The 72,089-nt window shown below is 33.4% G+C and overlaps 3 protein-coding genes, 1 long non-coding RNA gene and 1 other non-coding gene across 5 annotated transcripts; 2 read left to right on the top strand and 3 right to left on the bottom strand.

The window, feature by feature from the left end:
• Window positions 1–12,702: 12,702 nt before the first annotated feature.
• On the bottom strand, window positions 12,703–20,842 carry LOC132599690 (uncharacterized). Its single transcript, XM_060312966.1, has 6 exons — window positions 20,798–20,842; window positions 20,470–20,567; window positions 19,686–20,205; window positions 15,364–15,642; window positions 15,170–15,280; window positions 12,703–13,297 (listed from the first exon to the last, which is right to left on the bottom strand). Exons 1-6 carry the CDS (start codon window positions 20,840–20,842, stop codon window positions 12,830–12,832), a joined length of 1,521 nt encoding a protein of 506 aa, XP_060168949.1. The 3' UTR covers window positions 12,703–12,829.
• A 4,747-nt stretch (window positions 20,843–25,589) lies between these two features.
• On the top strand, window positions 25,590–29,462 carry LOC132600859 (large ribosomal subunit protein uL29-like). The gene is made up of 4 exons (XM_060314282.1): window positions 25,590–25,780; window positions 26,713–26,848; window positions 27,180–27,336; window positions 29,253–29,462. Exons 1-4 carry the CDS (start codon window positions 25,615–25,617, stop codon window positions 29,325–29,327), a joined length of 534 nt encoding a protein of 177 aa, XP_060170265.1. The 5' UTR covers window positions 25,590–25,614; the 3' UTR covers window positions 29,328–29,462.
• Window positions 29,463–35,910: 6,448 nt separating this feature from the next.
• Window positions 35,911–35,984, bottom strand: TRNAR-UCG (transfer RNA arginine (anticodon UCG)). The gene has a single exon. It is a non-coding gene; the product is annotated as a tRNA-Arg (tRNA).
• Window positions 35,985–45,315: 9,331 nt separating this feature from the next.
• On the bottom strand, window positions 45,316–46,541 carry LOC132599592 (uncharacterized). Its single transcript, XR_009566884.1, has 3 exons — window positions 45,906–46,541; window positions 45,720–45,811; window positions 45,316–45,528 (listed from the first exon to the last, which is right to left on the bottom strand). It is a non-coding gene; the product is annotated as an uncharacterized LOC132599592 (long non-coding RNA).
• Window positions 46,542–55,790: 9,249 nt separating this feature from the next.
• LOC132600858 (exocyst complex component EXO70H1-like) lies at window positions 55,791–57,903 on the top strand. The gene has a single exon (XM_060314281.1). The coding sequence runs from the start codon at window positions 55,887–55,889 to the stop codon at window positions 57,783–57,785; it is 1,899 nt and encodes a 632-aa protein (XP_060170264.1). The 5' UTR covers window positions 55,791–55,886; the 3' UTR covers window positions 57,786–57,903.
• Window positions 57,904–72,089: the final 14,186 nt, after the last annotated feature.

Below are 72,089 nucleotides of genomic sequence, written 5' to 3'. Positions count from 1 at the left end.
TAGTTTTCTTGTTATGGTGTTAGGGCCCGTTTAACATCGTTTGGTCACTATTTTAACCGGCATAAACCATGTAGAAATTATATATTAGTCGAATTTATGTAGGATTAAATGCGAAACAAAAATACATGTATTGCATACATGAATTAAATCAACTATATTAACAAAGCTAATTTTTTATTTTTTCTAATTTAAGCTATCCAACAACGTTTTCCTCTCCTATGGTTTTGTGTGTGTGTGAGTGGGGGGTATACTTAGATCCCTTACCATGTATGTTGTAAATCAAAAGATTACAAAGGAGAGGACATAACCTTAATCTATATCTATATCTATATATAATATAAAGTTAAGCTTATACAAGGTGATGTGACACCTATCTATGACTAGAAAACTATTTATCTTTTTTTCTCATTTTTCTGAATGTTTCCTCCTTTTAAATTAATAATATGTTGTATAGTAAATAATTCAAAAGTCACTCTCTTAATTCTCTGAATTACACTTTTTCATCCCTATTAATATCCGTACTTAAAATTGCAGTTACCGATAAGCCTATGGAAGATCAAGGGTCAGCAAAATAATAAAATTTGAGGGGCACACTAATTTTCATCTTTAGTATTTAATAGCAAAGTAATGATCCTATTGAAGAGTAAAGGTTCTCCTTTTCTCCCATTTTTTTTCCCTTGTTACCTTTTCCCTAATTTTCCCCATTCATGTGATAAGTTTTAATCCCATCAATCGCACCTTTTCATTGTAACATAAAAATCCCAGCAGTTACCTCATTAATTTATATGTAATTACACCTTAAATATCATTTGTAACCTCCAGACCCATATACGTGCAATCCTCTATTAATAACTCTATTGAGTTATGACCTTCCCCTCTTCATGTAATCATTACCCTCCATTTCTTAGAAGTTTCCAGCTTTTTAAAATTGTGATTCAATAGTGTTGACTCTTTCTTTTCTTCTTTCCCTTCTTTTTTTATTTTAGGTAGATTTTATATCTTTCTTTTTTTTCTTTTTTCTTTTTTTTTTTAATTACATTGGGGGTTGGGGAAGGGGAAATGGGGGAGGAGATTACAACGTGGGATTCAAAGTCTCACCAACAAGGTAAAAGTTCAGATAACCAACCAATTGAGCTATTAAGTCCGTACTGTAGATTTTATATCTTGGATATGTGTTTAGAGACTTTTTCCAACGTAATTCTTATAGGTATTTGAGATTTTTTTGCGACTAGAAATGCTTAATGTTAGAGTAGTAATTATCACTCATTTCCTGTTTTTGTCACCTACGTTACCTATAGTTCGTTTAAAATGTTGTGCTTTAATTTTTGTTTGAGCTTTTCCTATTTGAATTACTGAAAATTGAAAATCAAATGTGATCAAAGTGTTAGCTTCTGTATTTCTTTCAAACCCTTAGGGGTCGTTTGGTAGTTGGTTAGGATTATGCAGGTATTAGTAGTGTAGGTATTAGTTATGCAGGTATTAGTAAAGCAGGTATTATTTATGCAGGTATTAGTAATGTAAGTATTAGTTATACAAGTATTAGTTATACATGATTTACTTATGCGAGGTTTAGTTATGCATAAATTATTTCTTTAGATTTTGGTTTGTATATCAAAAGTTAATAAGTATTATATACTTTTTAAATTAAAATATTATATTTTCTTAATATTAAAATATTATATTACAAATTATATAAAAATATTCGTTTAGAAAAGGAAAGTATTTAAGGGGGGAGTGATAAGGGTAATATTGTCATTTCAACTTTTTATTCATATATTAATTATTCCATCTTCTACCCTGCATAAAATAATACATAGATTCTCTCATAACTTATACATGTATTAGCTCCGTGGGTTTCTAAATTGCAAACTAAACATGGTATAAGTTACCAAACATGGTATAAGTTGTGCAAAAATGGTATAAGTTATGCAAAAATTAATACATGAAGAAGGTGTCTCTTTACTAGCTACCAATCATGGTATAAGTTATACAGAAATTAATATGAATAAAATGTCTTTTTACTAGCTACCAAACAACCCCTTATGGTTTAAAATTTTACATGCTTTATTGCTTTTAGTTTTTTTTTTGGGATTGGTGGTTGAATTTATTGGATTTGGATTATTTTGGTTTTAAAGATATTGTTAAAGTTATTTTTGAAGATATTGTTAAATTGTATACCAACACTCTGTAACAACATTGGTCCAATAGTTTATGTTGAAGATCATTTGGAAGGAAGATGGAGTCGCTCTTCAAGTTTTGACTACCCATTCCTATGAAGGCGGAGTGTCATTTCTTGGTGTTCAAACGTCTAGCATACCCTAGCTCCTTACAAGCTCTCATAATGTATGTAAAACTTGATGATGCATACTAATCATTTATATTTTTCTTGCTAATTACGGCTTTCAATATATGTAGAGAGAGAGGAGGAGGAGATGAAGGTCGGAAATTCTATCACGAAACATCTTTCACTGGCAACGAAAGGGACAAGAAATGAAACTACGTTTTGTTTCTATTTTTGAGTTGGAAAACGAAAAGCTTACGGTTTGAGGTGCTCTTTATCGTTATATCTTCATTGTTTTGTTATAAATTCTATAGCGAAATATCTTTCAGTGGCGATGAAAGGGTCAAGAAATGAAATTGGGTTTTGTTTTCATTTTTTAGTTGGAAAATGAAGAACTTGACGGTTTGAGGTGCTTTTTATCTTTATATATATCTTCATTATTTGTTTTGGTGGATTTTCATATCAGGAAATTTTTTTAGGCAATGAAAGTAAGGAGTTTATGAAAACCATTGTAATCTCTGATCAATTAAAAATATTATTCATTAAGATTAAAAAGGAATACGATGATTTAGCTCAACTCCATCTTCTACAAGTGTTACTATATCGTTGCACTATTTTATTCTATATTATCTAAAACAAAATCATATTGATCAATTTCATGAATTTCATCTTTAGTTATTATGTGATGATTATCTTTTGAGTATAGAAAATAAAAATAAAAACATGAAAGTTGGAGTCCGTTTTATATTTTCAGTGACTTAAACAACTTTCACATTTTAAGTACTCAAATTTCCGCATCATGTTTTATAAAACAAAAATTAGCTTGCTAAAATCTAACCATTTTTTTAGAAGTTTAAATTAAATATAATATTTGTAATAATATTTTTTTTCTTTGTGATATAATCCCCGTATTTTATAGGGTTATATTTGTCATTACCCAGTTATAAGAATCTTTTAGCATTTTATAAGGGTTTGTATTTTTCGTTACCCTCTTGTTCATTTATATTTACTTCAAATTTTATATTTAAATTTCTAGAGAATTTTAGATGTAACTCCATTGGCTTACAAATACAATTATCTTCACTTTGGTAGGGAATACACAAGCTTACATGCTACATATTAATATTTTTGATAGTGACTTCTTTCCTTAGATGTAACTCCTATCTTCTTTATAAGAATTAACGTAACTTTACTATTTGTAGTTTTCAATTGTTAGGTAGTTGTATTTTTTACATGTGCTATCTCAAGACCATGAGTTTATAGATTTTTTTTTTATTAGACCGCTTATTTGATTACTGATCAATTTATGTCGTCAAAAAAAAGAAGAAAGTATTATTCACCACTTTGTGTAATAAGAAGTGATGTGATTCTTCGAGTTAACGAAGAACCAGTCGACCAGGATCTTGTTCTTGATGGGCAGATTTCAAGAAACGGACGGATCTTAAGTTATATATCTCGAAATTAGGTGATTCTAAAACAAGGTGAAAGATGACGATTTGAAACTATGAAAATAACTGTTGAATCGTTTAAAACAAGTAAATATTGAGAGCGGAACGATGGAAAGATAGTTAAGGTTCGGAGTATGAACTAGATTTAAAGTATGAACTAGAACAAATTTTAAATCAAGAAACATGTTCTTAAATGATCAAAAACCTATAGAGTTCCTAAGTCACCACTTGAAATCAATAAACGTTATAAAGAAATACTACAAACAACTGAAAACCAAATAAAGACTATCACCACTTTGCTTGGCACCAAAAACAAGGATAAAGAACAAGAAATAGAGAAAAAGGCTCTATTGCAAATTAGGGTTAATGTCAAAAATGTGGCTTCCTCCTGTTACATGTCATGAGAACCCTTTATATAGGCTTAGGGTCTCTTCTTTATGACTACAAATCTGTATTCTACTCTAGAAAGAAAATAACTAAAAACAAGGAAAGTAAAATTCTTATTGTGTAAGGAAAAGAATAAAGAAAACTAAAATCCTACTAGAACTAGGATAAAGATCTTACTAATGATAGTAAATTAAACCCTACTACAATATAAATCAAGAAACAAGAAAACTATTTAGAAAAGGATTCAAGAAACATGAATTCCCATTCTTGGAAGATTTTATCTTCAATCTTGAGCTTCTTGAACTTTCTCTTGAATTTCAATCTTGCTTCTTGATTTTCTTGCATTTCTTGGTCTTCTTGTTCTTTCATCAAGAAGTCTTACCGAAACTAAGATCATTTTAATAAAATTTACTCCAACACAAAGAATGTTTAATAATATTTTAATTTTCTTTCTCAACCACACGAAGGGCGGCCATATTTACTAATTACCTATACATCAAAATACAATTTGATAGTTGATCCACCAATCCCGTCGGCAGGGTCTACAGAATGATCACAGATCTATAACACTAGATTCAAAATACTTAGCTAAGCTACATAATACTAAAGCTGCGCTAAATCATATCGCACTTACCAATAGACAGGGTCAGCTGCCTTGTTCTCCATTAGGACTCAGAAGACAAATCCAGGAACAAGAATCAAATAGGCTTCTAGATCCAATTTGTGTAATGTGTCAACAGGTGCCAGAGACTAGAGACCACTAGTTTGCAGATTGTGTAATGGCCAGAAGCATATGGATTAGACTTCTCCAATGGTTGAACATAGCAACTCCTACGTACATATCATTCATGGACAGGACTGCATCAGTGGATACTACTGAAGACTAAGGGCAAAACTCAAGAAGCAAATATCCTAAATTAGTGTATATCGAATTCATTCATGCAATTTGTGCTGAGAGCAATGCAAGTGTGTGTGAGAAGATTGAGAATCCAGGAAGCAAAGTGGCAAATGTATTTGCAGCATTAGAGCTCCAGACCTCCAGTTTCTGCTAAAACAATGTTACATAGGTGCTCATTTTGACGTGTTAGTTTATGTAGAAGGCCCAGCCTTTATTGTATAGAGGAAGCTAGTTGAGAAAAATCTAGCTTAGTTTTGTAAATATTCACTTTGGTGGTTAATGAAAAGCTAATTACCAAAAAAAATCGAATAGGCTTCAAAAATAACACTTTAAATTATTCATGTTATATATATATATATATATATATATATATATGTTAATAATTATGTATTTGTCATTAGTGTTGACTGAAATCTTTTTAATAATTTATTGTCACTTTTTACCAATCATTATGCGTATATTTTTAGAATTTATATTACTTTCTAAAAATATGATTGATGTAATTATGTTTGAAGTTGTAGGCAATTAAATTTGCAGTTAATTTCTACTTCTAATTTCTAATTCACTTCAATTTAAATCAATCATGATTTCAACTTTAGAATTTCTTTTATTCTTTGAGTACGTTTTTGGACATTTCAAGCTCAAACTAATTAGATATTAAACTATTATATTTGAAAAAATATTGTCTTAACCTTGAATGTCTTCTAAAGCATAACACTCACTATGAGATAGGTGATTTAGGCATATTTTTGAAAATAGAAGTAATACAAGATTTTATATGAGCAAAAAATGATTACTCTAATTGGCATACACCATCAGGTGAAATCTTAATTGTATTTTTAAATATTTCAACTACTATATACTAAAACACTCTGACTTCACCAACTTAAATACTAAACCAACTTAAATACTCTGACTTCTTTCTAAAAAACTAGAGGGAGAGGGACCACCAACTACAACTATTCCACCTTCACCTGACAAGATGGCTACTGGCAGTACATAACCTACTGCTACTGACACAGAAATGACAACGGAAGAGACAGATCTATTGGATAGCAGCACAAATAAACCAGAGGAAGCCAAAACCAAAGTAAGTTTCCTAGATACTGTAAAAGCTAATTGTGATCCTTTGAATCTTAACTATGAATGCCAAATGTTTGATGCCATTTCACTAGAGGATGAAAAAATCAACCACCTGAACCACCCACACTTTATCCCAATCACTTTCTCAGACAAACAAAGACTTTACCAAAACTGGAACCAGGCCCTTATCATCAAGTTACTTGGTAAACGCATGGGCTACAATCAACTACAACTTAGAATCCAAAAACTATGGACCCCCGTTGAACCCATCAGCAGATCTAGGGACTGACTACTACCTCATCCATTTTACCAATACTAACCTATACCTGAGAGTATTACACCAGGGGCCATGGTTCATCGGCTCTCAGTTACTCTCCATCCAAAAATGGACACCAAAGTTCAACCCTCACAAAAACCCAATTACCCTAGAAACAATATGGATCTGCTTGCAAGAACTACTTACCGAATATTATGATTTAGATATTCTTAAGAAAATAGGTGGCTCTATTGGTACTGTACTTACGATAGACAACTGCACCTCTAACACGACACGGGATGATATGCTCGCCTATGTATATGTGCATAGGTTGGAATCCAACTACCCAAAAACATCATGATTGGCAACCACCTTCCGGACATACAATATGAACCAACAACCCAGTTATGCACAAAGTGTGGGCATCTGGGACACACACTTGCTCGACCAACTACACTACCAGACCAGAAGAAATGTCTACACCCACAGTAGGAAGCAACCAAACAACAGACGAAGGTCAATGGTACACTATGATGTACAATAAGCGTAAAAATCCAAGGGCATAGGATCAAGAATCACAACACCCAGGTATGGAAAATCATCAATATCCCCCCAAACAAGAACATTAAAGGCAAAGACAAAATGGAAGCCGTTTCGATAAAAAATGAAATTCTGGGGAAAATAGAGGGAAAATATTTGAAAAATGAGAAAAATAAAGAAAATAAGAAAAGAGAGGCAAAAGAAACAAGGAAAAAAAATAAAACTCAAAATAGCATTGGAAAATTAATAGCTACTGAGAAAAAAAGAAAATAGCACAGGAAAAACTACAAGAATCTGAGAAAAAAAAGAAAAGCCTTCCAAAAATGAGGGAAAAAAAAAAGAGATTTTGGTACAGGAGACAATTGAGAAAAAAATTAAAGTTGAAAAAAAGGGGAAAAAATTAAAAAAACAAAAATAATTCAACAGGAACAGGAACAAGAACACGTCACCCAAGATGGGAAAAACAAGATTGAAGCAACAGGGCACAACAACAATTCAATGGAGTGAGTTTCTAGCAGTGTTTTAAAAGGCGAGGGTGTAAGGCGGGTTGTTTTACGTCTGCCTCAGTGAGGCGTAAGCCCCGAGGCACGGGGCGTAAGCCTCATGCGGTTTTAATTTTTAGTATTTTACAAAATGATATAATTATAATAAATACTTTTAAATAGGTGAAATAGCGTAAAAAATTGAAGAAAATTATAAATAAGTGATATATATATATATACCGAGGCACGGGGCGTAAGCCCCATGGGGTTTTAATTTTTAGTATTTTACAAAATGATATAATTATAATAAATACTTTTAAATAGGTGAAATAGCGTAAAAAATTGAAGAAAATTATAAATAAGTGATATATATATATATATATATATGCTCCATCCCCATATATATATATATGCTCCATCCCCACAAAAAAACTAATTAGAACAATCTATTATATGCTACTTACAAGTACAAGTGACTGCTCGTTACTTTTTTGAGATGGTAGAAGACAAGATAAATAATTGAAAAAGAATATATATTAGACATTCTAGCAATAAAAAAAAGGTCTTGACTTTTAAATTTAATGTTTCAGTTCTTTTTTAAAACATTTGAGTAATTACATGTTGACTTTTGAGAATTTGGGCATTATATTAAGGACTTATTTAACAAATTTCGTTTTAGTTTGAAGAAGTTTTCTGGGCTTACGCCCCAACACGCCCTAACAAAAAAAACTCGCCCCAAACGCCCAGGCGTACGCCTTTGGAGACTTTCGCCCCGACCCATCGCTCCGGGACATTTTTGGTACGGCTCGTCTCGGGACTCGCCTCGAAAATGCCTTTTAAAACACTGGTTTCTAGACCTAGTACAAGCAAGGAGATCAGCAACACTGACGTGGCATATCACACCAAGGCAAACCAACCATTGATGATGACCCAAAACTCGCATCCCCATCTCCCCCATCTCCCAACTCCACATCATCACATATAAAAAAACCATATCAGATGACCCACAACAAAAATCCCCATCCACCATACCCACGTCCTCGCAAACAGGAACACCGACTGTTACTAACCTAATTTCTAGGTTTGACGACAACAGCTTTCTTTCCACATACCACCTGAAGTCAACAGTAAACACCCATCTCACTGAAAAAGCCATACCTTTCTCTTTACCAAAAATAGCCCCAAACACATCACCCCAAACAAGAAATAAACCCTCACCACCAACTCCTCGAACCAATGCCACGTCCGGCACGCCACACACAGACCTAATTCCAAAACCTACCTTACCCCACCTAATATCTACAACATCAGAAACAAAAAGAAATAAAAAGCCACCCATACCAAAACACAATCCCAAGCCTAAATTAAAACATGGAGCCCATGAATCAGCGACAATAAATGTTGCGCAGTATAAGTTGTTAACAACTCCTGACAAGACTCCACTCAACAGTCAGGAATTATCCCCTAAAACTTCCGGCCTTTCTCAGTCTAGGAATATATTAGCTACAACATTAAATACTCTTAGTGTTCGTTTGGTGCATGGTCAAAATTATACCGGGACTATAATCCCGGGAGTAATTTATCCCATATCTTGGGACTATTTTATACCATATAGGAGATGATATAAAATAGTCCCAGGATAAGTGTTATAAGAAGGTATATCCCAGCTTATACCATGGGATGCATTTTATACTTTATTTGGTATAAATTTATACCTTCTACCAAATATGATACAAAAATTAATGCTGGAATATCCCAACTTATACCTTCTACCAAACGACCCCTTAATATTTCCATAAACACCCACCCCTCGCCACACAATACAAGCTTTCTCATGAACAAACCCATGAAGCCTATGACACTAAACCCTTTCAAACTTAAGAAAATCAAAAGGGAGATGACAAGACAACTGAACCCCTTATACATACTATCTTTCCTTCCATTTCGTCTTCTACACTCATCTCATATACTCAAACCAAACAACCATATCTCCCACAAAATAATGCCGACGTTCTTCCCACACCATCTCCAACGTCGCCCTTGCCACCACCAAACATACCGCCAGGTAGAATTTCGGACGGAACACCTACCATACTCCACGGACCTCCAACTACACTCCCCAACTCGAACCTACTATGTCCAAGCCACCTTCCTCTCTATCCAAATTGTAGTGAACCATCATGCGTACTACTATCACTAACCCTTCACGAAAACGAGGCAAGAAAATACCTCATCTCGATTTCTTTGGAAACTCTCAGTGTTGCAATGAATATCTGCACATACCCAGTGACGATACTTCACAAATATGCTGTGCTGATGATCCCGAACTTGACATACCAATAATGAATGGGCTATCACACCATTTATTGTCACACCTGGAGATGTCCCTAGCACAAGGAGGGAGCTCGCTTACTTACAAGAAACAAGAAATGAAAGTTCTTCTATGGAATTGTAGGGCTTACAATAACCCAGAATTCCAAAGCAATTTCAAAGCAATCGTTGGATGGAATAATCCCATAGTTATTTGTCTGACTGAAACTCGTATAGCTAATCACAATTCTCTAATGGAACTACTAAATTTCACAGATTACTTTGAGATACTAGAAAATGGGTACTCGGGTGGGGTCGTGTTCATGTGGCGTATCGAAGAACTCAACGCTGATCCCATAGCCATCACTAGCCAGGAAATTCATGTTAACATTCAGGTAAGCCCCTCCGCCCTGTTACACCTCGCACTTTCAGAGCATGAACATGCCACGTACTTCACCGTATTAATGGAATATCGAAGACGTCCCATGAAGTTTTGGAAGGTACAAGCCATGGGAAGTACGTAACAATGAAGTAAAGGATGAATTACGATCTCGTAAGCCGTAACTGGGAAGGACAACCTTGAAACCAAAGGACATGACCATTTCCAAGTAGGATTAATGATAAATATCATGTATGGAGAGTTTCAGAAGATTCCGGGACCAAGCAAATTGAAGAAAATAAGTTTGTCGAAAATTTGGAAAAAAGTAGGCAGAATTTTGGGTCAACTTTGGAGGGGTATATTTCTAGGTATATTAGGAGTTTTAAAGTGTTTCAAAAGCCCAAAATGAAGTTCGTCAACTCTAGTTTCCAACGCAACAAACCTCTTATCGATACAACATCGGAGTAGAGAATTATGGACGTTACAACTTAGGCTGACGGAGTAGAAATGCGCGCTATAGTAACCAAGATGCTACAGTAACCGAAGACTCTAGGTCGGTCCAAACCGACCCTAGAGCTCTAGAAAAGGGGTTTTACCTTATTGTTTTTTCATCCAACACCTCTAAAACATTCCCCAACCCTCTAGAATATTTCCCAACTTCCACCCACGAAATTTCAGCCCAAACAAGTGGAAACAACCAAATCTTCCATCAAGAAAGTTGGAAACTACAAGAGTAGCAAGCCTATGGTATTGTATCATGATTGAGGGTGAAGTTGAACTGATTCAGCTGTTGTTCTTGGGTTGGATGCACTGATTAAGGTATGTATAACACCCCTTTGATCATGTGTTAGCTTAATTTAATTTTGGTAAAGTTGTTGAGGCCAAATACCGCAAGATACATCGAAATAAGTTAAGTTAAGCCATTGTTTTGTAGGAGCAATTTTGAATGTTTAAATATGACTTCTAATGGTTGTAAATGGTGGATTATAACCTGAATATATTGTCACTACGACTATTAGGATTATTCATGTGTTAGTGGTAAAAATGGAGAAGAAAATATATGAAATCTACTAATAGAAAGTAAAGGAGGGGGCGTAGGAGTATGGATTGTTTTGGGTTTGAATGACGTTTGTTATTCGTTAAACAAGCTTGTCACTCGATATGATTCTTAAAGCAATCTAAGAGGGTTATATTGGATTATATTGTAGTTTTTGCTACTGTTGATTGTTGTTGTTATTGGGCTGTTTGATGACCCTTAGTGGTCTTTGGGATGTAGTATAAATAGCGAAGGTGCTGCCCGATTTTCCGAAGGTTATAATATTAGCAAAGTATGATAGTGCGACACTGTTTGTTGATAACGGTATCATTTCACTTGTTGTAGACGCAAGAGGATTATGTTAAGATGTGTTGTGGATTGAGAAAGAGATTATTTAGGTATGTTAAGGCTATTCCTTCTTTTCTTGGCATGATTCCATATATGGTAGGAGCGTAAAGAACCTTATGACTAGAGATTTGTCAAAGTAGAGCTTGTCATATTTTGGGATAGTTTTCGAGTGTTATGTTGTTCTCTCTGAGGGGCCATATCCTCTCCATGTGTCCTTGAGTTTATAAAGAGATAGAAGAGACATGTTACAGAATCAGTGTTTTTCAGCATACGCATGATATACATATATATTTTTCTTTAGCCTGGCTACTTGGTCAGTGAGACATTTTCTTTAGCCTGGCCACTTGGTCAGTGAGACAGATATGCCGGGCCTACGGGTCAGTGAGACAGATTGCCTGGCCTACGGGTCAGTGAGACAGAATGTGTGGTCTACGGGATAGTGAGACAGAATGTCTGGCCGACGGGTCAGTGAGAATTTTTCAGTTTCCTGGCCACTTGGTCAGTGAGATATATAATAGTATTATATTGCATTTCATATGAGACAGGTCAGGTGGGATCACTACTAAAAAATCCTGATTTACCTAGGGAATTTACCGAGGGACGTCCATCGATAAACAGGATTTACCGAGGGACGTCCATCGATAAACAGGATTTATCGAGGGATACCATCGGTACTAAGCTCGTAGGGAATTTGACCCTTGGTAAATAATACCGAGGGACACTCTCGGCAAATACCGATGGAGACCCTCACACATCCCTCGGTACTTCCCTTCCATCATATTCAAGCAAAATTAAATATACCGAGGGACGACTCTCGATACTTAAAAAATATATATAATATTGATATATCATTTACTGAGGGACAGCAATCGGTATATTAATTTTAATCAAATTAAATTTTTAAATACACCGAGGGACAACCCTCGATAAATATAAATATTTAACAATTAGATTTTTCATTTTACTGAGGAATGTCCATCGGTAAGCTAAATGAAAAGCACTTTGATATTTGAAAAATAACGAGGGACGTCCCTCAGTCACCTGAAAATCTGAGATTTACAATTACACATGTTACCGAGGGACTGTATCGGTAAGTCCCTCAATATTTCTGGTAATATTTTGGCAAGCATTGCCTATTTTTCACTGTAGCAGCTGTTGTAAAAAACATTTCAGTAGCTGATTCAATAAGAATCAGAAACGCATCCAACAACAGCCATCAAAACAATAATAAAAACTCATCAAAATAATTCAAACATTAAAATTAAGCCAACAAAAAACGTACGAATCCAACCAACGTCAACGTTATCCAAACATATACCATCCCACTAGACTTCAAACAATCCAAAATAACATAAGTTAGAACAAAAATAACAACGGACACCTAATACTCCATTTCAGCCTCTCCATGCTCCTGATCGTCCTCATCCTCTACATCCTCACCATCATCATGATCGGGACTCGAGGGCGGAGAGCGAGGCAACTTGATGAGGTTACACACCTGATTCTTGAGTTCTTTGACATCTGACTCAAGATTTATCCTACGTCGCTCCTCCTCCAACCTTTTCTTACGTTCCTCCTCATAATTTCTAGCAAGTTCCCGAAGTTCGTGTCGCATCTCCTCAAGCTGCTCATTTGACACAGTGGCAGAACTTCCTATACCTTGCAATCCACACTGGAGGCGGTGAAAGTTCTTCTCGGAGCAAAGGTCGTATGCTCTTCCCTTATTCACGCCGCCGACCACGTCCAACCAACAGGAGATAGTTTGTTCCTCCGATGGCATGATTGTATTGCCTTGATCATCGGTCGACTGACTCCTAGTGAGCTCCTCCATCGCTTGATTATACCGATTCTACATAAAAAGTAAACTTTAGTATATAAATAAACAGTATGCCAAAATGGATCTTTATACTTTACATTGCAATACAGGGAAAAATATACACAAGAGATAGGCTTCATATTTGGGGTATGATTGATCATATGACCTGCCCATTATGTGAAGTAACTGATGAGATCATGGACCATTTATTTTTCTAATGTCTGTACTCAAAAGTTATTTGGAGTAAGCTACTGGAATGGCAAGGATATCATAGGAATGTCTTACCATGGACTGAGGAAAAGCTATGGATAACATGCTATGCTAATGGCTGGGACCATATATTTCATCTGGCAAGAGAGAAATCATCATGCATTCTAACAGAAACAAAGGAGAGCAGAAATGCTGATTAGATTAATAGTACAGGAGACTGTGTAGAGGATGGCCGAAATCGAAACTAGCTGCTAGACTTAGTCAGTTAAATTTCTATCCGTAAGATAATGTCAAGAGAGGAAATGTTGTTTGATGTTGCTGTCACTGATAACTTGGGACTCTGTCCAAGCATTAGCTTTTTCTGCGCCTCATTGCTCTTGGTAATAAAATGGCTCCATCGTTTACCAAAATAAAATAAACAATATAAAATAAATTCTGAAAAGGGAAAACAAAAAATACAAGATAAGATTCACACCAATACCTTAGGATATGCTCACTCTAAATTCTTTTTGACTTACTTGGTTAGTCCATTCTACACTAGGAAGAAAAACTGATCTTATTTGGTGATATCTAAAATAGATGTTAGAATATAAAACTGGCAAGGAAAATGCTCTCATATGGAGGTAGAGAAGTTATGATCAAATCAATCCTTTACTCTATTCCTATCCATCTATTGCCAGTGGCTGAACTTCCTAAAACTATCATTTTCCTCATTGTAAAATTTAGTGCTAGTTTTTTCTGGGGTGAAGATCAAGTAAGGAAAAAATATCATTGGAAAGCTTGATATGGTCTTTGCGTCCTACAAAGGAAGGAGGGGCTGGTTTTAGATCCATACAGGATATCAGCATAGATGTTAAAGCTAAGGTTTGGTGGAATTTCATAATCAAATCTTCTCTGCTTAATCAATTTCTTAAAGCTAAGTACTGTATTAGTGTTCATTCAGTTGAGAAAAATTGGAGGCCAGGACAATCTCATATTTGAAAAAGGAAGATGGATACTAAAAATCTTCCTCGTTAATCAAATGGAAAATGCTTTTGCATATTACATGTTAAGCTACCGAAGATAACGTTTTACAACTCTCCTTGGCCAATACATAAATAATAATGTGATAGGTAAGATTAACCTCTACTTTTCTCTGTTACAGGTCTAGCAACAACAAAAAACTACTGTGTAATATTATAGCAGTAAACAGATATCAGTAAAAATACTCAAATTGCCTTGTGTCTAACTGCTAATATATCAGACTTCTAAGGAAGTTCTGATTTTATAAGCCTGAATGCAGTGATCTCCATTTTGTGTCCATAGAATAAACCAAAGTGGAAAACAAAAACTGCTGCTACTAACAAATGAGACATAAAATGCTTACGACTATCTTTCTAAACTAAACTATACTTCCAACAAACACAACTAATAGAAAGCTCTACCATATTTTACATTACTTGAATATTTTAGTGTATTTGACAAAAGACTAAGCTTTGTCGATGATATCAGGCATTAAGTGCTTTTCTTAACTTACATACTGACATTGACATTGACAATCCATAATAATTCATAATGAAACACATTTTATAGTTCATGAATAAGCACTAAATGTTTTATTTGCAGTATTTAAGTGATCAGGTGTCTTATGTCTTACCAATAACCATAAAAACAATATTACTAGTCAAATATATTTCACATAATTTTAGAGCTTACATAGGTATCCTCTGCCCGTGGCTTGACCCAAACTTCTTTTCCGTCTTCAATTTTCGTATGTGTCTTCTTCCATACCTCATGACGATTGGGTGGTCTACCAAGAGTAACTTGCTGCAAATGAAATAAACAAAGTTAATGTTTTTTGTTATTATTTGTAATTGTATTTGCTATCATCCAAATGGTTAAACAATTACCAATTTCCTCCTAACAGTCCCCATGGACACTAAACCACAAGTGTGCAATGAGCCACCCTTCTCAGACTTTCGAGCTGCCTTTGTTTGGGCGCTCTTCTTTTGAAACTCCGGCGTAGCCCAGTATTGATTAAGCTCCTCCCAGTAATTTGTCCCAAGCCAGCCAGGTTTTTGACCTTTTTTCCGAGCTTCGGAAAAAATGTTTGACAACCGAGAACTCACCTTCTTTGTAAAATTACTTCTAATAACACTATCCTCGACAGGGTTCCATGTACACTTTTTCTGCAAACAAATATGTAACAAACATCAGAGAAACAGATGTCCGGAAGTGCCTACACAAAGAACACAAAATTAGACGATGAAATCTGTATGATCTCTGTAATTAAGTATTAAAGATCATCCTGTCAGGTTGATCTGATTTTGATGAGTAGATAACACTATGAAAATCACAGTAACCTGATACGTTCATTTTCTATTTTCCCAAGTTCAGTGTAATTCTCATTCAGACACGAATCCGATAGTCTTTGTCGACAGCACATCACATTAGAATCTACAGCAAACTCTTAATACTTGTTGCTAAGATCATCAACAACTTGCTGGGTTCAGATTTTCTAATAAGCAATCTGTTTACATAGAAGTAGTGTCTAGTTTGGAAAACTCGGTCACAGTTTAAACATGAAAGATTTCCCTTTTGCTGTGATTTTTCTTTATCAACTCTACCAAATACATACCATAAACTCATTAAGGATCGCTTGCTGCGTATGACACGGCACTTCACCACACGGTAAGTCATGTTCAGTTTTATTCTTCCTGAATGCATTTCTCATACTCCTAAACTCATGATCCATTGGTAAGAACTGACGGTGACAATCAAACCATGAATTCTTGCCCCTGTGTTTTAAAGTGAACGATTTAGTGTTTTCCATACAACAAGGACAAGCTAATTTGCCAGCAGTCATCCACCCTGACAACATTCCATAGGCAGGGAAATCATTAATAGTCCACATAAGAGCAGCACGCATGTTGAAGTTTTGTTTGGTTGATATGTCGTATGTTAAAACACCTTCGTGCCACAAACTCTGTAACTCGTGAATCAAAAGGCTGCAAATATATATCAATCAAACTTTTTGGATTACGTGGACCCGGGACAATGCAAGTTAGGAACAAATATGGACTTGTCATACACATCTCAGGTGGAAGATTATACGATGTGACAAAGACTGGCCAACATGAATATGGTGCAGCTGAGACAGAAAATGGTGTGAATCCATCAGCACACAAACCCAATCGAATATTCCTTGGTTCATTAGCAAAATCCGGAAACTTTCTATCGAAATGCTTCCATGCTTTTCCATCTGATGGATGACACAATACACCGGGTGGCCTTCTATTTTCATAGTGCCATCTCATATGAGGAGCAGAATGCCACGACCCAACCCCGTGGGCCGCAACTAGTGTCCGTGCTGGACACCCGTACGTACCCAATAACCCAAACTAGCATATAAACAGAATATACAGATATAAACGTCGAAAGTCATTACTAATTATCGCAGATAAACAGATATAACGCGTGGAAGCCGATAAGGCTATCATAAGACATAACAACCCAAAACATATACACAACCCACATGTATGTCTACAGACCTCTACGAATAACAACAGAAACATAAGACGGGACAGGGCCCCGTCATACCCCTGAATAACATATACATATGTACAATAGAAAAGTATGTACCAAAATGTAAGCTCCGGACAAAGGAGCACTCCAAGATAGCAGAATAAGATCCTAAGTGGGCGGATCAGCAAATCGAGCGTCTATACCTGCGCGGCATGAAACGCAGCCCCCGAAGAAAGGGGGTCAGTACGGAAAATGTACTGAATATGTAAAGCATGGAATATGGTAACCGGAACAGAAAGTACAGAAAAATAAGTGTAACGTCCAGAATATCAGAATGCATATTTACAAAACGTAACCAATGCATGCAAAACATATGCCATATCCGGCCCCGTTAGGGGACTCGGTGAACAGAACGTGGTCGCCACCCCGACACTGGCGCCACAACACATCATACTCCAGAGTAGGAAATAGCTCTGTAACATATCATATCATATCAGATGGCCATAACATATCGTATCATATCATATCAGAATATTTGTACATGGCACAGCATACTCCACAACCCATGTACATGTATACCTGCCCCCTCACATCGAGGCACGGCGAACAATGCAGTGGAATACGCTTGACAACATATCCTGGCCCGGGCTCAGTGAAGGAAACATTGAGACATCCACGAGTGGAGTAGTGAGAAACTAAATGCAATGTAAAACAAAATACATTTACAAAGACTCAATGGAATATCTCGACAACAAATCTTAATAATGAAATCGCACGATAATCACAGTGCGTGTATTTCGTATATCACAATAGGTTACATAAAAATAATCTTTCTAGGGTCGTTTCCATGTTCCAAAATAGTTTATAAGACTCAACGGAATATTTACAACAATTGTCATTTAGTAGTTAGAAGAGTAGTTAAAACGTTCCCTTTGAAATCGCTCGAAAATAAGTCAATACATAATAGGAGAGGAATCGGGAATAGTGGGCCCACCTCGGGTCAATTGAGGTGGTGGGCTCAAATTATGTACATTAAGCTTATAGAGTCATCTATGAAGGTCTTAGAGCAAATCTATAACCTTTTGGCAAATTATAGAAGCTTACACAATTTCTTCAACAAAACATGAAATGTAGGATTCAATTCTATTGAATGACAAAGGGCATTTTCAAACTCGGATTCCTAGGAGTAGAGTCGTCCCCGAGGCTCGTATCCAAGCCTATCACATCTAAGACATGCCAAGAGAAGGAAAGGTAAAGCTTTACACACCTTAGTTGCTCTTTACGCCTCTCCAAACTCAAATCCCGCTTCCTCCAAAATCTACAATTGGTCACATTTACCAAATATTAATTATTAGGCTCTAGGAATTCAATCTTAGCCCATACTTGTCTACAGAAATTTGGGCAGCATCTCCCCTATACATACAACATCCCCGAGATTTAACTCGGCCCAAATGTCAACAACCATACCAACAACAACATCAACAACACCAACAATCAAAGTAAAACGCATATTAACATAAATAGTCTTCTTTCCTATATAATGCGACAACTTCCAATCTAACTTCGCATTTCCAACCAATATCAATGTTTTCACATTCATTACTAATCAAGATCATTCCAATTCAATTCGGGAGCATTTCATATTATTCTACATAATATTTACAAAATATACCAAAATTTCTACCACAACCATAATTCATCCGAAACCTCTAATTTTCGACATAAATATTCATAACACATTTTCGTCTCCTCATTTCATTAACAATAATCATAATTTACACCTTAACAATTTATTTTCATAATTATATAAATTTCCCATAAATCCACAAATCTTCCTACAACACTTAACAACTACTTTTCTTACAAATTTTTGGCTAACATTCCTCTACTTACTCCACAAAGCCACTACAACCCAATTAACATAACAAAGAAAATTTTAATCATCCCCCTCCATCACACCATTTTCGGCCATACACACCCACATACCTATAACACACAATTTTCATACTTTACATTCCTTTCCATATTCTACAACACATATATATTTCTTCCAAGATAAAATGAGTAAAATCTTACCTTTTTCTTCTTAGCTTCTTCACTTGTCCAAAGTGTTAAATCGACGAAACAAACGGCCTATCTTCCGAAACAACTACACCACGTTGTAGAGGGTCCTTGAATTAGTAGGAATATCACAAGAAAATAATTTTAGGAGCAAGATTTCAAAGAGCTAAAATTCCATGGTCATGGCCGAAAGTTGGGGTGGTCTTTATGTTCTACAAGTTTCTTGATTTTTCCACAAGTTAAAAATGACTTAGTCATCTTTTAATACTACAAATTAGACCCCCCCCCCCCCCCCGTGGGCTTGGGCCATCATACTATGGCCGGCCACCCCCAACAATTTGAGCCTTGTTTTTTTTTTTTTTTTTTTTTTGCTCTTTCTAGCCCATATAATTATGGGCCCTATTTTGTAATTCCCGAAACTAATTTCCGAATTTCCCAATTTTGCCCCTAGCCTTCCTCGATATTTTCACATTAATATTTCATGATCAACACACATATTTTAATTAAAATCAACACATGACCTTATTTCTTACAAGTCAAAATTATTTCGAATTTTCCGAATATGCAAAAATACGGGGTATAACACAGAACTCAGTGATGCATACAACCTCTTTAACCTTGGTATAAGAGGTAAATAATGCATCACCTTAACTGCAACCCTATTACCGCTGGCAAGCTGTTTAAAACGAGATATTCCACAAACTTTGCAATTCTCTAAATCTGCATTATCCCTATAATACAACATGCAACCTTTTTCACAACAATCAATTTTCATAGACGAGAGACCTAATTTGGAAACCAATTTTTTTGCTTTATAGTAATCATCGGGTATGTCTAAGTTCGGATTAAGTTCTTTCATAAGCTCAATCATAGCGTTCATGCCCGCTATAGAAATATTCGCATCCGATTTAATACTTAGCAATCTAACGGCAACAGACAATGCAGAATGTGACATGCCTTCGCAAAATGGACGACTAGCAGACTCTAATTGTGCATAAAAACGTTGTGCCTCTTCATTGGGAGGTTGATCAACATGTTGTTGGTTGTTACCCTCATTGTACATCCCAAGAGCATCCATAACCATTTCATGCAATCTAGGATCTTCACTACTTTCACCAGCAACAAAATTATGATTGCAAATATTACTGGCACTACCCTCAATGGTCCTTCATACAGAATGTCTTCAATCCCTAAATTTCCCTCAGGATCTTATCACTTTAATCATGAACTGCATAAGTACCACCACCACTGCGATTTTGGTTAATGGACAGCCTACTAACTACTTTGAACCTTCTAGAGGAATCAGACAGGGAGACACCCTCTCACATTACTTATTTATCATATGCATGCAAGCCCTCACCAGAAGAATAGACCATGAAACAAATATTGGAAATTGGGACCCTATCAAGATTAGCCAAAGTGGACCATACCTATCCCATCTCCTATTTGCAGATGAATTAGTATTGTTTGCAGAAGCAAACACCAAATCATCCCATGCTATCATTAGCACCTTTAATGCACTCTCTACCTATTTGGGCCAACAAATAAACTTCTCCCAATCCAAAGTCCTTTTTTCAAGAAATGTAACTCCTGAGGAAATATCCAACCTCTCCAGATTACTAAATATAAGAACCTCTACTAACTTTGGAAAATGCTTAGGATTCCCAATCACAAAACTTCAGCCTAAAGCCCCTGACTACCAATTCATCCTAGATAGAATGAACACTCCACTAAAGGGTGGAAGGCCAAAATGCTTACCATAGCAGGTAGATGCACTCTGGCACAATTGATCCTAAACGCCATCGCAGTCCATACAATGCAACTCAACCTCCTTCCAGTTTCAACTAGGAATCACATAGATCGTATTCAGCGAGATTTCATCTGGGGATCCACTACCGACAAAAGGAAAGTCCACCTAGTTAACTGGGAACAGGTTACACAACCCAAGAGGGAGGGGAACTAGGACTTAGTACTGCAACTGGAAAAAACATTTCGTTGCTAACACGTCTAACCTGAAAACTTCATAAGAACCAAAACAACCAACACCAAAACTTCAAAGGCTAGACCATGATACCACTAGTAAAAATAGTGATTCTTACATTTGGAAATGTCTTATCAAGACAAAAGATATAATCACCAAAGGTAGCGCTTGGTCTGTTGGGCAAGGAGACCATATAAGTCTGTGGAAGGATAGATGGACCCCCACACACCATACACTTAGGGAACTTCTTACAGGTCCACTAATTGCTCACGAGGAACACCTACAACTCAACTCTGTCATTCATAACCACCCTTGGAACTTCGATATACTCTCTTTCAAAATACCACCCGAAATACTATCAACCTTAAACCAAATGTATATCCCTTTCAGTACAACAAACCAGGACATCCTCTACTGGATAAATTCTCCTATGGGGAAATTCCATACTAGAGACGCCTACAAACTCCATCAAACCCTATTCGGCACTAATCCTACTGCGGACAGATCCAATTTCTCTTGGATATGGAAAACAGAAACTCTCAATAAGCTTAAAACCTTCCTTTGGCTCATGCTTCAATACAAGCTCCCCTCTACCGCCCTACTCCACAATAGAAATATAATCCACAATAATCAGTGCCGACACTGTACCAAAATAGAAAACTTACACCATATTTTCATGCAATGCCCCAAGCCAACCCCAGTTTGGAGCATCCTTCAAATCGAAACTCCCTAATAAGGAGAGGACCTCACCCGATGGGTGACAACCCTCTACCACTCAAAAGAATATATAACCATTTATACTAACTCCCCCATACCGCTTCCTGTTCTTATGCTTTTTGAGCTGTGGAATATTTGGCTAAATAGGAACCACAATCTCTTTAACAATACTTCTTACATTAGAAAAACAAGTAAAATCATTACCCAAACCCTCGAGTTTTTCCACCTAGCTGGAAAAGCTAGTCCCTCCCCCACTCCCACGACAATAAAAGTACGATGGACTAAACCACCAGAGAACGTATATAAACTCACTACGGATGGAGCAGTAAATATAGTCACACATATGGGTGGCACTGGTGCTGTCATACGCGATCACACAGGGTCATGGATAGAAGGTTTCTGCACCAAGATATATGCAAACTCAGCACTTCATGAGGAAGCCCAAGCACTGCTACAGGGACTGGAACTGGCCTTCACCAAAATCTTTACCCCTTGATCATGGAAATTGACTGTCAAACACGAGTAAGAGCGCTAAATCAAGAATTTACTATTGATACTCACACAAATCTATTGCGTGATTGCAGGTTCCTAATGGAGGCAATGGAGACAAACACAGTCAACCACATATTCCGGGAGGCAAATGAAGTGGCACACCTACTAGCAAGTCACGGCAAAAGGACTGATGACCATGTGATATCTATGGGAGAATCTATATTTTGGGATTATCCCCCTATGTTTTTAGTCGATCAGTTAAACAATGACAGTTTAGAGATAGCATCGTTTAGATCTGCCTTTTGCCCTGTACTTTATTCCCGTACTCTGTTATTTGTGCTCTGTTTTAATTCAGGAAAATCTTCAGTTTAGCAACAAAAAAAACTACTGTATACCAATTTTAATAGTTTATGTAACAGCTGACTCAATTGAAAAAAGTTTCTAAAACTAAAATCATAACTTACCTAGGATCTAAACATTTGTATATGTTATTTGACGTACAATATTTATATATACCTATTAATATCTTTCGAAAGAATACAGAATTGGCTATAATGTCAACTAAGAAAAGAATATTGATATTCAAAATATAGTTAACTGCCATGTATTTTAAGAACCTACTATGAAAATAAACATCAAATAATATATATATAAAATTATTAAATAGACTTAATGTCTCTTTTCAAAATTTGACTTTAGACCACATATTTTATCGAGCTGGTCCTGGATTTGAATTCATTAACTCAATCCTGCTAAAGTATTCTACATGTGTCGTAAATGCACAATCCATATTGGACTATGCAAAGATTTTGACTCTTAAAGTAAGTCCTTTCTCTCCCTCTTTTTCTTATCTGATATCTATTCAAGCTAGTCTTTTAAGTCTGAGAATTCTTCGATTCATACTCTTTTACATTATTTTACTGGCATGCATTTATCCTTCTCGTGCTACCTTTGAGATTTCCATTAGTGGTCAGATTTAGGGCTTGAATATTTCTGGGTGTATCAAGCTTGCGGATTTTGTTATTTCTCTGATGATGATTGATCTATCTTTTTTCTGTTTGATTTTCTCTATTGAGTAGGAAGAAATATGTTATAATAGTATTTATTAGTGCGAGTGCAAGTTAAGTTGATAAACATGTTTATATCTACAAATTTGATTCATATCAACACAAGTTAAGTTGATTATTAAGTGCACATGGAAAAACTTGTCTTCACTTTTTGAAAATTTTTTGTGTCGCTAAAATTACATCTTAGTATTTTTTCAAGATCAAACACTTCTAATTTAAGCAATTTTAGGATGCGAATTTGCACTTATAATTTAGGATGTTCAATTAAAATAAAGTTTTTCAACTCAATGTATCATTTTAATATGCTTCCCGTCAATGACGTCAAATGAAGGGATCTTCAACAATGTGTAAGTAATTAGAACTGAATATCTCAAATTAGCTTATTAATAGTAATTACGTAGTGTTGAAATCTGATTGCACGTGCGTTCACGGGATAAATTTGCATACATCTAAGTAGAGTTGCTCAGAGATGATGATCCTTAAGTTATGAACCTACATTGCGATGAATGTGAGATTCTCCTTGAATTGAAAGTTGTGTGATCATAAGATGTAACAGATAATTTTTTTTCTAACACTAATGAACACAATTTTTTTACACTTTTTTTTTTTTCCAAGTTGAAGTTGTTGAAGAACATCTTGCAATAAACGTCATGACTGTGTTGCAACTGTAAACACGACTTGCTGTAAAAAAATTAATTCATATAATTATTTGAGACAGTGTCTCTTTATTAAAACCTTTTTATTTTATTTTATCGGGATAAACTGCTTCTATGTAACAAAAAATATTCTCCATAAGCAGCTCACTCACAACTAGATATTCTTAGAGTAGCAGTGCCATAGATTCAACATTCGTTGCAGCAGTCAAATTAAGAGCTGGAGAAATATTTTAAATGTGAGCTTAATTTTAGGATAGTTATCAATCAAGGCTAATATTTAAGGGAAAATGACCTAATAATACTACTTAAGACTATATATTACAAAACATAAGAATATTCTTATTTACAAAACATACCAACTAAATTACAAAGTATATCAGATTTGGGCTTAAAGGGATACTTACGATTTTGGGCTTTTTTTAAGGAAGAGAATCTGATTTTAAATGTGGACTTAATTTTAGGATAGTTACCAATCAACTTCTTCTTCTTTTTAAAAATATCTCTCTCTCTCTCTCTCTCTCTCTCTCTCTTCCTCTATGATAGACACCATTTCCAGACCTTAAATTCATCTTATCTCCCAGTATAAATTTTCAAACCAATATTACAAAGTATTTTTTATTACTGACCTGTGTATGTATATAAATATTGGTTTGTATCATTTTGAGATATATGTGATCATTGCGTGTTTGAAATTTGTAAATATTGACAACAAATATATGTATGAAATGTGTATGGAATTTGTTATATATCATTTTTTAGATATACGTGGCACAGTGTGTATGAAATGCGAATAAATTTGATATGAATTGGTCTTAAAAATATTGAAAACTGATATGTGTATGGAATCTGGTTTGTATCAATCAGGAAACTTATAATACATATATACTTTCTCATAATTTATGCATACTTTGATAAGATTTTATACAATTTATATGTACTTTATCATAATCAAAATATACATACAACTTTTATACATATTTCATACATAAAAATTATAACGAATTTATACAGTTATACATATTGCATACAAAAATTTATACATATTTATTTTTTGGTGTATGAACTTTGTATGGAATCTGGTTTGAATCAATTACAAATTTATCATACATATTTTCTCAAAATTTATACATACTTTGATTAGATTTTATACCATGTATATGTCCTTTATCAAAATCAAAATACACATACAGTTTTTATACATATTTCGTATATAAAATTGTAACGAATTTATACAGTTATATACATATGGCATACAAAAATTATAAATATATGTTTTCTGGTGTATGAACTTTGTACATAAAAATTACCAATTAGAATGAACTTTTTGAGTAAAAGCTGGAGAAAATTAGGGAACAATATCTCTTAATTTTCAATGGGAAGAGAAAAATGGATGAAATAAGGAAGCAAAAGTTGGAGAAAATCAGGGGACAATATCTATTATTCTTGAATGGAGAGAGAAAAGTGGATAAAAATAAGAAAAACGGTTTTCTTACCTTATTTAATGTGTTTTATTTGCTTCTTTTTAATTTAAGGAAAACTATTTGTAACAAATCTATTGATATATTTTGTAAACTGAAAACAATATTTAAACGGTAATACCTCAGATCCTATTTGTGCAAATAACCCGTTCCCCAAAATGAAAAGCCCAACAAATTTACCATAATGGACCGCAAAAAAAGTTTACAAGCCCATATACTTGTTTGCACGTGCAAGAAATTGTCATGCTTCTATTCTCCTATCAGCTGCCCATTAGGGTTTAACATCAAGCCGTTTAGCTTCTTTAAGCCTTCACTTCACAATCTTCACACAGAGAAGAGACAAGCAATGGGTAAGTAAAACTATAATTTTCTTTAACTTAAATCCTTTTAATGTTTATTTCTCATCTTCATTTGCTTTGTATCCTGCTATTTTGCAGTCTTATTTTCTTGAAAATTACGCTCCATGTCTATTTTTGAAAATATTTACGCCATGTAGCCGATACTTTGTGTATAAACACCCGATTAAGCCCATATTTGTGTTTTATACACTTTATACAAGGTTGCTACATTATGTATAATGCTTCCCCCCCTCCCCAATTTATACAGCTGTTTAATATTGTATAATTGTTGCATAATATTCTATATCGGGCTACGTGGCGTAAATATTTGAAAATAATGTCAATCCATTTTCTCCATGAAAAGATTCATCATTTTTCCTTTCTCAAAGAATATACTTAAAAGGGTATGCGTAATACTCCCTTCGTTTCAATATATGTGAATCGATTTGATTAAGCACAAAGATTAAGAAATGAGAGAAGACATTTAAACTTGTGGTGTTATATGAGTCTCATATATTTTGTGTGGCGTTAAATCATTACATAAAGGTAAATTGTTTCTAAATATAGAAAGGGGTCATTCTTTTTGACACAGACTGATAAGGAAATAAGTTCACATAAATTGAAAACGGAGGGAGTATTAACTTGAAAAAACCCCCAATTACACAGACCAAAGAATGAACCTTAGTCCCATATCAAGACTTGAGAAAGTTGCTTCCTTTATTAATTCTTTTTTCTTGATTTAAAAAAAAAAAGTTGCTACCTTTATTAATGTCAATCAAGTTTCTCCATGAAAAATCATAATTTGGAGCTGAGGGTCTATCGAAAACAGTCTGTCTATCCCACATTATCCTCCCTAAACCCCACTCGTGGGATTACACTGATTATGTTGTTGTTGTTGTAATTTTGTGTTGTAACTATTTTATTGATTTTTTTGGGTTGTATAGCAAGAATCAAAGTTCATGAGCTGAGGAATAGATCAAAGATTGAGCTTTTAGCTCAATTGAAGGATCTTAAAGCAGAACTTGCTCTCCTTCGTGTTGCTAAGGTCACTGGTGGGGCCCCTAACAAGCTCTCTAAGATGTAACCTTTTGAACCCATTAGTTTCTTGTTCTTAGTTTTCTGTTCCTACCTGTGTTTCTTGTGCTTCGTTTATCGCATTATTTCATTATTGTTAATGTTCCTTTTTCTGTATGCTATGCACTGCTTTCCGTATCACGTTTATTCGTTATTGTGACTGCCTTCATTTTTTGTATTTTGAAATGTTTTCCTTGAGCTGAGGATTACACTGGGTATATTGTTGTTGTATTAATATGTCTGTACAAACCATTTGTAAATAGAAAATTCCAGATGAAATTAATATACTTAGAAATCACATTAAAAGTTACTGAATTGAAATGTTGGGTTGATGCAGTAAGGTTGTGAGGTTGTCGATAGCACAAGTGTTGACTGTGATATCACAGAAGCAGAAGTCAGCACTGAGAGAGGCCTATAAGAACAAGAAGTACTTGCCTCTTGACCTCCGTCCCAAGAAGACCAGAGCTATTCGCAAGCGTCTTACTAAGCACCAGGTATTTCAATCTGTTTCCGTTTTTATTATTATGATGCTTTTTATTTTATTTTATTTTATCTGCTCTGTTGTGATTTTTTACTAATTTTGGCTTTTGTCTTAGTAACCCGGGTGCTGTGTGTTCTGGTGATTTAATATATGTTGTTATACTCCTTGGTCTTTCGAATGAGTGATGAAGGGATAATAGAAGTTTTTGTTCATTGGTGTTCAGTTTAAACATGAAAATAAAATGGTATTCTAATTCTCTATAGCTTACTTGTTTGAGACATAGTTGTTGTTGTTGTATACTGATGCTCTATGATGTGTCTAAATATTTAGTGTTATTAGAGATGTTCATCTTGAGGAAGGATTCGTTTCTTCCACATCAGTGTTTCACGAGTTTTCTAATGGATCTCACAAATGGGGAAGCAAACAAGTATATTTTGTATCCATAAGTAGTTATATATTATGTGAATAGCATCCAGTCCATCCTTCCAACTTGTCGCCCTTCATGTTTATATGTCTTGAATCATTTTTTTTGTGATACTCCGCAACTTGTTTGGATTAGGGGATAGGATAGGAGAAGAGGAGATATTTAGTAGAGATGGGGACCCCTTTTTTTCCCTAGGGCATGATGAATTAAGAGAATGCAATGATGCTAGTTGATATCATGCTCCTACTTATACTTTTCATGATAAAATTGTTGGCGACTGTCCCCCAGTTTGTATGCTAGAAAAGGAAAACAGAAGTCGAAGAGAAAAAAGCAAGTTGTGACGATTTCTGCTATTTGTTACCTTGAGTTTTGAGGGGAAAAGAGGTGGGGAAAATGCCTGATGGATCAAGCACTTGGGAAGAGCTTACCTGAGAATCAGCGTCAGTGGGAATGAATCTTCATTCTCTTACCTGTTAATCCTGCATCAGTTTTCGCCGTGACTTTTGGCGGATTGTTCGAAACTCGGTGGATAATGGCCCGTCCCTCTACCCTTCGCCAATGACTTTTTGTTTTCCTTTCCTAATAGCAATAAAGAAGAAGAAAAAGTAGCAGTACAAAGGTACCAAAGGGGTCAAGTGAAAGGAAAGAAATAAAAAAAAATACAACAGTCAGCTTTTGGTACCACTTGGGTGAAGCGAAGGGAAGGGAAGGGAAAGAGATTGATTGAAGAAAATAAAGGTACACCCTAATTTCTGGGAACCAACTGGTTTAGGTGGAGCTCAAGAAAAGGTAAAGAGTGAAGGAAATAATAAATGTAACCCGATAAGCTTTGAATACTAAATTGGGTGAGTTGAAGGAAAAGAAGGCTGAATCAGTATGTCCACTCTAAAGAATTATTTTCTTCAAAGTTTTCCCTGCCATTTCACCCCTTTCTTTCGTTCATATTTTCTTTCATTTCCGGTATAAGAAAAGCAGACTGCTCTTTTGTCTTGTGACGATATTATTGAAATTGCATCAGAATTAGACTCATCAATTACGCAGAATGAGCATTGCCTTCATTGTTGTAACAGGATTGTGTTCTAGTAGAATGCGAGAATTGATATTTTTAGTGGAACTTCAAGGTTGAAATTTCAATGCAAAAGTTGTGTTTGAAAAGAAGTCTGCACATCATTAATTTTTTGTTGGCACCTTGAGATTAACCTGGATAGCTGTATAATGATCACTTTGTTGAACTTATGGTCTTAGATTAAGAACTTTCCGGTAGTCTCTTTGTAGTTTCTGCATCGTAATATTGATGTTGCCAAATGTTGGAGAAGAATTTCGTGTTTAGGCTTTAATGCATTTCTTCTGAATTAACGGAAATATATTCTCTCGTTTCAACACCTTTTAGTAGCATACTATTGTCTATTTTGGCCCCTGGCTTGTGTGCTTTTTTATCTTCTTCACTGTACGGACTTTTGCTTGTTTACTTCACGTTAATAACTTAATTGTCGTTCTATGTGCAGGCATCTTTGAAGACAGAAAGGGAGAAGAAGAAAGAGATGTATTTTCCAATTAGAAAGTATGCCATTAAGGTTTAAATTTATCCAACTTAGATAGCTTGTGTTGTTATGTTATCACTTGCAGAACACAGCTAAGGATCATATTTTACCGTTTTCATTATTATATTTTGTATTACTACTATTGAGGCCATTATGAAGTTGGAACTTTGTTTATTTTGTTCGTCTTCTTTTTTGACTCAACGATGGCTCACTTGTTGCACAAAATCCGTCTTTGTGACTTGTCTATGATGAATAACAATTCATACTTTCATAGGGCATTAAAATTTCCTACCCTTTTTTTTCGTTGTTGCGTTTCCTTATCCATGCAATAAAGTTTAAGACTCTTGCTAACTCAGAGCGCTTTTCCGTACCTCTTTTTTGGTAACTACACAAGTTTATGACCAAGAGCAATTGTACGCAGCATGAAAAAAAACACCTTTTATTCAGAGGCGTATTTGACAACTTTATTTATGTCTAAGTTATAATCTCTTTAAATTAAATGTTTATTTTATTTATGTGTCATCTCCATTAATGATAAAATTCTACTAAGTGTAAAATGGAGAAAAAATAACTAATTATACCTTAAACTTCTAAAACGACAAAAAAATGAGACACCTATTTTCGAAAGGGAGTAGGTATCGAACTCCATCTAAACTTTATCAAGCTATCTAAACAAAGCAAATGTAGCATCAAACTAAGGATAGTAATCAAATCTAACAGCCTAGTCTTGGATTCAACACTAGCCTAAAATGGACATCCTGAATAACGTAGTGATTTCTGCTGGACCTATAAACTTCATCTGGCTATCTAAACAAAAAAAATATAACATCCACCGCCAAAGGATGTGGTGCAGTGGATATGGCTGCTCCTCCCTTAATCAGAGGTCTCAGGTTCGAGCCTTGGGTATAGGAAAATCCTTGGCACGGAGCGCTTCCTCCGAATGGGCCCTACGCAGTATGAATCCGAAATAGTCGGGCTCCAATGCGGATACGGGACACCGGATGGGAGACCAAAAAAAAAAAAAGAGAAGCATCCTATGATTCGGATTCCTTTCCTGCCATATATAATAGAGACTAGCAGCTAAAGCCATCCTACACAACTCAACCCTTTCTTTGTAATGTGATACTGCCCAATTCACCGCATCTTGCCAACCTCGAGCCTCCATTTGAAACTGTTGTCACTGCAGAACCTTGTTCCAGATCTGTGAAGAGTAAAGAGCAGCTAAAGAATAACTAATCACCATTCTCTTTATCCCTGTTACACAAAACACAGTTCACATCTTCTATACAACCCCACATTGCAAATCTTTCCTTTGGAGCAACCTTCCATAGATTGAGATATAATATGAAAGTCGATTCAGGAGGAACTACATTATTACATACCACTATACGTCTATACCAGCCTCTTCCATTCCACCTTCTGAAATTCCTCTCTTAAGTTTTAAATATATTATTTTGATAGAAAACTTGTCTATCCTCTTAACATCACTTTCTTGCTATCCACTATCCTCATAGTATTTCTGACTTTTGATGATTTTTTGGACCAACCAAGGGGCCTGTTTTGGCTGAGTACCCCACATAGTTCCCTGTTTTCACACAGTAGATATGAACCCATTGTACCCGCATCCTATCCTTCTTATATATATCCCACAAAAGTTTGCATATAGCATATTCCAAGTCAGGCTCCCTGCTGATTTTGGACAACACAGTTTATCTCAAGCAATTAGTGCTTTTCTTGATAAGTGACTGGCATTCCGAAATATGTTATCTGGAAAGTCTGATGTAGAGGTGGCAATTTGAGCCCATATTTAGAAAATTAACCCATTTTACACACATGTTAGTAAGTTGGATCACTCTTATTTCATGTGGGTAAATATGGGTTTCAAGTCTCTCTTTAACCCATAAAAATATGGGCAAATATGGGTAAAATATGGGTATCCATATAAGAACACACTAGACCCAATAACAACTCATTTTGAAAATGAGAAATTTCCTTTGTCACGACCCAACTAGGGGCCGTGACGGGTACCCGGGGCTAACCACCGAGCACCACTCATTTCCTTACCCGTCACAGTCATTATACACTTCTTTACCATTCATAAGCTCATAATAATAAGATAATCATTTATCATTTGAAAATATAATTGATTTTATATACATACGCCCTTCGGCTATCAAAATAATAACATATACACCGTAGCAGCATCGTGAGACCATATTACCCACACGTACGTATCTACGAGCCTCTACTAGAGTACTAGACATATGGACGGGACAAGACCCCGTCGTGCCCAAAATACATATACATATACATACACAAAAGTATAAACCCGATTAGCACCTCCGGAATAATGGAGTGCTCCTGAAAATCTGTTGATAGCTCCTATAGGTCTGCGCCGTCTTCCTGTCTACCTGTGGGCATGAACACAGCGTCCAAAGAAAACGGACGTCAGTACGAATATTGTACTGAGTATGTAAGGCATGAAAGGAATAAACATGACAGAGAAATCATAAGTCATAAGGTGAAGGCAAAACCTGCGCGACCTTTTAGGATGAATACATTTCATACATATATCACATATACATAATCGTCGTACATGAATCATCATAGCGTATACATCATCATGTCATACACTTCATCATCGTAATACCGTATCTACTCATACACATAAAACATTATCCGTATTCGGCCACGTAGGGCTCGACAATATCCGTATTCGGCCACGTAGTGGCTCGACAGGTTCACATACACAATATCCGTATTCGGCCACGTAGTGGCTCGACAGTATCCGTATTCGGCCACATAGTGGCTCGACAGTATTACATACATATCTTCCATATTCGGCCACGTTGTGGCTCGACCATATTACATACATCCTAACATGGATCGGTATATCTCATCATCATCATTGTCATCACATACATCTCATAAGCGTATCGTAACCTTTCATTAATTCACATATTTATATTCAAAGACAATCTATGAAAATCACATCATATTCGTAGCACGAACTTCGTATACGTATCGTATGATAGTCTTTATAATCTTTTCGGCTTAAGCTCATCATCACCATTATTGTTTCTATAGCATACCTCTCACCTTTATCTCATATGAAATATTCTATGAACATAGACTCGTAACTTTGCGGAACATTGGTCATAGGACATGCATTAAGGCTCATGGACAATCTATAACAATGTCGGGGTGACATCAGGTCGAGAACCCCCGAGGCCATTATGGAGCATTCATAAGCATTATGCCTCACCTTGAAGGAATTAGCATATAAGGTGAGTGTAGTCAATGAACAATATCAATGGATCGTACTGTGGATCATTAACCTTGTAGAACCATGATATTATAGGCCTTAGTATCTTTAGGCTTAGACTTATCATCATCATTATCGCATTAGTAACATGCCTCTTATCTATCCCATGTGGCTATTCCTGAACATAGGCTCTTAGTTTTCCGGAAAGTAGGAAAGTCATGGAGAGGTAAGGAAAATACTAGCATCGGAATCATATAAGGATCATTAGCTTCGTAGGAATATCATATCATGAGCTTTATGATCTCTAGACTTAAATTCATCATCGGTATTTTCATGTGCGTAACGTATCTCTTTTCCTGTTCTCGTATGAAGTTCTTTATACTCGTAGATTCATAGTTCGCAATATGTAGGAAAATCATGGAGAGATAGGAGGATTCATACCATAAGATTCATGCCTTAGAAAGAAAGGACTAGCCTTACATACCTTTGTCGTTTAGCTATTCTATTGCTTGCTCGTTCTCCTTCAATGCTCACATCTCTACCTTCAAGAGGATTCACCTGAACGTTAGCTAATCAACTACAAGAACGTGTTGCTATTTCTAGGGAAAATTGAGCAGCACTTCCTTTGTTTATACTACTTTTCCCACATTTCATTTCAACTCCCAAACGTTCACAACAATACTCACAATATCGTATCATCAATCGTCATTTATCCACATTTACTACATTCCACCATTTTTCTCCAATTTCCCTACATTTATTGGTTTTAGCTCATCATCACGTTTTCTCATACATAATACTTATTTCATGGTCTAAACGTCATTTATAACATATTTATACTCACAACACACCAACGCTTATAATTCAATCCAACTATCATCCAACTATGGCACTATTCACATTTTATGACCCATTTACTACACTCTTCTATAATACAAGTGTTACAACGTATAAATACTTCAATCATCATGAGAAAATCATAAAACTTACCTTAGAAAGTGGTTGAACAAGCTTTGAGTTGAATCCTCCCTTTATCACCAAAACCCTTCTTCACCTTCCTTAGGATTTTCTTGAAGAAGATGAATCCTACTTGAATTTCATACACTTGGGTTCATGAATTTGATGTTGTTAATCTTGGTTTCCTTTGATTTTTCTTGTGGATGAAATGTTAGAGAGGGTTCTAGAGGGTTTTAGGACCAAAAATGGTGAAATAATGAGTTAGAAACGAATTTGGGTCTATATATAATGGTCCAGAAGATTCTGGACTGACACAACATGCGGCACGCTTTGCGAGACGCAAAGCATGCTCTGCGAGCCGCATCTTGGGTCGCAAAGCTTGCCAGCTGACCAACTCTCACTGGCACACTTTGCAGTGGAACTGCGGAGCCGCATGTCGTACTTGCGAGCCGCATGTTGCGCCGCAAAGTGCGCTAGAATGTGATATTTCGCCTCGAACGGTCTGTCGTAGAATGACCATAACCTTTGATCCCGATATGCTGTGAGGACCCACGACCTATGGTTGGAAAGATCTTTCAATTATCTACAACTTTCATCGTGTGGTGTTTTTCCCAAATTCCAACTTTATAATAGAGTTTGGGCCCCTCCAAACCAGATCATCCGAAAATGTTTCCTTGAATCGCCCTTTTGGGATGGCTTATGCCCATATTTGGCTTATGGGTCCTTCGTGAAACTTACTTGACAATTCATTACCAATATAAGGGACATTATAATCCTTTTCCAAAATGTCATTAAGGCATCATTAATTTGATACTCGTATTTCTCGCCCGACACACAACATATTCCTTGCTTTCCTTAACGACTTTCGTCTCCTTCCTCGAATGTCCTTGAAATCTCATTCAGAATCATTAAATATTATTTCTTACTTATCAAAACATCGTATGCTTCAATCCCTTCGTCAGTCAATTCACTGTGCACGAACGAAAATTTTTCCGAGGTGTAACATCCTTCTTATCTCCCACCCCAACCCTTACCCCACCACCCACCCCGCCATGCCCCCTACCCCTACACACTTTTTTTTTTTTAATTTTATGTACTTTATTTTTCTTTTATAAAAAGGGAGAAATTTTTTTTCTTACCTCCCACTCCAATCCCTACCCCCACCCCCATACTCCCCCCCCCCCCTCCAAAATTCAATTTCATATATTTTACCTTTATAAAATTTTATAAAAAAAAAAAAAAAAAAAAAAACAATTCTTACCCCCACCCCACCCCTCCACCCCACCCCTCTTCGAACACCCCCCCCCCCCAAAAAAAAAAAAAAAAAAAACTCAATTTCAAATATTTTACTTTTATAAAAGTTCTATAAAGAATGGAAAAAAAAAATTCTTACCCCTGCCCCACCCCTCCACGATCCCCCCTCCCCCCGCCCCCCCCCCCCCCCCCCCCCCCCCAAATTTCAATTTTCATAGATATTACTTCTATAAAAATTTTATCAATAATGGAAAAGAATTTTTGGTCCCCCACCCCACCCCCTCCCCTACCTCCACCCCCCCCCCCCTCCCAAAAAAAAAGATCAATTCCGTATATTTTACTTTTATAAAAAAATTATAAAAAATGAAGAAAAAAAAAATCTTACCCCCACCCCACCCCCACTCCTCACCCATGAAATTTATATGAAAAAATTAATTTAACTTTACAAAAGAAAAAAATTATAAACATACACTTGAAATAATATTACACTTGTATAATATGGGTTAACCCATAACTAACCCAGCCATTTATCACCCAACCCATATTTACCTACATAAAATATGGGCGGTTGAAACCCAACCATTTTTGTTCAAACCATTTTCAACCAAACCAAATCCAACCAAACTCACCCTTTTGCCACCCCTAGTCTGATGGCATTTATTTTACTTATTCGGAAGTATAACTAAGATTAATCCCCTGGTATTAGGTAGTATGTATAAAAACTGGGAATAGATAATGCAACAACGAAGAGTGTTTAAACTGAATTCATCTGTCTATGCTAGAATTCTTTTGGATCCTTTAAGTATCATATATGTTACTCTCTCCGTTTTATAATAAGTGGTGTTTTAGACTTTTCATTAATGTTGTTTTAGAATTTCAAGAAGAAATTGATCTTATTCTTCCAAAATTATCCTTATTTACATAATCAAGAATCATTAAGTAGCTTTTCTTTTCTAGGCTTTAATACGGGAACATGTATTTGATTCAACTTAAATATTACTCCATTTTACAATTAAACAATTAGGGCACTAAAAATATAACGGAAAACATATACAAAAATCAAACATGAGACTCTTTTCTTTGGGTATTATAAGCAAACACAGATTTCGCCTCAAAATTGCAAAACAAAAAAACAAGAAAAGCCAGCGACCACAGTGGGAGTCGAACCCACGACCTTTTGATCCGAAGTCAAACGCGCTAATCCACTGCGCTATGCGGTCTTGAATGTACCTAGGTCCAAGCTACATATTGTTCTACTGTACAGATGTGCCGTACTACGAGGCCCGTGAGTTTCTTGATTGCTTCATTCGAGTTAATATGTGACTAAAGTATCTTCGACGGTAGGTATATTACGCTCAAGGTTCCCGAGCCTCCAGTTATATCAATGTCTCCGTTTTAGGATTTTAGAAATTCCTGCAGCTCCGGGTGACCTGGGGATGAAAGGCAGATTAGTCCAAACTTCCAACACAAATTTTGATAGTATCTATTTTTTTGTTTTTTCCTGAATTAGGTAATATTAATGAATGACAATTGACTACAAAAGTTATGCATGCTTCGATTAACATTAATTCATACAAGAAAAAATAATTTTCCGAGAGACCCTCTAGAACTAGAGAGATGATAAAACATGTACTACATATAGAACCTTCTACGAATCTATCGCCTACTAAAGAAAGAAAATTCAACAAATTAACACTGTTGAAATTTGTATATGATCTGGGAAATTATCCAATGAATGAAGGATTAGTCATTAATTACTCATTACCTATGGCCATTTAAAAGAAAGCATACATTAACGCCCAATTGTTACATAAAGATTTCCTAATAATGTGTTGTAAATGAAAAACAAACAGCAGCATCTACGTGTCTCGAAGTAATTTTTCTTTCCAAAAGTTCACAACAGATCCTTGAACCAGCATATAGATATATGTTTTTAATCTGGGGCGTTGTTAACAAAGGATATGCATATGAATTAGACCAAGTCATAGAGGGGTCTTTTTGTGGCTGCAAAAGAATCATCCAAATGAGTAGCTAGCTGTCTAACCCAATCATAATTATAATTATACGCATTATTCTCTGTCCTTTTGGTACTATGAAAATGTTATTATTTGCTCCCATAAAAAGTATTTAACTTTTGCTTTTGTTGGTATCTTAAACCTTGAAGTTTTTAAGGAATAGTTACTTAGTTAAGTTGGTGGTCACCTTTCTATTATCGAGTTTATCTTTTATATATTGACAGTGTGTAAAAGAATTTTATGTTATCAATATATCACATAAAATATAATTACAAGTACTATTAGACGAGGCTTAGAGGGAATAATTAGTGAGGCTTCTCATTCCTGCAAATACAATGTACAACCATATATATAATACAAGTAAGAGGAGGAGTTCTAGGTGAAATCAACTCCTAGAAAGTAGTTACAAAGGAGTCCTAACTACAAGAGGTTGTTGTTGATCCCTTATCATATAGGGTAGGTCCAATACCCCCCTTGCAAACCAAAGGTGGGTCTGTCACTTTGAGTTTGTCCCGTAGAAACTGGAATCTAGCAGTAGACAGCGGTTTCGTGAGTATATCAGCTACCTGATCTTTAGAGGAAAGAAACTGAATCTGTAAGTCACGTCTGGCAACTTTGTCGCGGACAAAATGAAAGTCGATCTCGACATGCTTGGTGCGAGAGTGAAAAATCGGATTAATAGATAGATATGCAGCACCAATGTTATCGCACCAGAGAATAGGAGCACGAGGCAGTTGAAGACCAAGCTCAAACATCAGTGATTGAGTCCATGTTAATTCAGTAGCAGCATCTGCCAATGCTTTGTACTCAGACTCTGTTGACGAACGTGCCACTGTCCGTTGTTTCCTTGAGGACCACGAGATTAAATTTGGACCGAAGTATATTGCATAGCCTCCCGTGGACTTCCGATCATCAATGCTACCAGCCCAGTCGGAGTCAGTGAAAGCCTGCAACTGAAGAGTGGAAGCTTTCAAAATAAAAAATGCCATAGACTTGGTGTGTTGAAGATACCGAAGGATTCGTTTCATTGCAACCCACTGATTTATGGAAGGATTATGCATGAACTGACACACTTTGTTCATTACAAAGGAGATGTCCGGTCTCGTAAGTGTGAGATATTGAAGAGCACCAACAATTTGTCTGTAAAGACTCGGATCGTCAAAGTCGGGGCTATCACCCTTATGAAGCTTCACAGTAGTTGCCATAGGAGAGCTCAGTGGTTTGCAATTAAGCATACCAGCTCTAGTGAGAATACCAAGAATATATTGTGATTGAGAGAGCCAGAGACCATGGTTGTTACGTTGCACCTGAACACCAAGAAAATATTGAAGCGGACCGAGATCTCGTATGGAAAAGGCACTGCCAAGTGCTCGAGTAAACGAGTCAAGAAATGAAGTGCTATTCCCTGTGAGTACAATATCATCTACATAGACCAATAGATAAGCGATAACATTCCCATGAGAGTAGATAAATAAAGAGACATCAGTTTTAGATGTTGTAAAACCAACGGTGATGAGAAATTGATGACGCTTGTTGTACCATGCTCTTGGGGCTTGTTTAAGACCATAAAGAGATTTATGAAGCTTGCAAACGTGAGTAGAAAATTGAGGATGAACAAAACCTGGAGGTTGAGCCATGTAAACATCTTCTTGAAGATCACCATGCAGGAAGGCATTTTGAACATCCAATTGGCGCAACGACCAGCCATGGGTGATTGAATGATGCGGATGGTGGTGGGTTTAACAACCGGACTGAATGTTTCATGATAATCTTGGCCCTCAACCTGATGAAATCCTTTGGCAACTAAACGAGCTTTATAGTGCTCAATGGCACCAACAGAATTCCTCTTTATGAGAAAAATCCATTTGCACCCTAATAAGTTCATGGAGGAATTAAAGGGAACCAACGACCATGTTTGATTTTTGAACAAGGCTGTCATCTCGGATGACATAGCATCACGCCATTCTTTGAACCTAGAGGCCTCTGTGAAGGTGGTAGGCTCAGTGGAAGGAGGAGAAGATGTAGTAGTGGCAGTTGTGCAAGCAAAACGAGAGAAAGACTTGCGTTTGAACACAGGACGTAGCTGCATAGTGTGAGATCGTTGAGGTGGTTTGGCAGATTTTGGGTTACTTTTGGTCATAAGGTGCGGAGTTGTAGGGGAAGGTTGTGTGAGAGTTGTAGAGGAATCTATAGGTGCAGGACTCAAATTATCAATAGGAGAGGTGGAGGGAGAGAAAGGTGAGCTTATGGGCACTAGGGAGTTACCAGACGACAGGCGAGGAGTAGGAACCTTAGGCTGTAAACATTGTGAAGGCGGTAAAGTGACCGGAGCTGAAGCCCAGGGATGCATAGTGGTATGCGGAGGTGGTCCAAGAATAGACTTGTTGGCAAAGGGAAAGTGAGATTCGTCGAAACGAACATGTCGTGCAATATATAATCTGTCTGTGGCTATGTCAAGACATCGATAACCATGATGTGATGGACTATACCCTAAAAACACACAAGGTTGACTCCTAAAATCCATTTTGTGACAATTGTAAGGACGGAGGTACGGGAAACAAAGACATCCAAACACTTTAAGAAAATAGTAATATGGTGGAGTGTGAAACACAACTTCAAAGGGTGATTTCCCATTATTAGTGGGCGTGGGAAGTCGATTAATCAAATAAACGGCAGTATCAAAAGCAAAGTGCCAATACTTTGAGGGGGTGGAGCTATGTGCCATGAGACTTAATCCAGTTTCAACAATGTGTCTATGTTTGCGTTCAACCTTGCCTTGTTGTTCATGAGTGTGAGGGCATGAAAGACGATGAATTATGCCTAACGTTGCACAAAGATTCGATAAAGGACGGAACTCACCACCCCAATCGGTTTGAATGGCCATAAGTTTTGTGTTAAATTGCCTTTCAACAAGAACATGAAATTGAGAGAAAATGGGCAAGACATCAGATTTTCTAAAAAGTGGATAGCACCAAGTATAACCAGAGAAATCATCAACAAATACGAGAAGAAAACGATGACCTTGAGACGATAGAAAAGGGGAAGGTCCCCAAACATCCGCAAAAATAAGTTGCAAAAATGAAGTACTTTTATTAATACGAGACGGAAGAGACAGTTTATGGGACTTGCCAAGTTGGCAAGACGTACATTAGAGGGAATAATTAGTGAGGCTTCTCATTCGTGCAAATACAATGTACAGCCATATATATAATACAAGTAAGAGGAGGAGTTCTAGGTGAAATCAACTCCTAGAAAGTAGTTACAAAGGAGTCCTAACTACAAGAGGTTGCTGTTGATCCCTTATCATATAGGGTAGGTCCAATAAGTATTGTCCATTAAGTTTGATTAGTAACCTAAAAAGGCAATTATAAGGCAGATTGTCCGTTATAATAGGTCAAAATATGCTGATAATGTTTATAAATTAAATCCATTACAAGTTATTTTATCATAAGCTATAACAACTGATTATAAAGCAGAAATCATAATTCACAATAAGAGAAGTCTTCCCTTAGCTCCAACAATGATGGGCTGTAAGTATTATATAAGTTTCCTTTTCGTTCCATTGATCTCCTATTTCCTCAAAGAAATACAACATAAAAAACTCTCTACTTATATAATTAAACTTTCAAAAGAAATCGCTTAAATGATTTGGTGGTCATTTGACGTGCGTACAACATTCGAACAATCATAAATAGTTAGCAGACCTTATCTTGTCTTCTTTAGAAAAGCACCTTTGAAGACCATAAAAAGCTCATAATTAAGCTGCAGAATTGATAAATACCCAACTGTTGTATATATTTAAGAAGGAGATCACCATAGTACTTTCAGAAAATTCTTGTGTGTGTGAGTGTGTGTGTGTGTGTTTTTTTAAAGATATTCTATTCTCAAAGATTGTTTAGTTTAAAGTAAATTATTAATTGCTTCTTGTTTTGCAAGAAATGGTTTCTGAAGAACGGTCAAGAATTCAAAGGAAGGTATATAAAACTGATTTCAGCATTCCCCAACGAATTAGGAGTAATATTTAATGCTTCAGGACATCCAAAGGTTGGTTGAGTGAGTGATTTCCTACGTGTGAGATGTGGAATCTATTTTCCTCATGACCAACCACTTTTCTCAGTCAGAGCTCTTAGCACCGAGCTTGTCTAGTGCGTCATTCGCTGTGTTTTTTTGCGAGCTATTGCACAGTGAGCAGGTTATCCAGTATGCACCCAAAGAGTGATGGTTGAGAATTTCCACGGGGGTAAAAAAAAATAATGCTTCAAGTCCTAAAAAAGGGTGTGTTTGGTACAAGAAAAATATTTTCTTAAAAAAGAAGTGGCTTTTTACTTCTTCTTTTCTAGTGTTAGTAAGTAATTTTTTTTAATCTCAAAAGCATTTTGTATAATTTAGGAAAACACTATGAGAGTGGAGGTGAAGCCGTGAAGGGTAGAAATGTGGTGGTGGTGGAGGCTGAGGTGTATTGGAGGGTGGGGAGAAGATAATTAACATGAAATGTCACTTATGAAATTTGTTTTTCTTACTTACACTAGAGAAGATATTTTTCCTTTTTGTTTAAAAAAACTTATTTTCCTAATGAAAATATTTTTTGAATTTTTACCAATCAAATATGAGAAAATTGAAGAAAATTTTAGGTTTATGTTTTCCTCCAAGCCAAACACACCTTAAGAAACCTCAAAACATAGTCCAAGCATTTGTTCAGATTATTTTGGTAAAAGATGCTCAATTGGTTCCAATGGTCTTGTCGTTTTCCTTAGGTTATCGATTTGAGAAAGTCAATGAAGTGTACTTTTGACAATTTTATATATCGACGTGTGCATCAATACTTTTTATGTTTCCTTGTTAAAATGGAATTCCTAGACATTTCTATTCAACAATTTGAATGGAGCTTATTATTATTACTAGTGAATCTGTCCGCGCTACGCGCGATTATAAATATTCTATCTTACAAAAATAAAAATTGAATACAAAAAGAATTATGCAGAAAAATAAACTGAAGGTATATACATTGATGCGTATATATAGTTTAAAACATTTGTTTCTATCGGGGAAATGAAGTTTTAAAATATGCACAAAAAGTAGAATGAACATGCTAATTATAAGCACAAAACGATAGATTTTCTGAAAAGAAAAAAAATATGGAGAAAAGGAAAATAAAGGGGAATAGAAATATAACATGTGCTTGTTAACCTCGTACCTCTCTCTGTTCCGAAATACAAAATGGACCTAATAACCTGACATTAACAAAACAAAAGGGAAAAAGGAAAGAAAGACAATATAAAATAATTTTGCCATCATAATGACTAAGAAGTAAGAGCATTATTTAGAAACTTGTTAAAATTTCTTGAAAATTAACTTCGTGATCCATTTTTATGCCTTATGAACTTATGCAAATTTGTCTTTCTTCTATTGCCCGGTACTTGCACATTTATCATGTATGATATAGAAATTTTAAATATTTTAAAGTCTTCTTATCAACATTCGTTTTAAAAAAGCAATAAAATGAGAACATAAATTAAAGTATCGTAATATATACCAGAAATAAGGCCTCGAGACCTTTATGAAAGAACTTGAGAGCTTAAAATACATAGGTATGTGAAGAAAAAATTACAATTTTATATATATTCGTGTATGGAAGATGAATTGGTGTAGTTACATTACCTTTCTTGCACAAAATATGGGCAAAGAGAATTTTCATCTCAAATCTTTAAAATAAATAAATAAATATGGACAAAGGGGATGTGAATAGTTAGTTCCTTACCAGACGGACATACAATTTAAGGATATTATTTAATTTATCACAATGTAATTCCATCATTATGATTGTTGAATCTGTTACACCCTTTCTTTTGAAAGGAATAAACAATTAAACATATAATTTAATTGGAAAAATGATAAGAAAAAAGCAAAAAACAAATGAGAGAAAAAAAAAAAGTTAAATCACTTTCTTGGTATAATAAGGTATCACATCACATTTTTAATGCCTAACTTTATATAATATATAGATAGATACAAGTAACGAAAAATCGACTAATGTCAAAAAGTCATAGTTTCTAAGCATAATTAAGAGAATTTAAAAAATAAAAAAAAACTGACACGTTTAACGTAATTAAGATTTTTTCTAAAAACGAAACCATATTCACATCAGATAGACTTACATATCGCGTGCATCAAACACCTCATATAAGAAACTAAAGGGCCAAAGTATCTCAACTCATGCCTTATAAAGAAAAAGAAAAAAATCTTCTTGATCAGCCTATAACAATACGTTTATTCTTAAAACTTCAAAAATGATAGTTTCAATGACCGGATAATTAAACTAAGAATATAGTACACATCAAATTTTTATCTTCATTGCTGGAATTTTAAGCACCTCCGGAAGCTTACTGCTTTGTGACACAATCTCTCTTTGAGTACTTCCTTCATGCATGTATAAAGTTTGTTAAAATGTTTACGTTGAAAAAGAATTTGTCAAAGGAAAGAAAAAAAGAATAAAACAATCTAAAATTTGCAATATTGTACCACCAAAATTAAACAGTAATATGATACATTTTCAATCAACCCAAAAAAAGGGGATGCCCCATAATATTATCTACTTGCTCCACCGGAAATCCTATCCCCCAACAAAAGAAGTGTCCACTTGTTCTTCTAACTCCTGGATGACGTCGAATCTTTCTTGTTGGACGAACAAATGGGAAGTGGAAGATTGGGCGAGAGGAGGAGATCTTAGAGCCATATGTTTACATTTATGTAGTTTTATTGCATAATAAATTATCACTAAATTACTAATTTAATGATAATGACTTTTGGGTTTTCTAAACTGAAAATAGTTATTGGTAATTAATTCAGAAAATGTAATTAAGAAATAATTTTCAGGTTTTCTAGTAGTATATCATAATTATATAAGTAGGAAAAATTGAAAAAAATGTCAAAAATTTGAGAAAAAAGATAAATAGCATTCTAGGCCATAGAGAGGTGTCACATCACCTTATCTATGCCTAGCTTTATATTATATATAAATATAGATTATTATTATTATTATTTATTTATTTGTGTGTGTGATTGTTGTTGGTTTGACTAAATATTTCACACGTGAAACTACATCTTAAATATTAGGCGGTACTTAAGATTTGGATTTTGGTATCCTATCTAAATTTGGACACAAAAAAAATTCCTAGCTATCGAAACGTAACACGAAGGCTTTATTGAGGCTTGGTTTGTTGGTGTTCTTGGAAATTATTCTTATTAGTAAAAATATTTCTAAATCATATTTGATAGAATTGGTCCATTATGCTTGGACTTTGGAGTAGACTCAAAATAGTTCGTTAAATATATCTCTAAGTAGGGCATTTTAATTTGGTGTTTCAAATTTTCAAAAAGTGAATACTATTGATCTTCATCTAATATTTAACAAACTTTAGTTGTTAAATTTGATGAAGCTGTAAAAAAAAGACCAAACCCATATCAACAAATTAAGTCCCATCACATAGTTTTTTTTTGTTTTCCTTCAGTTACCAGTTTCAAGTCAAACAGGAAACCGACGAAGCGCTTTGTCAAAGGAAGAAAATTCTGACTATTTGACCGAATTTTGACTTTCTTTGAATTTTTCTTTCCTAAACGGGTTGCTTGATGACATTATTGAGTAACTCTTTTGTGGTGACATGACTCGAAGCAGTCTAATTTATTACTCCCTCCGTCTCAACTATTTGTTACAATTTTCATTTACACACCTCTTAAGAAAGCATTTATACACTACAACAAATTTCATTATTTGTGATGAATTATTTTGTCACTTAAAAGTCATATTTCGTCACAAAAGATCTTTTGTGACAAAAAAAAGTTCGTCAATCTTTCGTCTGTAAAAGTGGGTCGCTAAAAGTATATGGAGACAACTTAGTGTTTCGTTGCTAAATAAAGTTATATTAACTACAAAATAAAATTTCGTCCCAAATGAGTAGTATTTATGACGAACCTATTTGTCATGAATAGCGTAAAAGTTTTGTAGCTAAAAATATTGTACGTCACTAAAAATGTGGTTATTACTGAGAAATCTAATTTGTCACTAACTATAATTTTAATTAGTGATGATACAGATTGTCTTTAAAGCTATGCATAATTTGTAGTTAAAAGAATGTGATTACGTCACTAAACGCTATATGCTTTGTGTACGAAAGGAAATCTTCGTCTCTAAATAATTAAATTAGGGACAAATTTGTCTTTCTAGGAAAGGCACCAATTTCGTCGTTGAATTTTTTTTTTTTTTTTTTTTTTTGTCAAGACTAATTTGTCACTATACGTTACGTTAATTTGTGAAAATTTCAATTGTCATCAAATAAAGTTAATTTGTAATTAAAAATATAATTATGTTATTAATATGAAGGCCATTATGGAATGAATTACTTTTTTCACTGAATTTAAAATTTGATGCAGGATGAAAATGTGCAATACAATCTATTTTACGTAAATAGATACTTTGTGATCAAAAGCGTACTGGGGAGTATTTAAATCTTTAAATAAAAGACATCACAAAAGTCATACAAAACCAACTGCTAATTACATCTATAATTATGCGATAACATATGGGTCCAAAATTGAGTAAATAGAGTGAAATCACTAATCATAAAAAATCTAATTGAAATACATGAAGAATGGTAAATTGAAAAAGAAAAAATATGTTGCTTCCTCATGTGCTAATGCAACATCTTTAAACTAAAAACTTCACTCTTGAGACATTTTTTGCACCTTCATGTACCTGTGTGAAAAGAAAAAAAATCATAATTTAGTATATACTTTTTTGATATCATGATTTAAGCAAAGTACATCTTCAATCTTTAATCATAAAACTAACATTAATTAGTGAAGAAAACAAAAGAATGAGAAAGAAATAGTAACTTCTATATAAAATAGTTAACTATTCGATTATAAGGATCAATAAAAACCTACCTCCTTATTAAAAGGATGTTAAGAATTCCTCCATTAAGACAAATTATGTGCTGGAGTTGAAAACTCCATAGAATAACTGTTCCTTATGCTAACTGAAATAAATATTCAAATAAAAATTATAATAGGAACTTTTATTAGGTAGAGATATTGATGAGTAAAAACTACACAAGAGAGGGATTAATTTACAGCGATTGTTGGATGACCATCAGGTGGGGAAATAGCAAGACATTGAGAGAGAAAAAAAACAGAAATACATGCAGGGAATTCTTTTTTCTTTGGAGTGTATGTATTGGCATTTGAATTGGATACTTCAAGTTTATCTGAGTGGGGTTGGTCGTGGGTTACAGGGAGGGAATATGGGGAATGGGTGACATAGGGAATTTTACACCAAAATATTAGAGGGAAGCCAAAATAATTGAAAGTCAACTTTTGTTATTTTACTTTCCCTCCAATATTTCATGTCAAAAAAAAAAAAAAAAAAACTTAAACGACTTACCATTAAATATTAAAATTATATTCCTATCTTTGATTTTTGTATTATGAATGGTTTTAACACTTTTTACCTCACAAAGTCACTTTGAAAACAATTTTGTAGATGATCAATATTATATATGCACATGACCAGGCTTAATGTTAGGATAATTGTACATATTATTGGTAAGGTAGCACAAATTTTTATATTTAAAATAGATTAATTACAAGTTTAACGACAATGCAATTAAAGTAATTCCGGGCTTGTGTGACCCATACAACGTCAAAAATAAGTAGAATATGGTACCATGAATATGGGATAAGTTTAAGGCATCGGGTGTTGGTCACGTCTCTTTTAATCTGGGGCGTAACATTAATACTGAAGAGTCTCAAATAAATGAAATAAATAATGATTGAGATAAATTGTTTCTCGAAGTAACTATTACCAATACAACGACAGAATCATGGCCAATTTATTTAAGAAATAATAATAATGCAAAATTATGTGATAGAGCTACGACTTTTCATATAATAAATATATTATGTATTGTAATGGATTAGTGATAGATTTACTATCACGATTTTAATTTATCTGATCATTAGAGATACACAGTGCGCTAATCATTACAAAAATTGTATTGAATATATATTTTGGAATGGTTTTTTGAGTTATGAAGTAGAAATTAGAACATATAAAACATATTCGACGTAAAACATTTTCCAAATATTTTGTTGAACATAAAATTTATTATGCATTTTTCAATTTTGGCTCTCCAAATTTTAAGTTAACTTATTAAGTGGGCGTATGGCCATAGAAATCAAATATTTTTTACTTTATTTGAAATTTCTGAAGTTGAAGTTGAAGATGGAGTTGTGTTTGGTTATAGTTTTGTAATGAATATTTGGTTGTTTGAATGTACCAAAAGTGAAAAAAGTGAAAACAAGGTTTTAGGCGTTTTCCAAATACAACTTCAAGTTGTATTTGAAATTTTTATGGTCAAACAGTGATTTTCAAATAAAATGAAAAAAAATCTGGAAAAAAGTGAATAATTCTCATGACCAAACAGGCACTAAGCTTTGTGAATTTTAAAAAGAGCATACATATCTATGTCTTATTATTATAAAATTTAAAAATACTTTTCATATTATTTTGGTGCTATTTTGTCATTTCATTTGCCAAAATACCTTAATATATATTACATGTATACTTTATATAATTTGAGTATTAACTTTATTTATGTAAATTAAATACATATTATTTCTTAAAGTACAAAATGTATTTGATGTTTAGAAAATTACAAATCATTTCAAAATAAAGAATTGTCTAATTACATACATAGTTAAAATTACTAACTTATAACTATTTACGGCTTATTACTATTCATTTAGTCTATTTACGGTATTTAATTTTATCTTTTTTAGTCCAAGATTTTTTTTTAATTTATTTGATACATAATTAAATCTCATTTTTACTCCAATTTAGTCCATTTTTAAAATTATATTTGAATTTGGTTTAATTGTGCAAGAAATTGATATTAATTTAAAACAAATTGACTATTCTGGAAACTAATGGCTATGATTAAAATAATTTTGGCTACGAGTTAAAACGAATTTGGTTACAATTGCAAGATTCAGATAAATGAAATAAAAAATTATTGAGATAAATTATTTCTCACAGTAATTCTTACCAATACAGCGACAAAATCATGACAAATTATTTGAAAAACAACAATAATAATAATAATAATGCAAATTTATGTGGTAGAGTCTCGTAAAAACCTTTCTTATAATAAATATATTATCTATTATAATGGATTAGCGATAGATTTACTATCACGACTTTAATACAATTGATCATTAGAGATGTGTAGTGTGCTAATCATTACAAAAATTATAATGTAGTGTGCTAATCATTGCAAAAATTATACTATATATATTAGAATGATTTTTGAGTTATGAAGTAGAAATTTGAATATATAAAAATCTATGACGTAAAACATTTTTCAAACTATTTTATTGAACATAAAATTAATTATGCATATATGTGTAGACATCATATTATAACTCTCCACATTTTACGTTAATTTATTAAGCTGTGTGACCTCTAAACATAGTAGAAATATCTATTGATTACTATTATAAAAGTCAAAAATATTTTTCATATTATTTTGGTGCTATTTACCATTTCATTTGGCAAAATACCTTAATATATATTATGTATATACTTTATATAATTTATATTAATTTTGTTTATGTATATTAGTTACATATTATTTCCTAAAGTACAAAATGTATTTGATGTTTTGAAGTATTAATTTTGTGTATGTGTATTAGTTACATATTATTTCCTAAAGTACAAAATGTATTTGATGTTTAAAAATTACAAATCCTTTCAAAATAAAAACTTGTCTAGTTACATACACATTTAGAATTATTAAGTTATAACTATTTACGACCAATTACTATTTATTTAGTCTATTTACGGTATTTATAGTTTTATCTTTGTTTAGTCCAAAAAGTTTAATTAATTAATTTGATACATAACTCAATTTCAATTTTACTCCAATTTGGTCAATTTAAAATTATATTTTAATTTGACTATTCTGGCAACTTAATGGCTATGATTGAAATAATTTTGCCTATGAGTTAAATAGAATTTGGCTACAATTGCAACGTTCAAATAAATGAAATTGGAAATGATTGAGATAAACAGTTTCTCGCAGTAAGTCTTACCAATACAGTGACAGAATGATGGCCATATAATTTGAAAAATAATAATAATGCAAAATTTTGTGATAGAACTACGACCAAAAGAAAAAAAATTGCCCATATAATAAATATATTATGTATTGTAATGGATTATTGATAGATTTACTATCGCGATTTTAATATAACTGGTCATTAGAGATGTTCAGTGTGCTAGTCATTACAAAAATTGTACTGACTATATATATATAGACACACAAGCACACACATTCGCACAATCAAGTCTCTCTATAATAATATTGTTCAAATTTATTTTTAATTGTTATACAGTTATAACAACATTTGACATTTAAATAATAGTTGATCGTTACAGCAAAAAGATGCATAAAATCTAATTTTTATCTTTTAATGTAATAAAAAATTATAAAATTATTTAAATATTTAACCTCAAAGATATGGCTACTTCACTAACTAAACATTGGAAAAAGTTAATACAATTTCAATAAATTCATGATTGAATGTATAAAGTTTTAAGTTCTATGGCCCACATTTTAAATCTACTTGAAAATTAAATTCTTTCAAGATTGATGGAAGAAATTTATAATTATAGCTTGTTTAAAAAAGATTATAAGTAATTAGAGATTTGTTTCTTTGCTTGCTCTAAATAATAGGATTCATACTCCTTATTCACTTTGTTTTCCTTCTTGAAATATTTATAAATAAAAATAGAAGACAATGATATTTTTAGATTACAAATATATATATTCATATGTAATATTTTGTCACAAATATAATATATTAAATTAAATATGTTTAATTTAAAATCTCTACACTTGTTATAGTAATCATAGATATTCTATTTTTTTTAAAAAAATATGGTTAATTATTATATTACCAAAAAAGAATATAGTTGTTATAAGAGGGTTTACAAAGAGCGTATTGTTATAAAGTTAGTTGTTGGTATTATATGTAAAATGTTGTCATAGAGAAGTAAAATGTAACATAAAACATCTATTCCGAAAAATTTAACTGTTATAGAGAGGTGTTGTTATAGAAAGGTCTGACTGTATATATATTTAATATGATTTTTTGAGTTATGAAGTAAGAATTAGACCATATAAAATATCTATATCCAGTAACAAAATTGAAACATTTTATTGAATGTAAAATTAATTATGCATATATGTGTTGACATTCAATTTTGGATCTCCACGTTTTAATTTAATTTATTAAGTTTCATGAATTTAAACTGATTAGAAATATCTACTTATTATTACTCCTATTATAAAAGTCCAAAATAATTTTCATATTATTTTTGTGCTATTTTGTCATTTCATTTGACAAAATACCCTAATATACATACATAATATATATCAAATAAATTACATATTATTTCCTAAAGTACAAAATGTATTTTTTATTTAGAAATTACAAATCAGTTAAAAAAAAAAGAATTGTCTGATTACATACATATTCAATCGGAAAATTACTAATTTATAACTATTTACGGCTTGTTACTATATATGTAATCTATGTACGGTATTTGTTTTATCTTTGTTTAGTCCTAAAATTTTAATTAATTAATTTAATACATAATTCAATCTCAATTTCACTCTAATTTGGTCAATTTTTAATATTATATTTGAATTTGGTTTAATTATGCAAGAAATTGATTTTACTTTAAAACAAAATGACTAGTCTGGCAATTAATTGCTATGCTTGAAATAATTTTGGCTACGAGTTAAATAGAATTTGATTACAAATGCAAGGTTCAAAATTTGGCCTAATTGTCCAACGTTTGGCAGTCTAGACTCTATTCAATGCAACAATCTACTTGTGTGTTGCATGTTTATTGATGGATAAAACTCTAAATTTTATTTTATCAGATTAAAGATATGTCTATCATTGATGATCTTTCAATTTATAATTACAAATGTTTTTTGTAGCCAATAATTTCACTACTCAACTATGAAATTTATGAATTTATGTCGTAGCCGTTTGAAATATGTATTTTCTGTGACAAAATTTCATCGTCACTAAATTTTAGGTTAAATAGAGACAATAATACGATCGTAACTAATTGTTTCAACTATTAGTGACAAAAATAAAGGTCACAATTAAATACAAAATTTTTGGCTAAAATGTACAATGATTAACTACAAATACTAATTCGTCATTATTGTATGAATGTATTTTTTGTGACAAAAGTTTTTCTTGTCTAAAATTTAACTAATTTAGGACAAAAAATGGTTCGTCACAAATTGGGTGCATCATTAATGACAAAATAGTGTGTCACTGATAATTTTAAATTCGTGGCTAATAGTACTCAATAAATGGCGCCAACTCATTTTTTGGTGGTAAATTTTAGTGGACAAAACTTTGCTACGACTTTTGTGTTTCGTAATTAAAAGTATGTGCCTCATGTATTTAAAGACGAAATATAATTTTCGTCACGGAAAATGAATAATTGGTGACGAATTTCATGTCGTAGCTAGTAATTTCTTAGCTATATATCACATTTGTTGTAGTGATATAAGGGTAGTATTTTGCCTATTTTTACCTCTTAACATATTTCATCATGTTATCACTCCTCAATAAATATTTACTCCATCCATGATGAAACCTCTTAAATGTTGCTAATTAATATAAGAGTAAAATGGGAAAAAGTTATTTAATTTTACTTAGGTTAAACAAAACGACAATTATTTTGAGACAAGTATTTTTACTAAGAACGACAAATATTTTGAGACGGAAGGAGTAAAGATTTAAAGTATTTATATTACATTATTCTACCTTCATTAAGTTATTTTTATCATAAAAAAATATTTATAATTATCTTACACGCGATTTGATTGTCTAAATTGTTCTTAACGCAAATTCCAATATAATCTTCAACCAATATATAACTGATGTAATCGCTCTATTAATTATAAAGTAGCTTCTGCTGGTATGAAAACTACATCATAGTTACTCCTCCGGGTCAAAAAGAGTGTTCACTTAGCCTTTTTTCTTAGGTCAAAAAGAATGTCCACTTATCAAATCAAAAAAAGAATTAACTCTATCTTTCCAGATTAGCCCCTATTAAGTGTTATATAATCAAATCTCAATACCTATTTAATTAGGGACAATTTAGTCAAATTATCTATTTTATTTAAGAGTTAGTAATTTTTTAAAGGGTGTGCAAATGGCTAAGTGAACTTTTTGATTAGAAAGGAGTATAACATTTCGGCTACTTATTAATCTTTTATTTGCCTTGTCATCATACGCCTCAACTTTAAATCGTCCAGCTGCGTATTTCGATTGATTTCCAATTCTACCTACATTTTCTTTTGACTTTATACAACTTGATAAAGATTGAGCATTCAACACCATATTAATTATTACTCGTCTAACATTGCAAATTGCATGAAACTAATTAAAGTTGCAGGTCGCGCGCCTGTCCATTTACCATAATATATTCAAATATTACTAGCAACTTGCAATAACATTAATGCAAGTAATATATTCCTATTGATGCGAGCTGTCATCTGCACAGCAAGCAATTAATATACGTACGCAAATGCTAGTTAATTAGACTTCCTGGATAAATAACGCCAATATTAATGTTTCATTCTCGTACATGTTACTCTTTTCTATTCATGAATAAAGGAATCTATCAAATTGGTAGGGCCGGGAAAACAAACAGAAAAATTCATCTTCTGAATAAACTAATCCCACATGTATTTAGTAATACACTTGTAAAGGAAAATAACTTAGTCTCACTGACGGATGCAACTCTTTGGCACTGAGTTCTGTCGGATCCAATATTCTGACCATGGAGCATGGATTTATATGTGATAACATGCTAAAATTGCAATAAATATTGTAACTGAACCCATAATTTTACAAGTGTAATAGATTTAGTGCTAAGAACAATTAGAGGGTGGCTCGACGAGATTCATCAATTAGGAATAGTTGGTTTCATGCTTTTGGAGTTTTTCAGTGGAAAAAGTCCCACCTATTAAATATCTATATAAATTATAAGAGCAAAAACTCATTTTGAAATAGTCTAACGGTAACGTTATACATTAAGATATATAAGTATGATGAATGAAGAAAAGGACTGACTCATTCTCTAGCGTGGAAAGTCCAATTAATCTTCAAAGTCATGACAACAGGAGATATTATTATAATGCTAAAGAACCAATAATGTGGGCAAAATATGGATTCTTTAGCAATAAGAGCCAAATGATTTTCAGGGGAAATATTCTCTTGGGAAGTTTCTTATTCATATACTTTGACCCTTACCCAATGGTACGTATTATTTGACCATCACGGTCAATCCACATTTTTTATCACTTATGCTGGAGTATTTTAATTTCACTTATATTAATTTTTTATCTTTTTGAAATATAATTTAACTTAAACTCTTCCACTTAATGAAATTTTTTTTAGTTATAGAAAATTTTATAAAATATTTAATACTATAAGTTGTAATTTTTTTTCTTTTTTAAAGTTCGTGATCAATTAAATTATGCTCCACAAATTGACATGGATAGAATATATAGTACTCCCCCGTCCCAATTTAAGTGTCTTACTCTTTTTTTGGTCAGTGCCAAAAAAGAATGGTTCTTTCTATATTTAATAAGTTGACAATTCAAACATCCTATATGACAAGTTTAAAATCATAAGATTCAAAGGAAATTTAACTACATTACACACATATTTATTTTAGGTACACAAGATTCAAAAGTCTTTTTTTATTCTTTAAACTTCGTGTCAAGTCAAACTAAGATAATTAAATTGGTACAGAGCGGTCGGCTGTTAACCGATTGGTCGTAGGTTCGAATCCTACTTGGGGAGATTTGATTGATTCTGAATTAAAGAATTCAGAATAAAGGGGCTCGCTTTGCCCGTTAAGAGTAGGTGAGGGAGTAGTATTTAAAAGGCCGATTTAAAATTACGAATGGTTTTATGTCATGTCTTGTGTTAGGTAAAACGAGTCGCTAAATTGAAAAGACCGTCCAGGCCGGTTAATTTTTATGAAATCAATCGCTTGGTCAACATTGAGTAGCAAACTATCTACAGCTTAGCAGTTTAAAATTTTCAAATGAATTCAATGGATTTGTCACATTTGTGAACAAAGTTGCAACTTTTTATGCAATTTTCATACAGAAATTCCACATTAAATCTTTTTTCTTCGATTACCAACACAATTTGGCTATTTATTTAGTTTATCAATCATAGATATTTTCAGATCAATTTCTACGGTACTAAAGGGTAGCGCGGTGTACTAAGCTCCCGCTATGCTCAAGGTTTGGCAAAAGGACTGGATCACAAGAGTCTATTTTAAATTTCTACGGGACTACTAAACTAAAATTATAATAACTGCTCTTCTATTTTGTTTAAATTTAATTATTCTTTAAGGGTGGAGGAGAATCGCGTAAAAGGAAAAGAGAAGAAAAGGTTCAATGGAAAATCAAATCATGCAGAATACAAGATAACAATCAGTTGTCAAATTAGTAGAGACTATTCGAATTTAATTAATTACCCAGGCAATATCAAATCAAATGTAACTAAAATCAGTTCAATTGAAAGGAAATCGACTAAATATCTTCACTAGGCATTTAATGACATGAAATAGAACGACTAATCTGTTCGAGTAAGTAAGCAAATTTATAAGTGAATTTTACCCATATAAGATGTATAAAATCTAGACTTTTTAAATAGGGAAAAGGTTCAAATTTGTTCATGTACTATATGAAATTTCTCAACTTTTGCCATACGTTGAATGTTCGATCTTTTTAGACCCTTAGTTTTAACAATTTTTTTTATATTTGTCCTTGCCATTAACTCACCTCTAACGTGAAATAAGTAGTCTCCGCGTGTTAAAAACTTAAATCACTCTCTCAACAAGGTCGAAATTTATCCGTCAAATTCTATCGGTTTAACACTACCAAGTTGAAGCTCCATTAAGAGTCCTACACACAAACGAGAATGTTCTCCAATGGAGAAGGCAATACCCCCTCCATCCATTTTTACTTGTCATATATTAACTTGACACATCTATCACTACAAGAAAAAATATTTACTTTTGTTGTCATAGATTGATTATTGTTGCAAAAAGTACTTTTGGCAACAAATTTTTTGTTGTTGCATAGACTTTTCGCAACGGCTGTTATTGCAACAATATGCAACAACTTTTTTTTTGGTGTTGCCAAAAGTACTTTTTGCAATAATAATCAATACTATGACAACAAAATTAAATTCTTTGGCAACAAAAAAATTCATTTACTAACAATAAAACTAAGTTGTTGATAAATATTAATTTTTTTTTGTTGTCATTTCTATACTTTCTTGTAGTGTATTAAGGAGTCAAAAAAGAGAATAACAATTTTACTCGATCACCCTTAATTATTGCTAAGTAACCTAATAATTGAAATTAATAAAACATATCTTAAAAGTTATGTAGCCACTAAAAATTCCTTGAACTATTCAACCCAATAAATAATAATAAGGGTAAAATATGTGTGAAATGGTAAATCATCTCTTGATTTTTCAAACTGGACAAGTAAAAATAGATAACTATTTTTAATATACAAGACAAGTAAAAATGAACTATTAGATAAAACTTTAGCGAACCATAAAATTGCTCAATTTTATTAAAAAATATAAGACTACAAAGTTGACCCTTTTCCTTCTTAGACATCAATGACAAGTGAAGGAACTTTCTGATCTTCGTTAAAAAAAAAAAGCCAATTCGGTTATCTCAACAGTTGAATAAATCCAAACACAAAAAAAGACGTAGTGTCAACAAGCACCGCGTTACTTACCTTTTTCAACCATTTACATGCTCAATTATTAGCCTTAGCCAACCTTCTCTGCCACCCTTCTATAAATATAAATATCCCTCTTGTTCAACTCCCATTAAGCTACATTTTCTTCAAATAACAAAAACAACCTGATTTTCTCTCTTCAAAAAACTTGAAACATTTTATTGTGAAAGAAGCAATGAGATCAACTGGGTATTTCTCTCCACCAAGACCTAGTTCACCTTTACGTTCTTCTATTACTTCTAATAATTCCCCTTCACGTCATATTACTACCTTTTCTGAATCTTTAATGGAGGACACAATTAACGACGCTGGATCAATTATTCGTAGATGGGATCTCGATGCATCTACTTCATACAACAGAGTCGCTAATCTTTTCAGAGATTATCGCGAAGAGGCACAACAACTTCTTGATGCTGTAAACAACTTGCAACATTGTATGCATTTTGTTATTAAAGAAAAATCCAGCTCTGGACTTCTTGTTCAGGCTCAAACTCTCATGCAAATTGCAATGAAGAGACTTCAAAAAGAAATGTACACTATCTTGTCGGGAAATCGTTATTTCCTAGACTCCGAAACTCTGTCTACTCGATCCTCCAGACAATCAACACGATCCAGTGTCTCCGATGATGATAATGATGATGAAGTTAATGAGATAACTAACACCCCGGACACCGAGGTTTCAGTTAGTACTCGTGTTTCTGAGGTTGAAAAAGTCTCTGAACTTGTCATGCAGAATTTAAAAGCCATAGCTGATTGTATGATTGGTGCTGGTTATGGAAAAGAGTGCGTGAAGATTTACAATCTTAATCGAAAATCAGTCATCGACGAGACCTTGTATTATTTAGGAGTTGAAAAATTAACCACTTCGCAGATTCAGAAAATGGATTGGGATGTGTTGGAGAAGAAAATAAAGAATTGGTTAAGTGCTGTGAAAATAGCAGTGAGTACTTTATTTCACGGCGAAAAAATTCTGTGTGATCATGTTTTCTCTGCTTCTGATGCAATCAGAGAATCATGCTTCTCCGAAATCGTTAAAGAAAGTGCTCTAAATCTTTTTTCATTCCCGGAAATGGTAGCTCAGTACAAGAAGTTAACTCTGGAGAAAATGTTCACTATCCTCGATCTTTACAACTCAATTTCTGATCTATGGGATGACATCCAGTTCATTTTCAGTTTCGATTCCCTTGCAGTAATCAAATCTCAGGCGGTAACGTCACTGGTGAAACTCGGTGAAGCTGCCCGATTTATGCTAGCGGAGTTTGAATTGGCGATTCAGAAAGATTCATCGAAAGCAAAGTCAGGGGGTGGGGTCCACCCCCTGACTCGCTACGTCATGAACTACCTAGTTTTCCTCGGGGATTATAGCTTCGCTTTTTCCGAGATCATCGCTGATTTTCCGCTTTCGATACAAACTCCGTTACCGGAATCTTACGCCGATGACTCGCTGTCTTCTGTCCGAATTGCTTGGATCATTCTTGTCCTCCTTTGTAAACTTGACGGCAAAGCTCAACACTATAAGGATGTTTCATTATCCTATTTGTTCTTAGCGAACAACTTAAACTATGTCGTTTCGAAGGTGAAAAAGTCAAACCTAAAGCTTTTACTTGGATCTGATTGGTTATCAAAGAACGAAACGAAAGTCAAACTGTACATTTCAAACTACGAGAGGATGGGATGGACCAAAGTGCTGACGTCATTCCCCGAGAATTCAACGGTGGAGATGTCATTGCCCGAAGCAAGAGATTGGTTTATAAAATTCAATTTGGGTTTTGAGGAAGCATACCACATGCAGAGTTCATGGGTTATACCCGACCCGAAACTCCGAGACGAAGTTAAAATATCATTGGCTAGAAAAATTGTTTCGGGCTATCAGACCTTTTACCTAAAATATAGGGAACTATTGAGAAGTGGTGGAGCGAAGTCAGTTGTCAGATTTGCCCCTGACGATTTGCAAAATTACTTGTCGGATTTATTTTATGGGACTGGACTTTCAGAGCATGGAACGACGTCGTATGACTCACCTTCGTCGTCGACGTCAATTTCAACATCGTCATCTCCGTCACATGGCCGTTAAGAATTAACGGAAGAGATTGTGTATAGGCAATGACATATTTTTATTAAATTTTTTTTAATAGAATTTTGTGGCTATAATGGTACAGGAGAATCAAAATTCTTTTATTTAATGAAAATAATACACTTGGTGCATATAGTTTTTGCTGTTCTCTTTGATTGTGTCATGGATTAAAGGGCTGATCATTGAGCATGGACTTGATTGAAAAGGTCAACCAACTCCATACCTCAATAATGAATTGAGTTAAATACATTTGGTCCCTACTCTCTGGTTAATTTTTTTTTTTCATGTAATCAATCAGTAATTACTTGGCTAATTAATTTGAATTCGGGCTAAATAAGTCTATTTGCGAGTCGTAGGGAAATATTTGTTATTTTCAGGGCTCAAATTAAATTTTTAATTAAAATAAAAGAATCAGGAGTTCTTGCAGAATGAAATCATGCAGTACCAAGATAGATTATCCAAAGAACAAGATCTTTTTTTAATAAACCAATTCATTTAGGACCCTGCAGATTCACTTTTTTTTTCCTATTCAAAGATCCGCCCCTTGGCTCGTCGAGAATTATTTGCAGATGAAGGGATGTCAAAAGGGTTTCTTACTTTCCAAACAGATCCTCCTACATCTATATATAAACACTCGTTTATCAAGAATACACAAAAAAAACACTTCGAGTTGTTGACTAATCGTTAGAAATGGCTTAGAACCAATAATCATTATCATATCCTCAGTGGTTAAATTTATCATGTTTATTTGTAAACATTCCAATAAACATAAGAGGTATGGTGGCAGGTGACACCAAATGAACACTTAAACAATGCTATTATTATATAAGTAATAGGGAATAAGCAAGAAGGTAAGAGAAAAAGACGAATACATCTCTGTCAAAGGGGGAAAACTGAAGAAGAAAAAACAAGATGATGACACCAAACAATGGAGGTCGGATACAAAATTTACATATCATTAATCTCTTCTTTCTATTAGTTTTTTTTAGGTTTTTTGTTTCCCTTTCCTTTTCAAGAGAGCTCCTGTTTCCTTTTCTTATTATCTTGTATTTTTCTTAATATATAAGACTATAAATAGACTATCCTAAAATGTCTCATAGTCAACATTCAAGGGCACATTCAGCATGATGTTAGATTAAAAACAAATGTCATGGATGGGGATGGACAGTTTTGGGGTCAGATTGAAAATTTACTCATTATCAATATTTAGGAGTAATTAGTATATACGACTAAGTGGAAAAATTTCAATTATGTTGATTTGTTATTTAGGTCCGGTGCTTTCCAGAAATATTTTAGCTTTACCTATTGATTTATACTAGTAAAAATATAAAGAACTTCTAATATTATTTTTACTAGTATTAGTTATATGTATGAAACTTATCGTATTTCTTTTATTTGGTATGATTATGATATGAGAAGAATTTAAATAGAGAAATATGATTACTTATTTGCGATTGAGACGTTATTGTTGTTCAGCCTAAGGACGTCAAAATCTTTGTAAATTTCTTTGGCAGAGTTTGAGTCTTCCAAACAAACATTGACGAATTCAGACCATCAAGAATCGACAAGGTATTACGTTTGGCCTTTCCCTCTGGACTATGTTTTGTATTTTCTTCATATGAATCACGCTTTAGCTTTCCATTTACTCTATTAATCTATTTTATACGACCTTATGATTATTTGAGAAAATAAGTTATATTTCTTATGACAACGAAACTTTAAATAAATACTTTTAGTTTTGATGAAAGTAGAAATATGCAAAATTTATTTTCACAAGATGATGCATCAGCTTATTTAATACTACATTTCATTTCTCATACCATATTCTTAAAGTTGAAAGAATCATGCATCCCACTTGGTTTTTTTGTTTTATTTATAAAGTTACCATTACGTCATTTGAGTGTGTGACTTTTTATTTTATTTTTTATGTTTATAAATTTTAGTTACGTAGTATGTGTGTATTCACGTTTAGCTTGCTCAAAATATTTTTATTGCTCGGCAGTTGAGAATTGAGACACACACAATTGGCAAAAGTAAGAATCAAGTGTTGGAGTGGCCACTTAATCCATTCAGGTGTTTGGACGACCCAACCTTATTGGTCAAAACTTTTGGGCCATTTTCACTATTGGCCTTCAAAGGCACTGGTCTTTTATTTTTTCCCTCAAATTGTTGGTCTTTAATTTTTGTCCTTCGTCTAATATTTTCAGGTTCTGGGTTCGAATCTCGCTTCAGTAAAAAAAAAAAATCACAACGCAGAAATTTGTCGCAAAATTAGGCTTATTCGGGTAAAATTAGGCCTATTCAAGCAGAGGTTTGCCTTAAGGCAAACTTTTACCCAAGCCTTAAGGCCTAACTTTTGGGCAAAGTTAGGACTATTCTGGCAAAGTTAGGCCTATTCAGGCAGCAGGCAAATTTCTACCTGAATAGGCCTAACTTTGACCGAAGATGCCTAACTTTGCTACAAACTTCTGTCTTGAGATTTTTTATTTTTTAATATTTAACTGAGCTGGGTTTTGAACCAGGAATCCATGAGTTTTAGGCGAAGGCTAAAAATTAAATATTTCAAATTTGAGGGACAAAAACTAAAGACCCGTGCCTTTGAGGGATATTCCGCACAAAAAGTTCAAACTTTTTGGACCACGAAATATGCTAGTACATATCTTATTGGGCTAAAATTTAACGCTTAAAATTGGGTCGTTGGCACTTATGTCACTAGTTTGTGGTGGTCTTTAATTTTTGTATCTCGTAATAAATACTAATTTTTTTGCAGCATAAGTTCATATTTTCGCATTATAATATACCACAAGTTATGTGTTGCACGACTAAAGAACTACTAGGCATAATTTCGATTGCTAAAGGACAAAAACTAAAGACCAGCCCATTTGAACGGCAAAAATAAAAGACCATTCCATTTTAAGGGATGTTCGTGCAATTTCTTCTTTAGAATTTAGAGAAATTGGTAGAGAGGTACAATCCGGGTAAGGAGTTGGAATTGAACCAATTTACTATTATTGGTAAGCTTTAGCCCAATTTTACACCAATAGCCGACCCTAAAGTGCTTTTCTTCATTGTCTTCCTAACAAATCTATGCGCTGCCAGTTTCATAATTTGTAGAAATTTAAAAAGCGTGGGATTAAGTCGTTATGCTCTAAAAATCCTTCATCATCTAGGTTTCCATCAAATCTTCATATTTTAATGCAAGAAAGCATCATTGCTTTAATAAAAGTGATGTGCTCGGCCAGTCTCTTAATTCTATCACCATACCAATTGATGCAAAATAGAGATTTTACTTGAAGAAATTGCATGTTTTTCCCTTCAAATGTGCTGGTCTTTAATTTTTTTTTCCTTTAGCAATTGAACTTATGTCTAACGGAGCATAAGTTCTTTAGGGGCAAAAGTCATGAGAAACAGAGGTGGATCTAGGATTTAATCTCTAGGGGTTCAATCTTTTAAACTTTTTAGCATTGAACCATTATATTTCTAAAGTTATGGGTTCATATCTACTATTTATTGTAATTTTAATAATTTTTTTACACATAAATTTATACCCCGCATCAAAAGTTTGGGGTTCCATTGAACCCCAAGTAATAGTGCTCCATCCGCCTCTGATGAGAAACACAACTTGTGGTCTATTATAACGCGAATATATAAACTTAGGAAAAAATTGTCTGTTATGAGGGACAAAAATTAAAGACCAGCACAAATGAGAGGCATAAGTGCCAATGACCATTTTACTTAGATAATGGATATTAGAAATTATTCCTGCCGAAATTGAACAAAGAGAACACTCAATTGATTTTAGTAATCAAAATAAAGGGTAAACATGAAAATGTTCCGTTACTCAGTGTTGTAAGGTTATTGCTTTATTTGAAGCTAGACGAGAAATAGTAATTAGATCAAAATACTTCATTATTAGCATATACTCTGCGACTTTTCCTCAGTTTTAGCCTATTTCAACCGGCAGTAGAATTTATTTTTCGCTCCTATTTTTGTTCTTGCATTGAATAGACGTTTTGTATTATTATGGTAGATTTCTTTTTCTTTTTTTTAATTGTTTTATTACATAGGAGGTAGGGGAAGCGGAAATGGGGAGGGGATTACAAGGTGGGGAATCGAACCCTTACCAACAAAGTGAAAGTTCAGATAGGCAACCAATTGAGCTATTAAGATCCCCTATTATGGTAGAATTGACTGTAATATAGGGTGGTTTTGTGGTGATGGTTCAAAGGAGGTTGTGTGAAAATAAAACAAAAAAAAAAAAAAAAAAAGATTTTTTCGATTGTGTATATATGTGTATATTTACTTGATATTCGTGTATATTTTTTTGTATTTCCGTGTTTTGTATGTACATCCATGAGAATTTGTGTGATATGCATTCATATACATGATATAAGCACATGTGATATACATTATCGCAGTGACATTTTCAAGTTGATTTCTGGTATGAATTTGACTCCAAACCATTTCAGATCACCTATTAGTTTCATCAAATTTTGAATATATCCTCATCTAGGTGTTTCTGATGAATTACAAACACATTAACAAAAAACAGAGAAAGTATTTTTAGATGGAAAGTAGAATCAATCTCGGACAAAAAATATGTCCAAAATGGAGCTTTTAGGTGATCTACCAATTTTTCACTATAGAAGACTACCTTGAAAATTTAGGGGTTATTGAAGATATATGACGTGAGGTTGAGAAAATTGTGAAGAGAGAGAGAGAGAGGAGGGGGCAACGTTACATGGAGTAGATACTTATAGTTATTTGAGACGACTTCAAGTATGTTTTCTTACTCCATTCGAGGATGAATAAGAATTTAAGTGGGGGAGCATGATACATTATGTACTTTCTTGTATTTTGTGACTTCTGTTTGTATTAATTTTTATTTTTAATTATCTTCAAGTCCATATTTGATGTTACTTAAGTGGGTTCGCATGTTGAATAAATATCTCACTGTGTATCCATCACGACCTTTGATTTTGGATCGCGACATTAAAGTGATCATGTTAGAAGTTCTTAATTCCTAAGGCTTGAACTTTAAAGTCTTTGGTTAAGTGAATTCCAACTATCTCGGCATACGTCTGGGTGGTATAAGTGGTGAAATTTCAATATCCTTTAATACAAGTCGTAAGTTTAAAAGGGAATATCTAAAATTAACTATTTGAAGAACTAAAACAATTTTAAAATATAGAGTAAATCCACAAGAAAAGTAGAAAACGCTTGTAGTTTAATGGTATTAGTGAAAGTTTTCATCATAATAGATATGAGTTGGATTATCGTTACTCCTTCACCAACCCCCCTATGTGATGGGAAATAAATTCAACAACAAAAAAAAAATGTACAATGAATAAGTGATCACAAATTTTGTAGCAACACTTTGGTATAAAGAATGTACTATCTAGGCCATACTATTTTCTTCTCTTACTTTTGTTTGAATGTTTCCCTTTCATACTGTTTGATGATTACAAATGAAAAGATGTGCGAGCCTAACTTCCCATCAAAGGACACCATGTGACATGTTTAAGGACCTGTCCTCACGCTACTATAGCATTAAATAATTTTGCTTCCTTCTAAATATGTTTAAGCATTTTGTGATCATTTTTGTTTGTTGTTGTTACACCTCATATCTACTTGGAAAATACAAAAGCTTGCAATTAATTAAACAAGTAATGTTTGTCATGCATACAAAGTTTGGCTCAGATTTGGTGTGTGTCTATATATATATATATATATATATATATATATATAAAAATTCTATTACTATTAATCCCATATGCATTAGCGTCCTTTCAGTATTTTTTATTTGTCTTAAAGCTTCTGGATTTATTAGATTTATAGTAGTAACTTTAGTTCCTATGGCTGACAACTGCTCTTCTCTATAATGTCTATATAATTGTGTTCTTGAAAACTGTCCTATATTGTATAAAGTCTTTGGATTTAATAGTTTTAATTGATTTTGTTGGAAAATCTGTATGTCTCGGTCTACATCTATTACCTCACTTAACTGTTGGTTGTTTTCCTCTGGTGTTCTTCTACTTAAAATTCTTGATAAGAAATTATTACCTATTCTATTATCTGAAAAACCTACTCTTGGTCTTTCTTGCCTTTCCGATCCTCCTTCGTTTCTTGATCTAATTGGAAGAAGGTCCATTGTTGTGCTTTTCTAGTTATTTTGACTTTTTCTTTTTGAGGTGTTATTTCTACCTTTTTTAATTGGTCTATTAATTCTTCAACTTCTTTATTTTTAGAGGTCTCTTTATTTTTCTCTTTTTGTTGTTCACTTAACAACCGAACGCGCTCACTTATTAATTCTAACCTTGGTACTATTATTTCTATTTTCTTTATTATTTCTAATATTAATGAAATTATATTAATATTTTGTTGTAGTGTTATTTGATCCGATTTAGTGTTAGGTATATAATCTTTATAGTCTGCTGGTAAAGGTATATACTTTTCTATTAATTTTGAGGCTTCTTCTTGAGCTAAGGTTGGTCTACTCATGAAAGAGATTTATTTTAGTTCTTCTAGTGTCTTTTTTTATTCTTTAATATCACTAGTTAAAACTTCTACCTGTTGTGTTATTTTAGAGACTATTTGGGTTGTCTTTAGTTATATCTCTTTTGGTTTTTCTGTAACAACTTTAACTAACTTTTCTATTTTCGTCTTTGTAGGTAATTTTTCTAGATTAAATTTGTTAACTAGAGTCTGGACTTTCTTTTCTAATTCTAATTCTTGTGTTTTTAAGTAATCGAGATTTTATTCTAATTTTTCGAAAGTTTTCTTTTGCTTAGTCTGGGATGCTTCTACCACCTCTAATATTCTAGTAATGTCTTTATTATTTTCTTGTATTTTTTCACTAAAATTTATGACTAAATCTACTAATGTGTTCAACTGTTTGTCTTCACTATGTAATATATGGTCTCCGTTACTGAAATTACACTTTATGATACTGTGATCTTTTAATGCTCTATATTTCTTTTCTGGGTATAGGTAGCTATTAAAAACTTAATACTTTTTTACAATAGGAGTTTATATTACAAAGGTTTTTGACTGGGCAAAGGATTGGAGCATTTGATGAAAAAGAAGGGGAATATGAAAGTTTTCTAGAGAGAGGTGGTTGGTGCTCTTGTTCGTGATGTCTTTGCTTCTCCACAAATGCTGCTATTTATAGGCGTCTGACGGACTTTAACTCCGGATTTCAAAATGTTGAAGAATCTTTTGAGTTCAACTGGGTGCTCTTTGGGCCCCATCGTCACGTGAACTTATTCAAAAGAAAACTTTATTTTCTTGTCTGTTAGCTAATCTGTCCATTTACTGTGGCTGCTTTATTAAAGCTATTTTTAATAAAGCTCTCTTTTTCTGCAAATGTCTTCTAGCCGTTGCTTTTGTTCCACGAATCTTTCAGTCTTTTGTCTTATCATAACTATTTCCTCCACTACTTCTGTCTGATTATTTCCTTTACACACACACACACACACACACACATATATACATCTATCTATATATATATGTATATGTATATGTATATGTATATATGTATATATGTATATGTATATATACATATACATATACATATATACATATACATATAGATATTCATATATACATATACATATTCCCGAATCGCCGTCGTTTGGGTCTTGTGAATCTTGAAATGCACTATTCTGGAAATTTACCATATCTCCTTCTTCTGAACTATGGATTGGTGACATCCTTGGACTTGGAGATAATTCTGGACTAGGGTTCTTGATTATATGCTTGTCTTGTTTGGAAAATTTTTTCCAAAGTCTCTTTAACTATACTTTCTATGTTGTCATTTTTTTTCTTTTTTGCAAGTATGCTTTTCTTGGTAGAAGTAGCTCCTTGCGTCAGTGTCTTTGGTAGTCTTCGTCTTGTCTGGAGAGATTATAAATCTAGTTATAAAATGGATAAAATATAGGTAAGAGACTTGAATATAAATATAGACTTTGTCATCGGATTAGACTTTATGTTACATAATAATGAAAGTTGCATGATTACAAGAGATGGAGTAATTTTTCTAAAAAAATATTACTCATACACCAGTACAAGCTCATAAAACTGAAACTAGAATCAGACATAAGAAGATCTCTACTCCAGACTAAATAAACCTGCAAAAGAAAGAAGAGAGTTGTTGTAAGGATTGTCAAGACAACAATACATGCTGTAAAAGCAAAAGAGAAATAAAGAATTTAATTCTAGAAGAAGAAGAAATACTAGACGACGATAATCTAATAGGAAAAAATTATACTTTAATAGACATAGAAACAGAATTATATAATTTTAAAACAGGGATAGAAAGGATAGGAGTAATAAAAAACCAAAAAGATTTAGATAATATAATAAGAATACTAGATGAGATAGAAATTATAGGAGAAAAATCTTTAAAACATTGGAAAAATAACAAAATTGTATGTAAATTAGACATAAGAAATCCAGAATATATAATTAAAACAACCCCAATAGAAGCAACTAACCAAGATGTGGAAGACTTTAAAGTACAAATAAAAGAATTATTAAATTTAGGAGTTATAAGAAGATCTACTTCTAAACATAGATCTGCCACATTTATGGTAAGAAATCATTGTGAGATAGTAAGAGGAAAAGCTAAAATGGTAATAAATTACAAAAGACTTAATGATAACACCAGAACAGATGGATATAAGTTACCAGACAAAACAGAACTAATAAATAGAATACAGAGTAAAAAGATCTTTAGTAAATTTGATTGTAAATCAAGATATTGGCAGGTACGAATGCATAAAGAAAGTATAGAATGGACTGCATTTACCTGTCATGAAGGACATTTCGAATGGTTAGTAATGTCATTTGGATTAAAGACAGCTCCACCAATTTTTCAAAGAAAAATGGATAGTATATTTGGAGACTATAAAAAATTTGTCCTAGTATATATAGATGATATATTAGTATTTAGTAAAGACATGAAAGACCATTTAGGACACCTACATACAATATTTAGATTATTCGTAGAAAATGGAATAATAATTAGCAAGAAAAAGATGGAATTATGTAAAAACCATATAAACTTTTTAGGAGTAGTGCTAGGAGATGGCAAAATAAAATTGCAACCTCATATAGATAAAAAGGCCTTAGAAATGCCAGATAAACTAGATAATGTTAAAGAATTACAAAAATTCTTAGGAATAGTAAATTATGCTAGAAGTTTTATAAAAGACTTAGGAAAAATAGCAGGGCCATTGTATTCAAAAATGGGATCAAATGGTCAAAAACACTTTAATACAGAAGATATTAGATTAGTACAAAAAATTAAAGAAAAAATAAAAAATATTCCAGACTTAAATATGCCCCTAGAAACAGACTATTTAATTATAGAAACAAATGGAAGCTTCGAAGGATGGGGAGCAGTATTAAAGGCAAAACCAAATAAATATAGCAATAAAAGTGAAGAAAAGATATGTGCTTATCAAAGTGGTAAGTACCGAGAAAAAAGAACTATGAGTAGTATAGACGCCGAAATTTTAGCTGTAATATATGGCTTAAATAGTTTTAGACTATATATACTAAATAAATCAGAAATATTGGTAAGAACAGACTGTGAAGCTATAGTCAAATTCTATCAAAAAATTAATGATAAAAGTAGCAGTAGACGAAGATGGTTAAACTTTATGAATACTATTTCAATTTATAATTTAACATTCGACTATATAAAAGGAAAAGATAATAACCTAGCAGACCAATTAAGTAGATTAAAAATCATATCTAACTGATTTTCTATTTGAACAGCATGAGACCATCAAGTTCTCAGACAACGGACAAGGGAAAAGGCATAGCCTCAACTCAAGACACTTACAGACAAAAAGTACTAGGTAATCTTCATTTTAGACCTACATCTGCATTAGACAAAAACGCCTTAGAAAGAATACATTTTGGAACCAATAACTTAGTATTTTTTCCGCCATCTAATTTAACTTCTAAGGTATTACCAGAATATGTAATAGACAAACAACAGACATGTTTAGTAGACAATTTATGGATATCACATAACAAAAAAGACTCTAGTCATTTTGTGGCCACTCTAAATGCACTTTGTCAGTATTTTACAGACAAAAATATAGATAAGAAATTTAAATTTTATGTTGTAATCCATGGTAGAACTAACGGTATTTTCCAGACCTGGATAGAAGTTTTAGATTCTATTAAAGATATAAGAAAACCTCTTTTTAAAGGTTTTAATGATTTTACTGAGGCATTAGACTATGCTAGAGGAGTGTTGGGTCCAAACTACTATATTTCTCCAGCTCTCAGACAAAATCCAGATAGAACCCCTCAGTACAATATACAAAAAGACACAGACAAGGTGATTTTTTGCGATCACTGCTCTACTATGACTGAGACCGTTAGAAGACTTAACCAGAAGAAAGAGACACTCATCCAAGAAAAAATGAAACTCTTGGAACAAGCAAGACTGTTAGAACAAAGACTACAAGCAGTTAAGTTCGAATTAGTACAATCCCAGAGTTCTCCATCTCAGACAAAAATAGATGAGACGGGTGTGCATTCCCCAATGAATGCAAATAGATCCACTGTATCGGATAAAGATACAGCTAGTCCGGTTCAAACGGTAGGCGGTAAAGACTCATCAAATCCGTTGATGGCTGTCACTTTGCCAAAAAGTGAAGATTAGGGATGTTCATCTCTCCAGACAAGACGAAGACTACCAAAGACACTGACGCAAGGAGCTACTTCTACCAAGAAAAGCATACTTGCAAAAAAGAAAAAAAAATGACAACATAGAAAGTATAGTTAAAGAGAATTTGGAAAGATTTTTCCAAACAAAAGCAGAACAAGACAAGCATATAATCAAGAACCCTAGTCCAGAATTATCTCTAAGTCCAAGGATGTCACCAGTCCATAGTTCAGAAGAAGAAGATATGGTAAATTTCCAGAATAGTCCATTTCAAGATTCACAAGACCCAAACGACGACGATTCGGGAATGAGTTTTGATTCTATTGCACTACATAATTTAGACACACACATATATATATATATATATATATATATATATATATATATATATATATATATATATATATATATATATATATATATATATGTGTGTGTGTGTGTGTGTGTGTGTGTGTGTGTGTGTGTGTGTGTAAAGGAAATAATCAGACAAAAATAGTGGAGGAAATAGTTATGATAAGACAAAAGACTGAAAGATTCGTGGAACAAAAGCAATGGCTAGAAGACATTTGCAGAAAAAGAGAGTTTTATTAAAAGTAGCTTTAATAAAGCAGCCACAGTAAATGGACAGATCAGCTAATAGACAAGAAAATAAAGTTTTATTTTAAAAAAAAAATTCACGTGACGATGGGGCCCAAAAAGCACCCGACTGAACTCAAAAGATTCTTCAACATTTTGAAATCCGGAGTTAAAGTCCGCCAGACGCCTATAAATAGCAGCATTTGTGGAGAAGCAAAGACATCACGAACAAGAGCACCAACCACCTCTCTCTAGAAAACTTTCATATTCCCCTTCTCTTTCATCAAGTGCTCCAATCCTTTGCCCAGTAAAAAACATTTGTAATATAAACTCCTATTGTAAAAAAGTATTAAGTTTTTAATACCTACCCCCTAGTGTGAAATAGTTTTTGGGGTTCCCCGAAAGGGAAACCTCTCTCCTTCTTCAAACCATGTAAGTTTATTTACTATGTTTTCTGTACTAATCTCCCTATTATGTAAATTATCTTGTGATTATATGAATATTATGTTTAAGTAATTTCCTTGTCATCATGAATTTGTTATTCTTAGTATATGGTTATTCTCTTAACTTCTTAATAACCTCGATGGATTAACCTGTAAATTCCTAGGTTTTAAAGAAGCCATTTTAATGTCCAAATGATAAAGGACAATGTTGGCCGTGATTACCGGGGTGTGGTTAAAGAAGACTGTTATTAAGAACAAAGGTTAAGAGAAAGAGATGAACAGTATAACAAGATTCGTGACTGGACGGAGTCCAGATTAAAAAAAAAATGAAAACTTTGGGAGATAGACAGAAAAATAATTAGAAATATAACTACATGATACGAAGAAATATAGGAGTGAGGAAGTACCGAGTAGGATTGTTAAAAATTTATTTGAAAACAACATTTATTTCTTGCTTTGTCCTTTGAACTTTTCTTATTGAAAGAACTTATTAAAAAATTTACTACCCCCCTCTAAGTTTGGTATCAGAGCGAGAAGATTTTTGGAACCTAAGACTCATCTAAGACTATATGAGAAGACCTCTTTCTGCTAGAAGAAGAAAGCAAACACCTGTACCTACTGTTAGACAACAGTTAATGAGACAACACCATTTTGCTAAACATATAAGTTTTCACTATCGCATGATCTAGATTACTCAAAAATGACTAGTAAACCTTAGAAGCTCAAGAAAGTTCCTTACCGAACACATTAACTATTTAGACATAACTTATAGAGAAGAACTGAATAATAATACAGCAGTATTAAGTTTTCGAAATAATCTCCTTTGGGAAATTCATTTTACCAACGACGAGATATTTGGAACTGAAGACTATATTAGACAGCTAGAACAAAAAGTAAAGTTTGTGCCTTTAGGTTAATAGATGCAAGATCATTATTTAGAAGTCAAACAAGAATTAAATAACCTATACCCAGAATATATTAAATTAAGTAGTATCAAAGAAAACCAATTAAGACTACAAGAATTAATAGATATAATATCAGGATTAGCATATAAGTTACTAGGATATATAAAATCTAGAAAGTCCTCAAAGAACCAAAAGCGATTTAGACCATATTAATTGTATGAGAACACTACCCTTTGTTAGACAAATAGCCATCAATCATTGGTATTTATATAGAGATATAGAGAAAAGAAGAGAATATAAACAAGTAGAAAAAACCTTAAGTGCATATTTAGAAATAATAAATTCAGAAACATTACCATCACTAATAAACAATAGACTCTTACAAAGTCAGATTAACGAAGAGACAATCTCTGCTATAACGTGAGAATTACAAGGTATAAGAGAAGATATAGAAAGACTTACAACTAGTATAGAGTACCAGAAGAAAGTTTGTAAAATAAAGATTCCGTTAGGGTAATAAATAAAACTAGAAAAATAGATACATTAAAAAATCTAGAATACTTAGACTTAAGAATATACGCAGAAAAGAAATATAGATCATTAAAAGATCACAATATCATAAAGTGTAATTTCAGTAACGGAGACCATATATTACATAGTGAAAACAAACAGTTGAACACATTAGTAGATTTAGTCATAAATTTTAGTGAAAAAATACAAGAAAATAATAAAGACATTACTAGAATATTAGAGGTGGTAGAAGCATCCCAGACTAAGCAAAAGAAAACTTTCGAAAAATTAGAACAAAATCTCGATTACTTAAAAACACAAGAATTAGAATTAGAAAAGAAAGTCCAGACTCTAGTTAACAAATTTAATCTAGAAAAATTACCTACAAAGACGAAAATAGAAAAGTTAGTTAAAGTTGTTACAGAAAAACCAAAAGAGATATAACTAAAGACAACCCAAATAGTCTCTAAAATAACACAACAGGTAGAAGTTTTAACTAGTGATATTAGGGAATTAAAAAAGACAGTAGAAGAACTAAAATAAATCTCTTTCATGAGTAGACCAACCTTAGCTCAAGAAGAAGCCTCAAAATTAATAGAAAAGTCTATACCTTTACCAACAGACTATAAAGATTATATACCTAACGCTAAATCAGATCAAATAACACTACAACAAAATATTAATATAATTTCATTAATATTAGAAATAATAAAGAAAATAAAAATAATAGTACTAATGTTAGAATTAATAAGTGAGCGCGTTCGGTTGTTAAGTGAACAACAAAAAGAGAAAAATAAAGAGACCTCTAAAAATAAAGAAGTTGAAGAATTAATAGACCAATTAAAAAAGGTAGAAATAACACCTCAAAAAGAAAAAGTCAAAATAACTAGAAAAGCACAAAAATGGACCTTCTTCAAATTAGATCAAGAAACGAAGGAGGATCAGAAAGGCAAGAAAGACCAAGAGTAAGTTTTTCAGATAATAGAATAAGTAATATTATTATTCAGTTCTTCTCTATAAGCTGTGTCTAAATAGTTAATGTGTTCGGTAAGGAACTTTCTTGAGCTTCTAAGGTTTACTAGTCTTTTTTGAGTAATGTAGATCATGTGATAGTGAAAACTTATATGTTTAGCAAAACAGTGTTGTCTCATTAACTGTTGTCTAACAGTAGGTACATGTGCTT

Source organism: Lycium barbarum, chromosome 6, assembly GCF_019175385.1.
Source record: "Lycium barbarum isolate Lr01 chromosome 6, ASM1917538v2, whole genome shotgun sequence".
NCBI classification, from domain to species: Eukaryota; Viridiplantae; Streptophyta; class Magnoliopsida; order Solanales; family Solanaceae; genus Lycium; species Lycium barbarum.
This window is presented reverse-complemented; position numbering and strand designations above follow the sequence as displayed.

Coding starts and splice junctions, on each gene's coding strand:
- LOC132600859 (XM_060314282.1), top strand. CDS start 25,615: ATGGACCGCAAAAAAAGTTTACAAGCCCATATACTTGTTTGCACGTGC. Junction 25,781..26,712: donor AGAGAAGAGACAAGCAATGG/GTAAGTAAAACT, acceptor TGGGTTGTATAG/CAAGAATCAAAGTTCATGAG. Junction 27,337..29,252: donor AGCGTCTTACTAAGCACCAG/GTATTTCAATCT, acceptor TTCTATGTGCAG/GCATCTTTGAAGACAGAAAG.
- LOC132599690 (XM_060312966.1), bottom strand. CDS start 20,842: ATGGCGTTTAGGATCAATTGTGCCAGAGTGCATCTACCTGCTATG. Junction 15,281..15,363: donor GGACTGTTAGGAGGAAATTG/GTAATTGTTTAA, acceptor TTTCATTTGCAG/CAAGTTACTCTTGGTAGACC. Junction 13,298..15,169: donor CACGGGCAGAGGATACCTAT/GTAAGCTCTAAA, acceptor CTTTTTATGTAG/AATCGGTATAATCAAGCGAT.
- LOC132600858 (XM_060314281.1), top strand. CDS start 55,887: ATGAGATCAACTGGGTATTTCTCTCCACCAAGACCTAGTTCACCTTTA.